The sequence below is a fragment of the Asparagus officinalis genome, chromosome 9, assembly GCF_001876935.1.
Source record: "Asparagus officinalis chromosome 9, Aspof.V1, whole genome shotgun sequence".
NCBI lineage: Eukaryota > Viridiplantae > Streptophyta > Magnoliopsida > Asparagales > Asparagaceae > Asparagus > Asparagus officinalis.
The window spans coordinates 38,287,575-38,359,663 of NC_033802.1; the positions used below are offsets into that span (position 1 = coordinate 38,287,575).

At 38.6% G+C, this 72,089-nt stretch overlaps 2 protein-coding genes and 1 long non-coding RNA gene across 6 annotated transcripts; 1 reads left to right on the forward strand and 2 right to left on the reverse strand.

The window, feature by feature from the left end:
* On the reverse strand, window positions 4,118-6,338 carry LOC109824294. Its single transcript, XR_002242599.1, has 3 exons — window positions 6,311-6,338; window positions 6,123-6,209; window positions 4,118-4,326 (listed from the first exon to the last, which is right to left on the reverse strand). It is a non-coding gene; the product is annotated as an uncharacterized LOC109824294 (long non-coding RNA).
* On the forward strand, window positions 8,530-12,978 carry LOC109824360 (RPM1-interacting protein 4-like). The gene is made up of 4 exons (XM_020390940.1): window positions 8,530-8,686; window positions 10,403-10,775; window positions 11,421-11,612; window positions 12,653-12,978. The coding sequence occupies exons 2-4, from the start codon at window positions 10,410-10,412 to the stop codon at window positions 12,683-12,685; spliced, it is 591 nt and encodes a 196-aa protein (XP_020246529.1). The 5' UTR covers window positions 8,530-8,686; window positions 10,403-10,409; the 3' UTR covers window positions 12,686-12,978.
* Window positions 19,059-23,869, reverse strand: LOC109823913 (violaxanthin de-epoxidase, chloroplastic). 4 transcript variants are annotated; one of them, XM_020390363.1, is made up of 6 exons: window positions 23,714-23,869; window positions 22,320-22,567; window positions 22,045-22,214; window positions 21,023-21,119; window positions 20,535-20,926; window positions 19,059-19,726 (listed from the first exon to the last, which is right to left on the reverse strand). In XM_020390363.1, the coding sequence occupies exons 2-6, from the start codon at window positions 22,557-22,559 to the stop codon at window positions 19,225-19,227; spliced, it is 1,401 nt and encodes a 466-aa protein (XP_020245952.1). In that variant the 5' UTR covers window positions 22,560-22,567; window positions 23,714-23,869; the 3' UTR covers window positions 19,059-19,224. The 4 variants fall into 4 exon arrangements, with proteins under 4 accessions (XP_020245952.1, XP_020245950.1, XP_020245951.1 ...); XM_020390361.1 differs by having other exon boundaries at window positions 22,320-22,585; XM_020390362.1 differs by having other exon boundaries at window positions 22,320-22,700.

Below are 72,089 nucleotides of genomic sequence, written 5' to 3' on the forward strand. Positions count from 1 at the left end.
TCAAGATCAACTAAAATAAACTTTTGTAATTAACTTTTAGCAAATACCAAATAATAATAATAATAATAATTTGACTGAGGAACAGTTATATAAAATTATTGGTGAATAATAAGATTGAGATGTCGAAATTTCAAAAATTGTGAATATTCAGAATATTACAACAGATGTTAAATGTATGGCAAATATGGGTATAAACTCGTTCATCTAAATCAATATATTTGAATTGCTTATATTAGATTAATAGTTTTGTTTCACATATTATGTACCATATATTTTCTGAACAAATGAGGACGAAAATAACGTAGCCTTTAGGAGAATATTACATATCATATGCTTTCTAAATATATGGATAATATACCTTTGACTTTGAAGGGATATTGATCACCACTTATATATCAGTGTGTTTGGGAGATGACTTAGGGAAGGAAGGGGAAAAGTTCCACATCCTTTCCTTCCTCTTCATTACACCTCAATTTGGGTTGTAAGATTTTGGCTTAAATTTTCTCCTCATTCACCTCCTCTATCGTCCTAAATGGATGTCAGGTGCTGCAGCAGCTCAAGAGTACTGAATCGGCTAAGTACAGGTTCAGTTTTGAAGCACAGGTTCAGTTTTGAAGCACTTGGACTGATATGCAACTGATACACAAATAGTTGGACTGGAATGCAAAAGGAAGAGAACATAAAAGATCACACACTGTAATAAATAGTTACAATCAACTGTATATAACTAATTGTCCATATTCTGTTACATTCTGTTACAAGTTAGTTCAGCTCTGTTGTGCACGTGCACAAACTTAGCTCTCAATTACAGGATGTATAAATACAGTGTTGTACAAAGAATACGATATGAAATGAATAATCAGTTCTCTTCCTCTATTGATACATCTTTTCTCTGTCTCATATCTCTATCTTTCTCTTCTTCTTCCGATTTCTCTTCTGATTCTTCTTCTTGAGATTCGCCATGGCTAGGAATAGCAGCATCAGAGGCAGTCGAAGTACTCGTGCCTCACAATGGAACTCCCAAATAAGATTAAAATTAGATTTCTCTTCCCCTCCCTCTTTCTACCCTCCATCCAAACATGCCATATATGTAAATTTTACAAGATGGTTTAATCACAGAGACCCCAAATCAATGACCAGCGACGCATTAAGTTTTCATGGGAAAGGAGGAAATCTCCCACCAATTCTAATAATATCTTTCCTTCCATTGTAAATTAGTTATATGGAAATATATTCTTTCTATTTTTTGATTTAATCACAACGCATACCCTTCACGTAGAGATGTTAAATGGGTGGGTATGGATTTTAAATGGGCGAGCCATAAATGGGCGGGCATGTTTTGCCCATTTACCCATTTATGGCCCATTTAATATTATTTAAATGGGCGGGTTTTTGCCTGACCATTTAATAAACAGGTCGCCCATTTGCCCATTTAACTATAGTAACTATATATGTATAATACTTTTGGGGTGTTTTTTGTAAACTTTTAGGGGTTTTTTTTGTAAACTATAGTGAGCTTTTTGCAAACTTTTTGGGAGCTTTTTGCAAATTTGTTGGGACTTTTGATAAAATACTAACAAAGATAGGAACATAAACAAAGATAAACAAATGCAGACAAATTCATGATTGAACCATTTACAAGCCTGGATAAAAGTACAGACCTCACACATTTGCAAAATTAACCTCAAATTTTCAAACCAAAAACCAAAAGATCAATAACAACAAAATTACAAGAATATTTAAATGAATTAAGATAGAAAACACAAGGTATGCAAGGATCTGTATAAGATCAATAACTTGATATAAATGCCATCATAACTATCAGCAACACAATCACGATTAGTAAGGACAATCTACTTAATTACTTGATAAACTAGAAGAGTAGTATGTTCGTTTATAAACAAAATAGTAGCACAACCACAGTCCACTTATTTCTCATCTTTCAAATGTTGAGGCATGAACAGGATCATGACAGAAGAAAGAAAAGACCAGGAAACAAACATAACACTCAGTTGGACTCATAAAATTACCCAAAAAAATCTACATCTCTGTATAGTAGAGAACTTTCCACATTAGCAAACATACTCCCTGACAAATGTATCAATTAAGGAGTTTGGATTTAATTGAGGCGGTTGCTAAGGCAACAGATGTTAAGTCAAAATTATACACCCAGTAGTGAAAAATGATAATCATGTCACTGGCTACTCAGAAAATCTCATAATAATGAAACACTAGATAGCAAGATGCGATCTTTGGGAACCAGAGGACTAAATAGGATGTCTGTTGGTTTCAGAATAACAGAATCAGCATAGCACAAATGAGTTATAATGGACCAAGGCAACAAAATGAAAATTAAATGAAAGATGTCTGTTGGTTTCAGAAGAACAGAATCAAACTATGTATAGTAGAGAACGTATCACAAAGCAAAATAGATATTAAAATTACCCAAAAAAATCTACATCTCTGTATAGTAGAGAACTTTCCACATTAGCAAACATACTCCCTGGTAAATGTATCAATTAAGGAGTTTGGATTTAATTGAGGCGGTTGCTAAGGCAACAGATGTTAAGTCAAAATTATACACCCAGTAGTGAAAAATGATAATCATGTCACTGGCTACTCAGAAAATCTTCGACTCTCAACTATATCAACCTTTCAATGATTACGCGTAAACAGGCTATTCTTGCAATTTGATCGGACAATTTCTGCTGGAAAAACAATATAGATCAAAGAGGCCTAAATAGGATACCGTCGTCGACAAAGACCGACACGTGAAGAATCTCTTACCAACAAACATGATGAGGATCTTAATAATCCTCTGTATTGGCTCCTTGTTTCACTATGTTACAGCCTTACAGGTTTTAATATGGAGATATCTGCTGTTTCACTAGCAATGTGATACCCAAAACTATAGAATGAATCTAAATCATACATGATGATTGCCTTGAAATGCACTCTGATATGATTTGGTTGTTGATGTTTGAACAAGGTAGTTGCCTAAACAAGATACTTCTAATGAGCTAGCATGAGATATTAGGACTTCACAAATTGCACACAAGGAGATGGCTAGACTTTAAGTTTGGCTTCGTCATCTTGCTTGAAACCAACGCTTTCGTAAAGCAAGGCCAGGGATATGATGCACTTACTGACGGTGGTGATCATATCAGTGTCTGAAACATCTATTCGAATACAAAGTCTATCTGCTAATATTCTCAAAATATCATTCTACTCTTAGAAGAGTGAAGATTGCACCATTAACATAATAGCTAATATTCTCAAAATAGCATTCTACTCTATGACGGGCGTTTTGATTAACCTTAATCTATCTATCATATACATTTTTCGGCCTCCACGGTAATTCTTTTTCCGCGTTAAACACATTTCTCAGCATAAAAAACTAACTACGCTTCTTTTCTGCTAATTCAATTAGTATTCCTCAACATATAATATAGGCAGAGGAACAATTAGAATCTCTTTGTATCTTTTTAGGGATGTTAAATGGGTGGGTTTGGGTGTTAAATGGGCGGGCCATAAATGGGCGGGCATGTTTTGCCCATTTACCCATTTATGGCCCATTTAACATTATTTAAATGGGCGGGTTTTTGCCCGCCCATTTAATAAACGGGCCGCCCAATTGCCCATTTAACTATAGTAGCTATATGTATATAATACTTTTGGGGTGTTTTTTGTAAACTTTTAGGGGTTTTTTTTGTAAACTATAGTGAGCTTTTTGCAAACTTTTTGGGAGCTTTTTGCAAATTTGTTGGGACTTTTGATAAAATACTAACAAAGATAGGAACATAAACAAAGATAAACAAATGCAGACAAATTCATGATTGAACCATTTACAAGCCTGGATAAAAGTACAGACCTCACACATTTGCAAAATTAACCTCAAATTTCCAAACCAAAAACCAAAAGATCAATAACAACAAAATTACAAGAATATTTAAATGAATTAAGATAGAAAACACAAGGTATGCAAGGATCTGTATAAGATCAATAACTTGATATAAATGCCATCATAACTATCAGCAACACAATCACGATTAGTAAGGACAATCTACTTAATTACTTGATAAACTAGAAGAGTAGTATGTTCGTTTATAAACAAAATAGTAGCACAACCACAGTCCACTTATTTCTCATCTTTCAAATGTTCAGGCATGAACAGGATCATGACAGAAGAAAGAAAAGACCAGGAAACAAACATAACACTCAGTTGGACTCAATAGCAACATTAAAAGTACTGCAGCAAGCCTCATATGTGCGTCTTCATAGCAAGGGTTAGAATCCGAAATCACCATAGAGACCTCAATATTTCCCCTGCATCAATCATCCATAGAATTAGTTAATTTTGTCACAAACGTATGATATTGTCATAATAATGAAACACTAGATAGCAAGATGCGATCTTTGGGAACCAGAGGACTAAATAGGATGTCTGTTGGTTTCAGAATAACAGAATCAGCATAGCACAAATGAGTTATAATGGACCAAGGCAACAAAATGAAAATTAAATGAAAGATGTCTGTTGGTTTCAGAAGAACAGAATCAAACTATGTATAGTAGAGAACGTATCACAAAGCAAAATAGATATTAAAATTACCCAAAAAAATCTACATCTCTGTATAGTAGAGAACTTTCCACATTAGCAAACATACTCCCTGACAAATGTATCAATTAAGGAGTTTGGATTTAATTGAGTGTTGGTTTCAGAATAACAGAATCAAAATGATAATCATGTCACTGGCTACTCAGAAAATCTTCGACTCTCAACTATATCAACCTTTCAATGATTACGCGTAAACAGGCTATTCTTGCAATTTGATCGGACAATTTCTGCTGGAAAAACAATATAGATCAAAGAGGCCTAAATAGGATACCGTCGTCGACAAAGACCGACACGTGAAGAATCTCTTACCAACAAACATGATGAGGATCTTAATAATCCTCTGTATTGGCTCCTTGTTTCACTATGTTACAGCCTTACAGGTTTTAATATGGAGATATCTGCTGTTTCACTAGCAATGTGATACCCAAAACTATAGAATGAATCTAAATCATACATGATGATTGCCTTGAAATGCACTCTGATATGATTTGGTTGTTGATGTTTGAACAAGGTAGTTGCCTAAACAAGATACTTCTAATGAGCTAGCATGAGATATTAGGACTTCACAAATTGCACACAAGGAGATGACTAGACTTTTAAGTTTGGCTTCGTCATCTTGCTTGAAACCAACGCTTTCGTAAAGCAAGGCCAGGGATATGATGCACTTACTGACGGTGGTGATCATATCAGTGTCTGAAACATCTATTCGAATACAAAGTCTATCTGCTAATATTCTCAAAATATCATTCTACTCTTAGAAGAGTGAAGATTGCACCATTAACATAATAGCTAATATTCTCAAAATAGCATTCTACTCTATGACGGGCGTTTTGATTAACCTTAATCTATCTATCATATACATTTTTCGGCCTCCACGGTAATTCTTTTTCCGCGTTAAACACATTTCTCAGCATAAAAAACTAACTACGCTTCTTTTCTGCTAATTCAATTAGTATTCCTCAACATATAATATAGGCAGAGGAACAATTAGAATCTCTTTGTATCTTTTTGGCCTCTACTTTGTTCTCCTCAACATATAATATAGGCAGAGGAACAATTAGAATCTCTTTGTATCTTTTTGGCCTCTACTTTGTTCATCTCTCTTGTACCAATACACTAGTTAAATGTAACACGATAACTATTGTCTGATCATGAATTAACCATCTAAATAGACTGCTGTGAAGTAGAGAATGCACATTCCTGATCAGTAAACAAACTTTTCTATTTAATGAAGTTTCTGAATATAGTATGTAATCTTTCAAATGTCAATCAAGTAATGAAAACAAATCACTGTACCTAGCTGCATCAGAGATTTGATTCTTAAAAATTCCCCATGTCTGCTGATCACATACATTTCATTCTTACTTCAGAATTTCTAACTTTTGGTAGGAAACATAAACTTGTGAGAAATAAATACATATTAGAACAACAATCAATATTTAGCCAACAACATTAGAAAAGCAAGTTTATGATGTACACTAATTTCATGGAACAAGTAAAATCTTACCTTAATCACTTTCGCCTTCCGATTCAGAAACCTCTAGATTACTGAAATCATGTACTAATAAATTTCCTTCTTCAATGTCTGCCAGAGCTGCATTTAATAAGAAAAAATAATATTAATATTTTGTGATAAAATATGTAGCCCACAACAATACAAAAAAGCAATAAAGGGAAAAAAAGAAGGCAACTCACAAGGAATCCCGTCTAACCAAGAACCAGTGATAATTATGAATTGTTTAAAGTTAAAATCTCTAAGACTAGTGTAATCCTATAAATAGGGTTCATATGTAGCCTTATGAGAGGTTAAGAGAAGAGATTCAAAATCTTATGAAGATAATATGAAGAAATAGATTTTTGAGAACCTATCTCTCAGTATTGCTCCTCTACGGTGACGGGTGGATTTCAATTGGAGGCTTTTTCTCTTGAGGAAGCTATTTTGGATTGATCTCGGGACAGATTATTGTAGAAATTCGGAAAGCGTTTCAGGTATTCTTCTAATATTCAATTAATTTAGATTAATAGTCATGATATGCTTTTTCCGCTGCGTTGTATGTCATGATTCCAACAGGAGGATCGATTGGCGTCGTAGGTTTTGGGTTCGAAAGGCACTTGAGGCGGCGGCGGAGGAGGAGGCGGAGGAGATTGGGAGTGGGATTGAGGCGGAGGAGAAAGAGGAGATTGGGAATTTGGGATCGGTCTGTTTTGGTTTTGGGAATACGGTGGGCGGGCAAACGGGCGAATAAACACTGCCCACTTAGTGTCCATTTAGAATAATATAAAATGAACCCGTCCCATTAGCTCCATTTAATTAAATGGGTGGGCGTTGGACGGACCAAATGATGGACGGATTAGATGAGTAAATGGGTATGTGTTAAAATTGATATCCCTACCTTCGCGGAATAGTAAACCCGCGCAGTTAGGATTCAACTTTCGGTTATCTCGTCTTCGTCGATCCTTGTATCAATTCTATTGTTTGGGAAGTATAAGGAAAGATTAAACCCCCTTACCCCTCCCAACACGTCCGGAGCACTTCCACGAGCGAGAGCCATTTAGCCTTCGCGGGGACCCACTTGTCAGCATGCGAGTGAACGTGGGTGCGTGTAGAAATTGGGTGCGTGTAAGTTTTGTCGGTGTAAAGCCGCCGTCAACTCGTCCCAACGACTTCTACCCACCCTTGTACGTTTGGAAATGCTTTGGTTTTGCACTTACGTTCCTGATAAGTGAAAGTATTACATCCCAGCTCAGACAGTAATGCTGATATAAATGACAATGGAACTTTTTGTCTCAGTTGACTTTGAATTTCTTAGTCTTTTTTATTTTGAAAGTATTACATCCTCAGTTTATTTTGCTTAGAAGTATCTCAAAATTCAAAAAAAAAAGACTTTGATGCCCCTGGCAAATTCATTTTTGGGTATCAAAAACTTGGGTATGTTTTTTGGACAAAAATAAATTTTTTGGATATCAAGGTTAAAAATTGTTTAAACTTGGCACGTTAGTTCCATTATGCAAACACCAAGGAAAATTTTCACATTTGCATAATAAAAAGTACTAACTTGCTAATTTTAAACAACTTATGATATAGAATTGTTGAGAAAAATAAGTGAGGATATGTAAGTGCAAAGTGGGTGAAACTATAAGGTACCGTTTGGCAAATGGTTAAGTGAGGGGTTAAGAAGACTTAACCCCTTCTTAACCCGTCAAATACAAAAAATCTATACAATGATTAAAGTGAGTTAACCCTTCATAATTTGCCAAACATAAAAAATATAGAAGGGTTAAGCTAACCCCTTTAGAGGGATTAAAATGAGTTAACCCCTCAAAATAAGGGGTTTACTAATACACCTATTTAGAAGGATTAAGAATTAAATCTTCTAGTTATAAAGAAAATAGTCAAAATCATTGTTATTCCCAAACATTAAAACTGATCACAAAGGCTAAAATAAAACTTATTTAACGGGTTAATAATTTAGTCCTTCAGAATATCTAATGGGCTAAGTACATTAATTATTCTCTTTAACCCCTATTTCTTAACCTTTTGTCAAACGGACCCTAAGGTATTTAAGTGCTATTTAGTATAGCCTTAAAATTACGGTAATTTTTAGCTATTTAAGTGCGAGAGGAGATGACAAAAAACGCAATCATGAAATTTAATATTGGTTGAGTAGTGTTAGGGGCACACCATTAAACCACACTATCAACCACACCCCTCTCTATCTATAGTGTCTTTATGATTTTTTTAGTAAAACATGTGGGGCCCAACAAACACTATAGATAGAGAAGGGTGTGGTTGATAGTGTGACTTAAGGGTGTGCCTCTAGTGTTTCTAATATTGGTTTTCTACAATGAAAATTAAAGCAAAAGGTCAAAACTAAAAAATAAACCCAAATTGTTTTCTTCAGTAGCCAAAATTTAAAAAAAAAATTTGCCAGCGGTGTTCTTCAATGCCTACAACGACTGACTTCAAACTTTCTCTCTCCTAAAACTCTCTCTCTCTCTCTAAAAAAGGGGAGAGGGCTCGAGTCCCTTTTGAGAACATCTCTCTCTTCTCTGGGAGGTATTTGGATGGCAGTGAGTTCTTTTTCCCTTTAAACTTAGTTTCACATGTGGGTTTTTGATAATTTGCTGTTTGAATTGCAAAGTTGGGATTTTGCCCAGAAATTTTATGCCTTTTAGTTTTTCCTGATTCAGCTGCTGTATGGTGATCCTGTAGGTTGTTACACATGGGTTCTTCTAGTTCTTGTTTTGTTTGTATTGTTCTTCGTGGAATTCTGTTTTAATTACTGGAATTAGGTGGGGATGCTTTGAGTAATAATCTTCTTTTGAAGTATTTAGTAATATTATGCTGTTTGGATCTTGAAAAGCTTGATTTTGGAGATAATTTGGAGACCCTTTTGGTGTTGTATGAGATATTATGGTTTGTTTGGTCGTTAATCTACTTTGTTTAATTGTTCATTTTTTTATTGTAGTTCGATGAAATTATAGCTCTAATTAGAGTTTTCAGTTGAAGGAGCTTATTTGAGTTATTGCTGTATGCAGCTTGCAATGAAAATTTATAGTTTTTAATTATATTCTGTAACTTGTTACTTTAAGATACCGGAATTGAGAGATTTTGTGTGTTATTCTTTTTTTTAGCATCTTGTTTTTTGGTTCATTGAACTCTGTTTATTTGATTGGTTGTTTTATTTTCTCTCCTTTTTAATTATTTGTCGTGTTTTAGATTGAGAAATTTGCATGATTTTGGTTGAGAAATGATTTTGCATCTTCTATATGATTACTTGTTTAATTGTGTCAGGAAATTCGATAGTTTTACTCTCTTGTGCATACTCTGTCCCAAACATTTTTATGTTTAATCGAGCAATTACTCGAGATGTTGTTTGTTTGTTTGATAGATAATTGATATCATCCTTTTGTGGTAGTTTCAATATCGATATTTGTTTCTTTTTTTTTAATTGATGATATTACATTTTGTTGATGTCTTGGGTTTGATATTATTTCTTTGCTGTTTTGGGTGGACTTCATTCTTGTTCTTGAGGATGAGAATGTAGGGACCCCAACCTCAAATTAATCTTCTGCATGTTTTTTCTTCTACTTTCCCTTCCTCTGTAATTTCTCTGGAGGAACCTCATATAAAAGCTTTTCTTGGGTGGAATTGTAAATGATTTGATCTACATAAGATACTTCTAAGTTCTGATAGATAGAACCCCGCAGTTTTGTTTAAACCTCCAAACCAAAGAACTGTTAACCTAAATCTATTAGAAGAAATTGTTCCAACTCGGGACCAATTTTCAGTATCTATGCATTACATTCGGAACAATCAATATGGTTGTTGTTTGGCCAAAACTTGTTAACCAAAATCAGGAGAATTCTACAAATATAAGACTGAGAATAGGAACTAGATCCATGGAAGTTATTTCAGTTAATTTTTTTAATTAGATTAAATCATTAATTACAATAAATCAGAAGGACTGTTAAAATAATGAAAAGGTAGTTTCTTCTTTTTTATTTTTAATTTTTATTTGAGAAAAATTATATGCAAATGAACTAGGAGAAAAGCTGTAGTGATATTAAGATGAAGTAAGACTCTAAGAGGAATATGTCTGGTAAGTAATTAAGCAATTATATTCTGTAGGTGTGGAGGTCAAAGATTTGGATAATCCTGTGATATCCAATGTTTTCTAAGAAATATTTGAGATGAGACTAGAATATATTTAAGCAATAAAATTCATGGAATAGAATGCATGTATTCCTTACCGTGCTACTAACTATTGGTTTCTTTGATTACAGAAATCCCATGTACCTAAATTTGGCAACTGGGAGAAAGGGGAAAATCGCTGGAAAGCTAATTAATCCAAATGACCCTCAAGAAAACCCAGAATCATTTAACCAAACAAACCCTCAACATAACCGTCTACCATCTGGGTCTCCCTTGCACCCTGATAGCGTGGCCCGAAAGCTCAGTGATCAGAATCGAAGGGCAAGCAGAACGAGTGCTGGATCTGAGCGAAGCCTTGAGCAATCTCCTCTCCATCCCAATTATCAACCAAAATATGGAGGTAGGGTAGGGATGAATTCTCCTTCATGGGAAAAAGGGAATGGGTTAGCTCCTAATACTCCTGGACGATCTAGAGCCAGGCCTGGTGGTCGAGGTGACGATATGGTATACTATTTGTTCTTTTTTTAGTCAATTTCCCAAAAGGGTTAATTGCGGATAAAACTGCTGTAGAATCATTGTTTTAAATTTACCACCCCTTTATAGTTTTGCTGTTACAGATGACCCCCTGAGTAACTTTTTTTGACAATTTTACTCTCAAGGAAAGAGAATTATTTTTTGACAAATAGACCCTGGAGGGTAAAAGAACCGATAAAACTTTACCCTGGGGTTTGTATGCAACAACAAAACTAGAGGATATGATGTTCAAAACAGCAACACTGCAGGGGGTCTATCTGCAATTTATCTTTTCACAGAACTACCATGAACTTTCTGAAGAAAAATACCGTGAACTATTCGAAATTGTCGCGCTATCGGCATTAACATCTTGGATAAAAAGTATAAGTTATCCTCATTTGTATCCATGAAGGAGGGGGAAAGGGGGCAATAGAAGTGCATAGGGGCAAAATTGGTGAAAAAAATGTCACGTGGGAAGCATGTGACGACTTGCTTTCACTGCGCTCAGGCATGGTGGTTTTTTGTAAGGCCCCCAAAGTTCATGGTAGTTTTGTGCAATTTATCTTTTCTCTTAGTACTCTATTTTCGTATGGATGGTCTTTAGAATAACATGGAATTGAATCTGTGAGGTAATAGCCAGAGAAAGTATCGGCAGTGCCAAAGTTTGGTGATTGGGATGAGAGCAATCCTTCATCAGCTGACGGTTACACGCAGATCTTTAGCAAAGTGAGGGAGGAGAAGCAGGTTGGTTCAGCGGGAGTTTCTACTGGGTCTAAGAAGTCATCACATCGTAATAATAGTAAGTCAGACAGCGACTATGAGGCATCGGTGAGTATCTTCTTCTCGTTTGTTTCATTGTTATAGCTTTTCTTGAAAATGGAATTGTTGGGATTTAGGTTGAACTCCGTAGATCCCTGAATTATCGCCCAATTGTGGATAGACCCCCTGTAGTTCTACTCCTAAGTGAAGTTTTTAATTCTTTTATCGTTGGGTCTATATGTTAAATTAAAAGAAAAAAAATTCTCTTTAGACGGTAAAAGAGTCAAAAAATTTCAACGAAAGAACCATAAGGGGTCTATCAACAATTGGACGATAGTACAGGGCATCTTTCTGCAATGAACCCTCGGATTTATCTATGATGTATCTTGAAGAACCACAAACCTGATGAGTTAGTGAGATCTGGATATTAACAATTTTGATTCTGACTTTGTGATAGGATTATGGATGACAGATTGTCCATTAGCTCCTAATAGCTACACAGCGTACATTAGATCTTTTGAAAACTATTGTATCTTGTTTGTTTAACTTAAGTGTCACGGTTAACATAAACAGCCTTGCATACATGAACCTGACACAAAAAGATATCATACTTCAAGTTGACTATAGTGATTTGGTTTGCTTTTGTATGACGGCTTGATGCAATTGATCGTAGAGGAACTGAATCTGTATCTGCTGTCAAAATCCTTGTGTGGCTCTTATAAAATATAGGTTTTATCAGTTTATTTGTTGGCTAAAAGATTTACCTGAAGTTTATTTTATGCATGGTGAATGAGGAGTTTATATTATAGATGTTCATACCCTCGGTTTGTCCAGTCGATATTATAAAAGGAACAAAGAAAATTATAGATACCAATTTGAAGGGCATTATAGCATATTTGAAGCTTGTAAGATTTTCCAAGGATCTTATTCATATGTGTGGGATATTAGCTGATTACATCTAGTTCCAAATTTGATCAGTTATTTTCCAGATCATTAATATCACTCTTTTTGGGTTATCATGTGTATATGGTGCACCATTACTTCGGGCTTCATACATGATATACATCAACCTGATATTTATTATTTTTAAAATTATTTTTATTTCTCAGAAATGTGGTTGCTTTGGATGGTTGAAGAACTGAGGAACTGCTTGCAAAGAAATATAGAGAAAGGCTTGTGGTTGTAAATATTTCTGCAAAGGGCAAAACTCAAATGAAGCTGGTTCTTCTAAACTGCATTATTTTTCCACTTGTGTGCATCTGGTGTTCATGTTTTAACTCTTTATACATGAAAAGCATTATCTTTCCTGTTATCTCTTGATAACTCTTGTTGTGTTATTATCATTTGATGTCAAAGACAAAAGGAACATGGAGCTAATTCTTTTATTTGCACTGTGAACGCAGTTAATAGCATCCTGTGTGTTCTTATTTGTTTCCATGTTTTGTGAAGTTTGATTTTTTTTTATTTTAAGTTTCCTGAATGATTGTTTTGTGTATTATCGCGAGCTTTTTATCCACCGGTGAAGGTATTTGGAGAAGGAATCCAAGGGACTAGAAGTGGTACAGTGGACACATGTTCATATAAACTGATTGATCATGGAAACTGATTGATCATGGAAACAAAGGAAGGATTGCTTTTGTGTGCATTTTCTTGCATAAATGAAGTACTACGCTTTTTTACACAAACTCATCATCTCCTTGCTTTCCATTATAAAGAAAAGGGTTAAGTGCGGATAAATTCCCAGTACTATGGCCCAAGTATGAATAGACTTCCTTTATAGTTCAATTTGTGCTGATTTGACCCTGTGTTATTTTCCCAAGTGTGGATAGAGCCCCCGGTATGAGTTGTTTTAAAAAGCCCACAAGTTCGCTTTGGGGATCTATCTGCACAAATTTAGCTGCAGGTGGTCTATCCGCATTTGTGCTAATAGTGAAGGTGGCCTATCCGCGGTGAACATAAAGGAAAAACAACAGCTACTATTTTCTTTTTTACCTCAAGGATGTTACTGATAGGAATATATTAGGAGATTATATGGAGATTATATATCTTATTAAGATAGAGAATATGCTGAAATAATTATATTATTCCTTACCATATTTGTACAATGTAACTTGTATATATTCATGGTTCATGAAGAGAATACTTTAGACCTTTTGCTCAACAAATTCTTCTTCGTCTATCATGGTATCAGAGCAATAATCTCAAAATTAATCCAAACCTGCTGGCCCTCATCACAGACCCTCGCCGTCAATTCTCTCCTGCGTCGACTCCAACCTCGCCGCCTCAATTCAACGCCACCGAGATCTAGTTGCCAGTCAAGATTGGTTGTGGGGTTGCTGTCGAGATCTAGTCGACCCACCTCTGCTCCGTCACCTCTGCTCCTTCGACTCACCTCTGCTCCGTTGAGATCTAGTCGACCCAGATCCATCCGACTCCGATTCCGCCGCCGTCGAGATCTATCAGCAAAGCCCTAGATCCGACTCTTGCCGCCGCCTAGAACCTCTCTAGAACGTTGGCGAACGTTGACGAAGCCCTAGTCTCTTCAATTTTTCTAGTCGAGATTGGAGGCTGAGAGAGAACATTTGACATTTGGGCATCTGCTGCTGTTTTTTTTGGGGGTTTGGGCCTTCTTTTTTTGTTGGGCCTGGTTACTATATTGGCCTTTGTTTCTCTTTGATTGGGTTTGGGCCTTCCTGTTGTTGGGCTTGGTTACTAGATTTCTGAGAGGAGGAAGAGGCACGAGTAACTATTTTAACATTCGGGTTCATTTTAACTGACCTTCGGGTTAGTTCTATTTTATTTTAACTGACCTTCAGTTAGTTCTATTTTTAAACCATCAGGTTTCATCTTAACCTTCGGGGTTGTTCTATTTTAAACCTTCGGGTTTTATTCTAAACCTTCGGGTTCTATTTTTAAACATGACTGCAAACTTTATTGAGAAGTTTCCTCAGCTTGATGTGAAATTCATAGGGACCAATTACCATGAGTGGTCGATTTCTGTGCAACTTCTTTTTTATGCTCTCGATCTCACGAGTCACACTGATGGCACGCCGCCTCCTGAATCTAGAACTGATACTAAGCAAACAACGGCATGGGCTCTTGCAGACCGCCGAGCACATGACATTATTTCTTCCTCCGTAGAGATTGACATACGCATGCAACTTGTTAGTCTCCAGACTGCACTTGCCATGTGGCGCCAAATGCAAGGACTTTATCAACAATCTAGTCATGCTCACTAATATTCTGTCTATCAAGAACTCTCTCTTGCTCAACAAGATGAGCGATCTATCCAAGAATTTTATAACTTTATGCATGCTCAATGGCGCCAACTTGCAATAATGGAGGAACGCGGCTTGTGCATGTGCCACCAAACAGCGTCGTGTTCGCGATCAACATCGACTATTTCAATTCTTGATGCGTCTGCGACCTGAGTATGAGTCATTGCGCAGTCAAATTCTTCATCGATCACCGCTACCAACTCTTGATGATGCCTTGGCCGAACTCATCGCTGAAGAGACTCGCCAACGTGTCCTAAATACAAAGACTACTTCTATTCAAGGTGCTCTGGTTGCTCAACAATCATCTGTACCACAGTCATCTTCGGCCACGGTCTCCGCACCATTAGTCTCTTCTAACAAATAAAGGAATAATTATTGTCGGTATTGTCGTCGTCCTGGACATATCATCCAAAATTGTCTTAAGCGACAACAAGCTAAAAACCGACATCCTCGTCAACGATCCACTGCTAATGTGGCAATTTCTGGTGCTAAGGTTTTTGCTGATGAGTGTTCTACTGCTCCTGAGGAATCTACTTCGAGTGTTACTCTTTCTGTGCCACAACTCCTCTCCGGTTGCTGCTCTAAGTATCATGACACCCTCTCCATTTGGTACCTCTGGTCATACTTTTTCCACTACCTCTGGTCCCACAGGTGTACCGAAAAATATTTGGATTTCGGACTCTGGTGCTTCATTTCATATGACTCCACATTCATCTGTTTTATCCTCTCCATCACTTTTACATTCACAAGTCAATGTTTTTACAACAAATGGCTCTTCTCTCTCTACTACACATAAGGGATCTATTACTGGTCGCTTATCTGTTCCATTTGTTTTACACATACCACATCTTTCATTGAATTTACTTTCAGTTAGTCAAATAACTGATCATAATTGTAGTGTGGTTTTTGACTCTACTTCTTGTTATGTGCAGGATCGTCAGACCGGAGCCTTGATTGGTCAGTGACATAGGCGTGATGGACTTTACATTATGGATCATCTAACACTACCATCCACTTCTACCACCCATTCCGTAGCCGTACACACTATCACCACTCGCGATGATGCTTTTTCCACAGGAGATCTTTGGCATCATCGATTAGGTCACTTATCTACTGACCGTCTTCGCCTTCACTCAAATAATGGCGTTTTGGGTAGTTATCCCATTTCAAGTATGTCTACTTGTATGGGATGTAAACTATCTATACACGTCACTAAACCTTATCCTCTTAGTGATTCTCAAAGTAGCTTTCCTTTTCAACTCGTACATTCGGATGTTTGGGGCCCAGCCCCCTTGTCGTCTTGTAACGGTAATAAATATTATGTTATCTTTATTGATGACTTTTCTCGTTACACTTGGGTTTATTTTATGCATCACCGCTCATCTCTACCTCAAATTTATAAAGATTTCACTACTATGATCAAAACTCAGTTTGGCACTACTATTAAAACCTTTCGATCTGATTCTGGTGGTGAATATCTCTCTCATGAGTTTCGTCGAATTCTAGCTGATCAGGGTACTCTCTCACAACTTTCATGTCCCTATGCACATCAGCAAAATGGTGTTTCGGAAAGAAAACATCGTCATATTATGGAGACTACAAGATCATTACTCATCTCTAGTTCCATGCCTAAACAATTTTTGGCTGATGCTGTTACTACAGCTGTGTATCTCATTAATTTGATGCCCTCTTCAGTTCTTTCTGGCATATCACCATTTAAAAAATTGACATACGTCGTCCTTCTTATTCACATCTTCGTGTGTTTGGCTGTACTTGTCTAGTTCTATTACCATCTCATGAGAGAGATAAGTTATCTCCTCGTTCTGCGATTTGTGTTTTTCTTGGATACAGTCTTGAGCACAAAGGATATCCCTGTTATGATCCAAATAAAAAGAGATTCCGCATTTCCCGAGATGTGACCTTTTTGGAGCATCTTTCATATTACTCTAGACAGTCCCTCAATGACAATAATACATCACCTACTTCCGTTGATCTTTCATTTCTTGAGCTTACCACACCTTCGATTCCAGTAGATTCATCACCTTCCTCTCCATCTCCATCCTCTGATGATCACCAAAGTGTACATGTTCCAGTCTCACCTACTGACCATTCAAACTCGTCCCCGGATGATGATTCTTCACTAGCTGATCGTCGCTATCCTTTCCGTATTCGTAAGGCAAAACAATTCTTTGGTTGTCTTTCTTCATCATTTACTCCTGCTTTTCATGCCTTCTTGACAGCCATTCATTCGCATCATGAGCCTACATCTTATCGTCAGGCTGCTTCTTCTCCTGAGTGGCAAGCAACTATGGAGGAAGAGTTAGTCGCCCTTCAAAAGACTGGTACTTGTGATCTTGTCTCATTAGCTCCAGGAAAAGTTCCAATTAGATGCAAATGAGTTTATAAAATTAAAACTTGTTCAGATGGTACAATAGATCGGTACAAGGCTCGTCTAGTTGCTCGAGGATTTACCCAAGAATATGGGATTGATTATGAGAAGACTTTTGCTCCTGTGGCTAAGATAACATCAGTTCAAGCTCTTATTGTTGTTGCAGCTGCTCAACAGTGGCCTCTCTATCAGCTTGATGTGAAGAACGCTTTTCTTCATGGTGATCTTCATGAAGAAGTTTATATGCAACCACCTCAAGGTCTTCCTCATTTGTCAGGACAAGTCTGTCATCTTCGCCGTGCATTATATGGCCTAAAACAAGCTCCTCGAGCCTGGTTTGAGAAATTCAGCTCTGCAGTACTTAATATGGACTTTATTCAGAGTGAGGCTGATCATGCGATGTTTGTTCATACATCTTAGTCGAGGACGTACTATTCTTCTTCTTTATGTTGATGATATGGTCATTACTGACAGTTATCCTTCATTTCTGAATATTGTGAAGACCTCTCTGCATGAAAATTTTGAGATGAAAGATCTTGAGCATCTTCGATATTTTCTAGGACTCAAAGTTGCATATGGACCACGAGTATATCTTCTTTCTAAAAAAAATACATTTCTGATCTTTTGGCTCGAGCTGAGTTGACCGATGATCAGATCGCTGACACACCTATTCAGCTCCATCAAAAAGTAGCACCTGATACAAGAGAACCCTTGGAAAATCCCACTCGGTATCGTGAAATTGTTAGTGCTTTGGTGTATCTCACTATTTCCCGACCAGACATTGCTTATGCTGTTCATGTGGTGAGTCAATTTGTTTAGTCTCCTACATCAGCTCACTATGCTGCTGTACTTCGTATTCTACGCTATCTTCGTGGCACTTCATCTAGAGCTCTCTTGTTCTCCTCAACATCAAAGCTACAACTGCGTTCCTTCTCTGACTCCGATTGGGCCGACGACATTAGCGATCGTCGATCTATTACCGGTTTTGTGTATTTCTTTGTGATACTCTAATATCATGGCGAGCTAAGAAGCAAGATGTCGTCTCAAAATCTAGTGCCGAAGCGGAGTATCAATCTATGTCTAATACTACCTCTGAGATTATCTGGTTGCGACAACTTCTACGTGACATGTGTATTGATTGTCTCTCTTCGACTCCTCTCTATTGCGATAATCAAAGTGCAATAAAGATTGCTACCAATCCCGTGTTTCATGAGCGCACAAAACACATTGAGATTGATTGTCATTTCATACGGCATCACTTTTCAAAGACTAAGACGATCTCTCTATCATATGTTTATTCTGAGCTTCAGCTTGCTGATTTCTTCACCAAAGCACACACCTCCAAGCGTCACAAATTTCTACTTTCCAAACTCTCGGTGTTTGATCCACCATGAGTTTGACGGGGGTGATAGGAATATATTAGGAGATTATATGGAGATTATATATCTTATTAAGATAGAGAATATGCTGGAATAATTATATTATTCCTTACCATATTTGTACAATGTAACTTGTATATATTCATGGTTCATGAAGAGAATACTTTAGACCTTTTGCTCAACAAATTCTTCTTCGTCTATAAGTTACAAGTAATGCATTTGCGGAAGCGTCAATCAAAAGGAATTCACTTGCAATAATTTACTAATTTAGAGGAAGGGAAAAAAAACTCTATCTGTATACTTTGCGTTTTTTTAGTCCGTTAGTCCTCCAAGGTCAATAATTCAGTTCAATTTTGTCAACAATTTCCGTAAAGCATATTTACTCATGTATAATTTTCAAATTTTGGAGCCACAATATTCATGTTCACTATTAAGATTCCAACTTCACAGTTTAATTCTTTTGTACCCCTCCACATAACAGTTTGGCACATACCATTCAAGAGATACCATCAAATACAAAGATATCAAACTAGCGCAAACATAATTTCCATATATTTACAGAACCCATCAAAACAAGTAAAATTGTTTTCATGCCCTTCAACAAAAATCAAAACCATAACATAAAATTAAATTACCTATCTCAGCTTTCTGATTGGAATTGCCCTCCCAAAAAGCTGCTCAACCTCAGTTGCCTCCATCTTGAGCTCATCCAAAAGCTCCATCTCTTCCTTCCCCAAACCCTTGAAAAAATTCTCTGCATCTCTCTTCACCTCCATGATTCCATCTGCAAGCCTCTGAAGCAAAGTCACTTCCTCCTCTCCAACCTTTTCAACTTCTCCTTCAATCTCTTCGACTTCTCTAATTATAGTCTTTTCCCCTTCTTCCACAGTTTTCTCTAACCTCTCAACAAGAGGAGGCTCGGGTCCACAGGAGTTATCTGTTGTGATGAATTTAGTGAAGTCTCGGCCTACACTTTGAGCTGCCTTCTCTAGTTTGGGGATTATGGTCTCCGGCAATGTTGAGCTTCTAGTGTATATGACTGCACCTCCGTAGCCATCCCATGCATCATTTCGACCTCGATAGTATACAAAGATGTAGTCTTCAGGTTTGTTCTCAATGCTGGATGATATGATATACCTATAGATACCCGATACTATGGTTTCAAGTAGATATTTCTGATCACTTTGAAAGATTATGTTAAAAGTAATTGCTCAATATAAGATACTGTTTAATGAAAATTAAATTGTTAAGATATGGGTGGCATCGCTAAATAAATTGTCCTGGTCTTCGTATAGAGCAATGTGATATCTTGTCCCTTCCCTAGCTCTAACGTCCTTAGATGAGCTTGGGTATCAGTATGTTGCTCATGGAGATGGGGGAAATTTAAGTGTATCGTATGTGCAATTAGGACTTTCTCTAAACTTCTTTCAGAAGAAACAAATGATTTTCACAATTACAAAATAGCCCATAAGGGTAAAGATGATAAAATAGCTTTTAGGAAACTGCATTTGCCTTGGAGGCATAACATAATCTCAAGAGGTAAGCTTGAGGATCACCAGAATCAAGCTAATAACATGAAAAATAGAAAGCTTCTTATATTAATCAATTTGATTTTTTTTTTTAATTTGATTGGTTTAAAAGCATAAGACTATTGCACATCAGACCTAACCTCTTGAGATAATTAGATATAGGAGTTAAATTGTTTCCATTTATTTTAGATATGTGTGCTAGAAAATTGTTTAGAGACGGTGTAAATATTATTTCTGCAATGAGAAGCACACAGTGGAACACGGCACTCCAAATCATGTATAAACTAATATGTGAAACACCGCTCATATGTTTTAAGGGTCAGTTTTTAAAGTCCTTTTTATAAAATCAAAACTTCAAAAATGCAGATAATGATACAATAATGCATGAATTAGGACAGTGATAGCATGTCACTTACCAGTCATCTTGGTAATGCAGGTACTCATTGTCATGGTTGTAGAGTATTCCTGGTTGATTAGGATCTTGAACAAAATTTTGTACAGCTGATCGGGTGAAGAAACCACCATCAGGAGTCCGTATCCGCCATGTCAAATTACCAACAAGTTTGTTTGACTCCACATGAAATTCATGCAGCTGACAGTCGAATGTATCAAATGTGGGATTAAGGCCACTTGTTATGTACCACTTCCCACTGAAATCTGACATGTTAAAGCTTTTGACGAGGTTCAATGGGTCTGGTACAGGAAACTCGCCAACATCAGACTTTTTGGGTACACATTTTTTGCGTGAGACTGCACACTCATTGAATTCATCTACAACTTTATTCTCAAACAAGTCCCCGCATTTAATCTACAAAAGGTAGAACCTAAAAATAATAAGTCACTTAATGATCTGTATCTAACATGGAAAATATATCCACAGTTTAAAAGAGAATCCAATTACAACCTGACATTCAGTTTCATCAGGTCGGTCATTACATGTTTGTAGACATGCAACATTTGCTGCACAAGAAGGGTTGGCAATGCACTTGGCAAGTTCCACCCTGGAACAAAAATATATTGAATTAACTTCTGATGTAGATTGTAGCATATAATCAGTGTTTCACTAATATACACTCCCACAAAAGAGAATCCAGAGCAAAACGAAACTGGATATTCTCGAGGCAATAGTCCCTCTATCATAAAAAAATAAAATATTTAAATCTTAAAAGTTGCTATAATTACCGTGACAAACCATCTCTCAACCGTAATAAGAAAAATGCATTTGCTCTAAAATTTAATAAACTCAAACATTCTTGTTTTTTTATTGAATTCAATCCACCCTTCATTTTCTTTTAGTTTGATATGAATTCATTTGTAATCATGGATAACAGCTTACAGTTTTTCCCAAAGTTATTCATGGGTGCATAAATACGTGCATACATCTGTCATTATTGAAATTGTAATGTTGAAATCATTTGCAATTTTCAAATTTTCCACAGGTTCCATGAATCTTTCACCTACATAATGACTGCTAATAACACAGCAGGTGCTCGTTGGAGAAGACATGGGGTGCAAATACCCCTTCAATCAGTAAGGTTCATTAACTTGCTAAAGAGTTCACTTATGCATGATACAGACAGAGACATGTCCATGCACCAGAGAGCATAAACATTTTACCTAATTACACTCAACACTTAAATATGTACTAAAATTTTAGCGTATTGCACATTTTTTTATTTTGCAGAAGAGATAGGTTACATAAGTAAATATGCATATAAAACATTTAGCATTAAAAAAATGTATAAAAAAGGCAAAATGGCCTACTACTCTGTCCAAGCATTCTACATTAAGAAATGTGCAATACATAAGAGGAGTATCTATATAAGTGTTACACACTCTATCTGGCTACATGCATCACCATTACATATGTTCGGCTTGCAGATTTAAAAAAACAGCACGCAGCCAAAGGAGTTATGGGTGGATCACCTGCATTCCTTCAATAAACAAGTGCATGTTTTAAGTGCGTCAACTGCACCAGCCGATGGAATAGATAATAAGGCATATGATAGTACCCCAACCATGGCAATAACATGTGCTTGCCGCCATCGCTTCATCATGTTCCATAGAGGTCCTAGAGAAAGGTCCACTTCCTCCACCTGTGACTCACCATGAATAAACAATTTTCTTAGCATGTCAATACCTCCAAGGCACTTAGGCACTATGTAAGGCCTATAATTTGAGAATTAATATGTGGTAACTACCTCTGCACTGATTATGTTCATGAAGGACCTTCTAGATGCACACACGGCAAGATTTCTCCTGCCGCATATATGCTGCAACCTTTGTTGCCCTGACAGACAACAGTAGATCTGGGCTTCTCTCCACAGACTATGTCCTGAAATCTGGTATAGTCTTATACTGCTTCTAGGCAATAATTGCCGGTGTGACACTGGGTTTCCATCCCAACGATAACGGCATGTGGACATACTGGATGCCATCATTTAATGGACTGAAGTACCCAAGGAAGCTAAACATAAATTAGGGGGAAATAGTTAGAAGAACATGAAGGGGGAAAAACAGGACCCTTGCGGTGCCAGGAAAGAGAGATTCTTCACAAGCTAGGATTTGACTTCATTTACCAGCTATCAGGGTTCGTACATGAAAATCCAAGTGAGTAGAATGAGAGAGCTTGTTCACAAGAGAAACAAGTTAATTAAGAACACTGATAGAAGTGGCATGCAGCTGCACACACCTTACTTCCATCAGAACTCGCAGACACCAAACGCCAGTTGGCCCTCGACACCCTTTCTTTTCTTACTTGCTTGTTTAACGAGCAGGGTTGCCCCTCTATTTATTATAGTAAGGCTTGGTGCTAACTTCTTACTTAAGAACTAGTATCATGTACACGTTTGAACAATGCTGTTAATATTGTATGCATATTGGGTTTTAAAATATCAAGGCCTAGTTTCAACCATAGGAAATTGCCCAGTTTTCACAATCCCAATTAACGGTATATTATATTATCCTCTTAGAAGATACAAAATTATAACCCTCAACCATCACCACAACTTCAGAGTTTTTGTGTAGCGGCAAAGTCCTTTAACATGGTATCCAGATTCAAATCTTGGCCCCGAGTTTCTAAATTGATTTTAAAAAAAAAATTTAATACCATTGCGTGAGTTCAGGTTTCTGTCCTAAAAGGATCCTCCACCAGCGAGTGCATGTTTAGAATGTAAAATTATAACCCTCAACCCTCCCCATAAACTTCGGAGTACTGGTGCAATGGCAGGGCCCTTTTGACATATCTTAGTAGCAACCATTTTTCTCCTGCAATCTCCCAACAATAATATTCCCATAATGCATTATTTACAAATGTCTTTTCGCAATTGTAGTGAAACTAAACATGTCCATTTGCAGTAACTCAATTCCTCTAAAACAGCGAGGACTTTTATTTTATTTTTATTTTTACCGAAATACATCATACATAACTAGTTGTTATAACTCAGTTTCCTTTAAAAATATCGAATTTTGTTGCAGCTCCCAACGCAATATCAATAAGAAAAACTAAATTTATCAACTTCGATGCAATTTCTAAAAAGAAAAAATCAAGAGGACAAATTGAGTAAGGGGCGTAGGGCTCCATAGAAGAACAAACCTGAGGATGTGGCTGAATTCGAGATCGGATAAAAGGGGAGATAGAGTTTTGGGTGGGAAAAAAATTAGGGTTTTTTCATGGCGGGAGACGGAGAGTTTTAAGATGAGCCGATAAGATTAACTTGTGGAGATGAGCCGCGTAACGTCGCCGGTACGCTTCCCCTCCAAACAGGCAGATTAGGCCCATCTTCTGGTGGGCCTTTAAGAAGGGAGGTAAATTTCACAGAACCCCTCAAAACTTTGGGTCGTTCTTCACAAAGATTTCTAAAACTTTGTTTTTGCCATTTAACCCCAAAAGTCCAAAGTTTCTCACACAATCATTGAGAACTCTTAAACTGTCCCACAAGAGCGCTCCAAAAAGTATACCTTGGTGGAGGATCTGCTCAATTTTGTTCTTTATTTTTTGTTTTTTATGCAGCTCATTCTCTGCTATTTCCATGTTTTTTTAGGGTTTTCATGGTTTGACTCTTATTTGAGACTCTTTGGATATTTTGAGGTTAAGTGAGAAAACGAAGTCAGGAAGGGGATTTTTGGGCAATGCCACAAAGTTGCGGAGGGTTTTCATGAAATTTGTCATAGGATATACAAAAATCGTTCGAACCAAAAGACTTTATTCAGCTGCAGCGTGAAAGAGTCGCCATTTTCCGTGATAAAATATGTACAATGTTACTAGGAGATCGCTTTCATGTCATGTACATGCCTAAGGCTTGATGAGCCCCGCGAAAGGCGGACTCAAACCACAACGAGTCGATAAGCAATGAACGAAGAACACCATGAACACAATCCATGATAGAGCAGCCAAAATCAATCACAAACACAGAGATATACATGGTTCGACAAATTGCCTACGTCCACGGGGAGATGATGGGGAGATTATACTATATGGAGGAGAAATACAATGAGTTACAACTCTCAAACAATCACAATAACCCTAATCAATAAAATCTTACTCTCCCTCAAAGAATCTCCCTCTCAAAGTGCTCAAAAAACTCTGATAATAACCTCTTCTCTCTAAATAAAAAACCCTAACAAAACGTGCCTTTAATATGTAAAACCCTAAACCAAAACAGACTGGGAAACTGATATATCTGTTCAACTCGCTATCTGTCAACTGATAGGGATGCATCAATCGACCAGTAGGTATTCATCGGTCGACCGAATGCCTTCATCGGTCGACTGTCCAGTGTGACATTTTTCCGTTCCTGCAGTGTGCATGTATCGGTTGACTGGTTATTTCTAACAGTCGACCGACCAGAGTTTTTTCTTGTTCCATGTCTTTTTCAACAATTCTCCACATCGACGAAGTATTCTCAAAACTGAGCCGACACCAATAAGAGTACCAACATGTTGTCTCTCCAAATCCGACTGCACTAATGTGGTTTTCTACGTACCCCCTCTCCTAAGGATCAAACCGCTCGTAGTTCATCCAAATGGCCTCAACAGCCTCAACAAGCACAAATGTGCAACAAATCTCTACAATGATCAAACTTGCTGCTAGGGACCACCTTCGTGAGCATATCTGCTGGGTTGTCTTTGGTGTGGACCTTCACAAACTCCACATCACCATCTTCAAGAACATCATGGATGAAGTGATAGGGAACGTCAATATGTTTTGTCCTCGCATGAAAAACTTGATTCTTTGCCAAATAGATAGCACTCATGTTATCACAATGAATGGTGACAGACCGCTATGAAACACTAAGGTTTTCCAAAAGTCCTCGAAGCCAAATTGCCTCCTTAACAACCTCTGTAATCGCCATATACTCTGCCTCTATCGTCGACAAAGCAACTGCAGGCTGCAAGGTGCTTCTCCAACACACCGGCACACGGGTTAAGGTGAACACATACCCCCATCGTCGACCGGCACTTATTTAAATCTCCAGCATAGTCGGAAACTACGTATCTAATGCATAACTGCCACCACCAGTGTCCTAATCAAACATCAAACCAACATTGAGAGTACCTTGAATGTACCTCAATATCCACCTCATAGCATCCCAATGACCCGGATCCAAGTCATGCATGTATCGTGAAACCATGCTAACTGCATGTGATAGATCCGGCCTTGTACATACCATTGCATACATTAAACTTCCCAATGTGCTTGCATAAGGAGTCTTCGACATCAATGCTTTATCTTCAACTAACTTCGGTGAAAGATCAGCTGAAAGCTTCAAATGGTCTCCCAAAGGTACAATGACTGACTTCATCTCTATACTAACATTGAATCGCTGTAATACCTTCTTCAAATAAGCCACCCGTGTTAAACAAATTATGTCATTATCTCTGTCTCTGTCAATCTCCATTCCCAAAATGCATTTTGCTTCACTCAAATCCTTCATTTCAAACTAGCTAGAAAGCTATATCTTCAGTTTATCTATGGTGGATCTGAAAATGGAAATAACTAATATGTTATAGGCATCTAAAAATACCTATAGGTTCCCGCACGCAGCTCGAGACAAAGAGAAGACGATGAACGTTGCTATCCGAGTCACAGAAACTCATTTAACGATGACAAGCGCATGAAGTGAGTCAACGAACCATGCAAAGCAACGGAACTTCGGAATAACGGAAACACGAATGGGTTAGGAGCTACACTTCGCTTACGAAAAACAAAGTGCCCCTCATACCCTGTTTACTCCACATATGATTCAATCATGGAAGCTCGTAGATCTCCTCATCGGCTTTCCGACGCATTTTGAATCACGTGATTCCAAGTTCGAATGACGAAGATACGGCGAAATGGACAGAATGCATGGAACAGTGCTCCAGGCTTCAACGAGACACCCATAGGTGTCTCAACCAAAGCTTGGCCAAGACACCAAGAGGTGTCTCGGCCAAGGCTTGGCCGAGACACCCATAGGTGTCTCGGACCTTTTAGAGCTGTTTTGACTATGATTCACTTTGAAACAGAAGAAGATCAAAAGATAAAAGTTATAGATATCCTTGTTAGCTTTCTAATGCCATCTTGGATCAACTAATTATAAGATCATATGAGAGAGATAAAGCTAAAATATCAAAGATAATACAAACTACATCAGAATTCCAAGACAGTGTTGGTGTCTCGGAGAGGAATGGAGATTTTGGTCATGATTCGATTCGGATATAAAGAAGCTCAAAAATAAAAGTTATAGATATCTTCATCCATTTTCTAATGTATCTTGAATCATATTATTTAGAGGTCATATGAGGAAGTTAGAACCAAAATACCCGAGACAACCATTAGTATCTTGGCCAAGGCTTGGCCGAGACACCCATAAGTGTCTCGGACATTGTAGAGCTATTTTAACTATGATTTGCTTTAAATCTAAAAAAGCTCAAAAGATAAAAGTTGTAGAGTTCCTTGTTAAATTTCTAATGCATCTTGGATCACCTCATTCCGAGATCGTATGAGAGAAATAGAGCTAAAATACCCGAGACACCCACTGGTGTCTCGGCCAAGGCTTGGCTGAGACACCAAGAGGTATCTTGGACTTTGTAGAGCTGTTTTGACTACCTTATAATCTGAAGAAGATAAAAAGATGAAAGTTATAGATATCCTTATTATCTTTCTAACGTATCTTGGATCAACTCATTCTGAGATCGTATGAGAGAGATAAAGCCAAAATACCAAAGATAGTACAAAGTGCCTTAGAATTCCGAGACAGTGTTGGTGTCTCGGAGAGGAATAGAGATTTTGGTCATGATTCGATTCGAATATGAAGAAGATGAAAAGAAAAAAGTTGTAGATATCTTCATCATCTTTCCAATGCGTCTTGAATAATATTATTTGGAGGTCATATGAGAAAGTTAGAACCAAAATACCCGAGACACCCACTGGTGTCTCGGCCAAGGCTTGGCCAAGACACCCATAGGTGTCTCGGACCTTATAAAGCTGTTTTGACTATGATTCGATTTAAATCTAAAGAAGCTCAAAAGATAAAAATTGTAGAACTCCTTGTTAATTTTCTAATACATCTTAGATAAACTCATTCCGAGATCATATGAGAGAGATAGAGCTAAAATACCCGAGACACCCACTGGTGTTTCGGCCAAGGCTTAGCCGAGACACCCATAGGTGTCTCGGAACTTATAGAGCTGTTTTGATTATAATTCTCTTTGAATTTGAAGAAGCTTAAAAGATAAAAGTTGTAGAGCTCCTTGTTAGCTTTCTAATACATCTTGGATCAACTTATTTCGAGATCGTACGAGTGTCTCGGCCAAGCTGAGACACCCACAGGTGTCAGCAGCCCCGAAAATCGATTTTTGACAGTTTTAAGTTGTTTTTTAATGTTAACCACCTGGATTTGTTCCAACTGATCTGAATCTATCCAAGAACATGATAAAGTGGTTACAACTGAAGATAAGAATGAATTGATCATTCTTATCCGAAAATAGAGGTCCCAAAGCCTATAAATACAGCTCCAGGGCCTTCATTTTTTCAGATCTGGAATTCTCGAACATTGGCGAAGCCCTGCTAAATTGAAGACTAAAGGAGCACAAATTTCAGAATGGAGAAGGAGATCAAATCAAGTTTGTCGGCATAAAGAAGAGGAGCTCGTCAGATCTATACTTCCCAGTCCTTTGCCTTGAGATTGTCCCGTTACAGTGATCTTGAGAAGAGTGATTATCTCGCCGTTGCCAAGATAATTGCTTCGGCTTCCTGATTCCCTCGTGAATCAACGAAGCTCCGGATTTGATCTGATCATTTGGTGGTCCACGGATACTAATGTCCCCGTCACATGCCAAGATCCCACGCAAGCAGCAGGCGATAAACATCCGTTGTGCAGTTTAATGAGAGTTGTACTTTTTTTTATTTTCATTGTGTAAAGGTCTTATAAAAAGACTAACTTTTGTTTTCATTGTAACGTTTGAGGTTGTAATAAACACAACATTAAACAAATCGATTTTCTCCCCAAACAAGCTGGCGACCACAGTGGGAGCTAACAGCTTCGCTGTCGAAGCTGTCGTGATACAACCAACGATCAAGATCCTGGTGAATGAAGAGGTCAAATTTGAATTCAACCAGCAGAAGTTCGAGGAGTACGTCTCCTCATCCTCCTCCAGATCCGCCTCTCTTCACAAGTGCAGGAAAGCATCCTCCTCCCAAAAGATCCACTGGTCTTCAGATCTAAAAACCCAAGAAGGCAATCTCCCCGCTACCGCTGCCGCAGTTGCACCTCGCAATGATCCATCGGCGTCCGATGAAGCCAAAGCCACAGATCCGAACACCTTTTCAAAGAGGGCTCGTTAGAGGCGCCGCCAACGTCTCGCCCGCCAATGGGCTAAGGCTTTAGAGAAAGTGGACGGACTTCGCTACCAAGTGGATCTAGAGTTCAGAAAGCACCAAGTGACTAAGCCGTTGCCACAACAAGCATCAGAGTCCTCCTCCCAACCGTCAACTAACAAATGGGTTCGTGTCAAATAAACCCGTTCTACTCTCGAGGAGCGTATCCAGAAACATCATGCACTACTTGCGCATGCACGGATTCTCACATAAGAAGCACAAAAATTGTAGCAGAAGGAGGTGGTTAAGAAAACACCAAGATCTAAGAAGATTTGGGTGCTGAAGGCTAAAACAACACCTCTACCCGACAAGAGACACCAGTCATGTCTCTCGCTTGATTCCATATCCGAGGCTGTTCCCCAGCCTTCGTCAACTTCAGATCCCGTTCCTATTGCTCCCGCACCTCCGGTGAAGCCCTACGATAGCGTGGATCTCTCCAAATCTAGAATTTCGTTGAAGGATCGCCTAGGTCCTCTACATAAAGATCGAAACTGATTTGTGATCAAAGAACGCTTGGGCATAGTGAATGAACCCCGAGCAGCACATTGAGCTGGGGATCGTACTTGCCCTTGCAACAAGTCTGAGCCTTCTCGTAAGGAGAAAACTCCTATAACTGATCCTATCGGACTGCGTGTCGAAGTCCAAGAGCCCGTTAAGGTCCCATGCTCACGAAGGTGTAGCTCAAAACGTGCGACCTTGAGAGTGCCAACAAGGCGATGAATCCTCAGAAGGAAACATGTTCGTCAGACAAAGACGTTATACCTGAGAAGCTGTGCCAACACACAATAGATTGCTCCGGTCATCATGCCGATGTGTTGAACTATCAAGCTGGGGGTATGAACAAATCTCAAAAGAGAGATACCCGAGAAATAGACTTTCATTGTCTGTGTGCCGAGCTTATCAGGGAAGTATTATCAGCGTATAGCTACCCCAATACCGCTCTACAGAGGGTCTCGATATTCCAAAGGCTTTCTTCTAAAGCGTTGAAAACTAAGCCAAAGCGTTTCCATAGAAAAAGGTCAGCTACGCAAGATGACGAATTCCCAGAGATCACTATCAATATGGTCGATAAAGGGAAGTCAACACAAAGTTTCAGTCCTCGTCATTTTTCAGACGTATCCCAACGTATAACTCGGTTATGTGCGAGAACTACTAGACGTAGAGACTATCAGAGAATGCAGAGGGGATTATCCTCGGATGATGAAGCATCAGATGCCAACTCTACAATCGCTTTTGACAATACGACATCCAGTCTAGGATAATCCCGTGAGGCACTTATGATTAATATCGAGAAAGTAGCCAAAATGGTTGAGGATGCTCTAGATAAGCAGAAAGAAGTCAAATCAGATAGGTGAATCCAGGCGTCACAACAATATCAGTCAAACAGCTAGCGATTCAGACGTGGATGAATACATCAATGCTGATAACCCTCCCGTTGACCATAATATTAGGGTAGACCCACTGAGAATAACAATGCTGGGGGTGGTCCTACCAATGATGATAATACCAAGGGTGGCCGCAATGTTCCTCCTCTTAGAAATCATCCAAAGCATGATACAGACAAGGATGAAAAGATGAAAGACCTCTAGAATAAAATCAATGCTCTGATGTCTGCTCGAGAGGTGAAGAAGATCGGCATTCTGTGTCCCTACCCAAGAGAGTGAGAGTCGATCCCGTATCCAACGAAGTTCAACCTGATCAACTAAGAAGACCGACATTCCGTGTCCCTACCCGAGAGAGTGGGAGTCGATCCCGTACCCGGCGAAGTTCAACCCGATCAACTTCACGTCGTTCGACGGGAAGGGCTCGCCCACTCAACATCTGATCTACTTCAAGTCCCACTTGGGTATGATCTTCGATAATGAAGCCTTAATGGTTTGGTCATTATTTGGCACCCTTCACGAGCCTACCTCCGATTGGTACCATCGTCTCAAGTCTGGAAGCATCAACAGCTGGGATGACATGGAGAACCTGTTCCTCGCTCACTTCTTTGATGATGACACCAATGTGTCAATCAGGACACTATTCGATGAGAAACAAGAAGACGATGCGACAGTCAACGACTTCATCAAGCGCTTCCGGAATAAGGCGATGAACTGCCAAGATCCGATCACATAGGACTTCATCCTCCAAACCTGTCATAACAACCTCTCTTTGGACGTGTTGAAAGTTATGGGAGTAGCACACTCCAATACCTGGAAAGAGTTTAAGGTGCATGGAGAGCGGACCGAATGCTTCCTCAGAAGGAAGAAAGCTGAAAGAAGCCAACCGACGGCTAACCCTTTGAACTCGAGCTTCGTCTCCCATGGTAAGGGGAAGGCACATGCAGCAGTCGTTGACGTTAATCAGATGTCACAATAGCAATCACGGAGATAGCAAAAGACTTCAGGTCTAAGACTCCAAAAAGAGTACTCCTTCAAGGACGAAGATGTTCCAGCTATTTTCGAATCCCTCCTTGAGAACAACAACTTCAAGCTACCACCTATCGCAAATCAGGAGGAAGCTGACAATACTTTGGATCCAAAGTACTGTACGTACCACAGGAGGATCCTTCATCCTACTAAGGCTTGCTTCACTCTCAAGAATAGCATTCAAACCTTGATTGAAGCCGGCATTATAACGCTGGGATAAACCGAATGAGAAAGGCAGCACTCCGAAGAGTATACGAGTATAAACTGTTTCTCAATACTCCAACAAGTATATGAGTCTAAACTGTTTCCTTTCTTTTACTGGAAGTTCCTAGAGAGTGTCATGCCTGGTATTCTTAAGGATAACCCGATCATCCAACTAAGTATAATGTTAAACCCGGTTTCACAAAGAAAGCTGGTGGTGGATAATTCATGTAATGGGAAGTTTTCGGAAGAATGTTACATGTAATATTCTTAGGGATAACCCGGTCACTACAAGAAGGTGATGAATAAGAAACTCTCACACAAACTCCCGCTACATCGGTGCACTCAACACTCTTATTGTTAGAGTCCGGACATAGTACTCAGAATTTTAGTCTCCTGATCATTGACAATTGTCAAACCCCTTCATGTTAAGTATTTATCACTTAACACCAGTGACTCTCTTCGAGTGATTGGTACGGATCAACACTCCCATTGTAATTTGTACTTCCACTCTCAATGTTCATTTGGTCAAACCTTCCTATAGTTAGGACCACAACCAAAGACAAAATCCCCTCTCGATTCCTTCAATGAATGAGAGGTCCACAAATTGAGCGATCAAACCTATAAAAGTTAGGATCATCTCAAAACTCCTCACTCGGTCAAACCTTCCTACAGTTAGGACCACAACCAAAATTCTCTCTCGATTCCTTTTCAAATTGAGCGATCAAACCTATAAAAGTTAGGATTGTCTCAAACCCCCACTCAGTCAAACCTGTAAGCAGTTAGGGCCGAAATCAGAATTCCCTTTCGATAAACGATAGGCTTTCTCTCCTCCCCCTTCGGTCAAACCTATAAAAGTTAGGACTAAAATCAGAATTTTTTTTAGATCAAGTAACCAATCCTATAAAAGTTAGGGTTACCTGAATCTATTCGATTCTCGGAGTGGAGATCCCACTCTTAGTTTCACCGGTCCGGATTCTCGAAGTGGAGATCCCACTTGGAGTTTCCTTTGTAATTGGAAATAGAATATAAAATTCTTCCTTTCCAGCTTCGGGTTTATCTTTGCTCCAAGAGAAGACACTACCTTTTTAACTCTCATAATCTGTACCTAACACGCACGGAGAATTTTATCCCGAAGCCTAACTAGGGATAAGTCAGCGCGTAACACGCGTTGCCGGTTAGTCTTTAACCATAAAAAGGACAAAAGCCCACATATTCGATATTATGGTAGGTTATTATTAATAATACCATAATCAATGCCTAACATGCGTAGGGAAGTTTATCCCGAAGCCTAAGTAGGGATAAGTTAGCGCCTAACACGCGTTGCCGGTTAGTCTTTAACCGAAAAAAGGATAAAAGCCCACATATTCGACATTATAGCAGGTTGTTATTAATAACACCATAATTCGTGCCTCACACGTATGAGAAATTTTATCCCGAATCCTAAGTAGTGATAAGTCAGCGCCTAACACGCGTTTTCGGTTTAGTCTTTCACCGATTGAAGAAGACACTAGAATTCAAGTCTGGGGACTTTCATCCCGAATCCTAAGAAGGGATAAGTCAGTGCCTAACACGTGTTACCTGTTAATCTATTCACGTAAGAAAGATGAAGTCTATGTATTCAATATCGTATCACTAAGAGAGTTAACTCTCTTAGCACAACATTACGTGCAGAACAGACTTAAACAATTCGCATGCTAGCCCGACTCAAACGGTAGTCGGTAAAGGTTCATCAAACCCGTTGATGGCTAAGGGTTTGCCAAAAATCCTATATATGCAAGAGTCATTGACGCACCAACTCCATTAGTTAGTCTCGTGACTGGAGCATCTAACAACTTCGGGATAAGATCCATATCTGCAGACGAAACAACTTTAACAGTTGGTTCTGCAGTCTGAAATTTAGGACCGTCATACTCAAATACCTTAAGAGCTTTAACTGTGTCTACTCCAGCAAACGTACGAGTATAAAGTGAGTCAATGCGTTGTGATGAAAAGTCAACGCCGGGCGATCCGAAACCCTAGGTCAACGTCAGTCAACGCATTATGAGGAAAAGTCAACGTCGAGCGATCCGAAACCCTAAGGTCAATGTCGGTTAATGTGTAACTCTGGGTCAACACCAGTCAATGCGTTGCGATGAAAAGTTAACGCCGGGCAATCCGAAACCCTAAGGTCAACGCCGGTCAACGCGTAATCCTAGGTCAACGTCAGTCAACGCGTTGTGATGAAAAATCAACACCGGGCGATCCAAAACCCTAGGTCAATGTCAGTCAACGCGTTATGATGAAAAGTCAATGTCGAACGATCCGAAACCCTATGGTCAATGCTGGTCAATGCGTAACCCTAGGTCAATGTCAGTCAATGCGTTGTGATAAAAAATCAACGCCGAGCGATCCAAAACCCTAGGTTAATGTCAGTCAACGCGTTACGATGAAAAGTCAACACCGAGTGATCCGAAACCTTAAGGTCAACGTCGATCAACACGTAACCCTAGGTTAACCCCAATTAACGCGTTACGATGAAAAGTCAACGCCATTTAACGCATAACCCTAAGTCAATATATTATGATAGAGATAGTCAGTTCTAAGTCAACTTGATGACATGAGCTAAAATCAACTTACCAGATTTTGATTCAAGACTTTGATGATGGCCAGACGATAAACGCAGCGTCGAAAGAACTTTAGCTATTCGTTAAAATATTGAATAGACTAAAATCAAAGGAGTCGAGAGTCAGAGCTAACTACAGATCCTTTTACACCGACTGAAGGTTGGACCGATCACATCCAAAGTATTTCAGGCTCCTTTATAAAAGAAACGAGACTAAAACACTTTGGAGGGGGTATCTGTAGGCGTCTAAAAATACCTATAGGTTTCCGCATGCAGCTCGAGATAAAGAGAAGATGATGAGCGTTGCTATCCAAGTCACAGAAGCTCATTTGACGACGACAAGCACATGAAGTGAGTCAACGAACCATGCAAAGCAACGTAACTTCTAAGTAACAGAAACACGAATGGATTGGGAGCTACGCGTTGTTTACGAAAGATGAAGCGCCGCTCGTTCCCTATTTACTCTATATATGATTTAATCATGGAAGCTCGTAGATCTCCTCGTCGGCTTTCCGACACATTTTGAATTACATAATTCCGAGTTCGTATGATGAAGATACGGTAAAAACGAACATAACGTGCAGGACAGTACTCCAGACCTCGGCGAGACACCCATAGGTGTCTCGGCCAAAGCTTGACCAAGACACCAAGAGGTGTATCGACCCTTGTAGAGTTATTTTGACTATGATTCCCTTTGAATCTGAAGAAGATCTAAAGATGAAAGTTATAGATATCCTTGTTATCTTTCTAACACATCTTGGATCAACTCATTCTGAGATCGTATGAGAGAGATAAAGCCAAAATACCAAAGATAGTACAAACTATCTCAGAATTCCGAGACAGTGTTGGTGTCTTGGAAAAGAATGGAGATTTTGGTCATGATTCAATTCGAATATGAAGAAGCTAAAAAGATAAAAATTGTAGATATCTTCATCAGGTTTTCAACATATCTTGAATCATATTATTTGGAGGTCATATGAGAAAGTTAGAACCAAAATACCCGAGACACCCACTGGTGTCTCGGACCTTGACTGTGATTCTCTTTAAATCTAAAGAAGCTCAAAAAATAAAAATTGTAGAGCTCCTTGTTAGTTTTCTAATGCATCTTGGATCAACTCATTCCGAGATCGTATGAGAGAGATAGAGCCAAAATACCTGAGACATCCACTGGTATCTCGGCCAAGGCTTGACCGAGACACCCATAGGTGTCTCGGACCTTATAGAGCTATTTTGACTATGATTCTCTTTGAATCCGAAGAAGCTTAAAAGATAAAAGTTGTAGATCTCCTTATTAGCTTTCTAATACATATTGGATCAACTCATTCCGAGATCGTATGAGAGAGATAAAGCCAAAATACACGAAACACCCACTGGTATCTCGGCCAGGCTGAGACACCCACGGGTGTCCGCAGCCACAAAAACCGTTTTTTGGCAGCTTTAAGCTGTTTTCGATGTTAACCATCTATATTTGTTCTAACTGATCTGAATCTATCCAAGAACGTGATAAAGTGATTACAACTGAAGATAAGAGTGAATCGATCGTTCTTATCTGAAAATAGAGGCCCCAAAGCCTATAAATACAGCCCCATGGCCTTTAATTTTTTCTGATCTGGAATTATCGAGCATTGGCAAAGCCCTATTGAATTAAAGACTGAAGGAGAATGAATTTCAGAAGGGAGAAGAAGATCAGATCGAGTTCGTCGGCATAAATAAGAGGAGCTCGTCAGATCTACACTTCCCAGTCCTTTGCCTTGATATTGCCCCGTTGTGGTGATTTTAAGAAGAGTGATTATCTCACTGTTGCCGAGATAATTACTTTAGCTTCCTGATTCCCTCGTGAATCAACGAAGCTTCGGATCTGATCTGATCGTTTGGTAGTCCACGGATACTAACGTCCCCTTCACAGGCCAAGATCTCACGCAAGCAGCAGGCGCTAAATACCCGTTGCGCTGTTTGATGATAGTTGTATTTTTTTTTGTTTTCATTATGTAAAGGTCTTATAAAAAAGCTAACTTTTATTTTTATTGTAACGTTTGAAGTTGTAATGAACACAGCAATAAACAAATTGACTTTCTCCCCAAACACATGTCATCAACATAAAGCAACAAATAAATGTACGCACCTCCATGAAGCTTACGATAGTACACACAATGATCAAACTGGCTCCTTATGTATGACTTGCCGAGCATAAACCCATCGAATCACCTATACCACTGTATTGGAGATTGCATCAACCCGTATAGCGACTTCTTCAATCTACACACCAATTTTTCCTTTCCTGCAGCTCGAAACCCTAATGACTGAGTCATATAAATTTCTTCATCAAGATTACCATGAAGAAATGCTATTTTTACCTCCAATTGATCCAATTCTAATCCATACTGTGCCACCAAAACTAGTAAGATTCGAATAGAAGTGTACTTTACCACCGGAAAGAAGACATCATTATAATCAATAGCTTCTTCCTGTGAATAACTCTTCGCTACCAACCTAGCTTTAAATCTCATTGGAGTGCCTTGAATGCCCTCCTTTTTGGTATACATCCATTTGCAACCGATCTCCTTCGTCCTCTTGGAAGCTTAACAAGCTCCTATGTGTCATTCTTGTGAAGAGACTTCATCTCCTCCTACATAGCAACCCACCACATATCAGCCTTTGAACACTGTTCAACCTCTCTGAAAGTAGTAGGAACCATCTCATCGACACTCTCCACCGGAAGTACATAAGCAACCATTGTATCTGTATACCATGCTGGCAATCGTATGTCTCTCTCGGGTCTCCGAACTACTATAGAATTCTAAACCTGAGTCGTCGGTCCCTGATCCTGCTCTGTTGTACCTGCAAACGTAGCTTCCCAACTATGCGTTCGAACGTAGAATTCATGCCTAGCAATGCAGGACCTGCGTTTGACTCGTTCAAACACGAGTTGAACCGTTCCAGAAACTGTTTTCTCCCCACGATTTGAGAGATTTTTGCCCCACTTAGGAGCGGATTAAGGGGGCGATTACACCCCTTAATCTCCTATAAATAGCTAAAATTTTAGCTTAATTGAGATCGGTCCTTTGGAGGGGAATTTCTGGAGAATTAAGATCGGCACAAGACTTCTTGGCAAAAGAAGGATCTCGATAATCTTCAAACCCTTGGAGTTGTTCTTGGAGCTTTCATCAACCTTGGCTTGCTAATTTTCGGTTAAATCAACCAACTCTTTCATAGAGTTATAACTCGCTCTGAGTTATCAAACTTATTAAGAGTTCTATTCAAACTTGCCACACAAGTTCGTCAAAGACTTCAAGTCAAGAGGTGAAGACAACGTTCCACGAGGTGAAGCGTTCGGATCGTCAATGGGATACAAAGATTTGAACTCCCATTGACACCAAGAAGAACCCAGTTTTAAACAAAAGGAAGGATCTCCGTCAACCCTTCTCTCTTTTGTAAATCGGGAATCCGATACAAGAAGATTGTAATTTCTTTTTCTAAGTCTGTTAGAAAGAAGTTGTATCGAGAGAATTGTTGTTAGTTCTTTTTCTGAGCTTGTCAGAGAGAATAATACAAATTTAATTCTCAATTGTCTTTTTCAAATTTTCCCACCAAACGCACTTGGATAAACCAATTTGTCACCAACTCAAAATAACATTCTCTCGGCTAAAGCATGATCGAGCCGAGATGCCGACTTCGGTCATATGTATTTGAGGCATTGATGATAATATGTTTGTTACATGTGAAAAGCTAGGATTGGAATGCTTGATCGTCAAACTTAGTCTTAAATTCATTAATCTAAAGATTGAAATAGTTGAATCTCTATGATCAACATATATTCGAATATTTCAGATATGGATCATATATTTCACTATAAAACCATATACGTAACCATATCTATCAGTTATAGATTTGAGTAGTTATATACATATCCTTATGGATATGGTTAAGATACGAATATGGATATAGATATGGATATGGTTTATCACCCCTGGTCCATCTCCTTCCTTAATGTCGATTTACCTCCTCTAGTTAACTCATGTAGCCTATCACTTTCTTTTTCAAAATAACTCCAGTACCTTATCTGTTTATCTCCTAGCTGTAGCTTGCTTAAATTGATTCCGCCAAAGTGAGAGCTTGTAAATTCATACCATAATTGATAAATGTGAAACTGTAGCATTTGGGAAGAACTTTATGCTTATTCCAAGTAGTAGTGGAGGAAAGAAAGCACAGACAGAGACTCTTATTTAGAATCAGTACTATGATGGACGACATAAAGAGCTTCAGCTTCATAGTAGGACTTGTGATTGAAAAATATTTGTAAGTCATCCGCTGCAGCAAAACTAAGGGTTTTTTTTTTCCAAACTGCAGTTGCAACAGTATTTATCACCTGCAATTAAAAAACAACCTTTTAAGTGTTCTAGTTACATGTAATTGCATTGCTAGCCCTCCAATTGCCGTGATCCAACAACCTTTAATTAATGAAAGTTAAGCGACTACAATTAAATTAGATAAAGAGAAAAAAGTTCAAAATTCACATATAACATGCTATCCATATGTTATATCATAATTAGTAGATTATATTTTTGTGCATGCGATTCGTGCATGACATGATACACACTTGTGCATAATCCAAAAAATTTCTTGATGTGTTAATTATTAGCATATATAGGTGTATAAAAAATAGTTGAAAATAGAAGATATAAGTGTACAAGGGTATGTGAATTGAAAAGGTAGGGGCAGCTACGGGAAAGTGGATGGTTTGCTAGTTATGGGATAGTGGGTGTAGTTATGAGTTAGATTGATGCATGTTTTTTTTTCTAAAATTTTCCCTTCACTAAGTTATAAATTATTTTTTCGACAGAATATTATAAGTTGCAAATTATTGAAAGTTGTGGATATAAATTTCAGGATATGTTTAACATTTTCTAAAAAAAAATTCGTCGATCCGAAAAGTAATTTTTTTTCTTAAACAATAGTAATAGATTAGCTAATTCAGCTTCCTTGAAGTTTACAACCTATGTGCTAGCTAAGCAATGCAAGACATTATATATTGAAACTTTATTAATTAACTACCGACTCGATGGTTCCTATAGTCAAAAGTTAAGCTTAATTTCTTTCATTCGTGTGAGACACCTACGTACGCTTGGGTATTATTCTAAGCAACTATACGGATGACCATCAGGTTCATTTTATATTCTGGATGAAGACCGCAAGCCACTATAAATCAAGTCATTACCCATCTCAAGTCTTCATAACTATATTACTTGCTTTAGAAATCAAGAAACATGGTGATTATCTACCTTATAGTGTAACATACAGGAGTTATAGTGATCCTAATTATAATTCCCTTTCTTTTGTTGTTTGCAGGGCAACGGGGGGAGTAAGAACGGAGGAGGAGGAGGCGGCGGAGGCGGCGGCAAAGGAGGACACTAGTAGAGAAATGAACAAATTAGACGGAACAAACTAGACGGAATTTTTTTCCGTCTAGTTTGCCTCTAGTTTGAGGCAAACTAGACGGAAAAGATTCCGTCTAGTTTGTTCCGTCTAGATTGAATCAATCTAGACGGAAATTTCCGTTTTGATTGACAAATTAGACGGTTTTTATTAATTTTTTATAAAATACTCAACCTAGACGGAAATTCCGTCTAGGTTGCATCAACCTAGACGGAAATTCCGTCTAGATTGCCTAAAAAAATTTACGGATCCTCCCCCAGGTTTTTCATTTGCCCGCCTATTTTTTCATTCCCCGCCTATTTTTATTCCCCTCTCCGTCTAAAAATCCCCAACCAGGACAAACCCCCTCTCTCTCTAGAACCCCCAAATCCCTCCCGCTCTCTCTCTCATCTCTACGCCGCCGCTCACCAAAACCTCCAGACCTCCCTCAACCCCGACGGATCCCTCTCCCGCCGCGCCGAGATCCTCCTCATCCCCCCTCCTCCTCCATCTCCACCGCCGGCGTTGCCCTCTCCAGGTTTGATTTTCGATTGCATGGTTATTAATTTTTCTTTTTCTATTTTCCCTTATTACATTAGAATCACTCAAATTCATTTTTTATGTGAAATTGGTCAGTTCTCCCAACCTCCTCCTTAATTTGCATTTTCTATATTAACTTAGATTTTGATTTTGTCCCTAAACCCATATGTATCGTAAAGAATCCCATATTTGCTGATTTGATCATGATGCTTGTATTTCTTTCTACTAGTATAGTTGTTTGAGCTCAGGGCAAATGAAATTGGTGTGATAGGCGTTCTTAGTGATAGCTCAGTTTTTCTGTTGAAGGATTATAATCTAATTATGATGCTGGTAGCTTTTGAAATCTATTTTTAATTTGTTTTTTTGTCGATTAGGGGAAGTTCTTTTTTCTCTGATTGATATCAAAATCTTGATATCAAAATCTTGATTGTTCAATTCATAATTACTTGTCATGTTGTTTGTAGGATTTATTGAGAGTAAACATGTTTTGTGCAGGTTTCTCTTTGTGTTAGGAGGTTGGTTTATACCAATGATCAGGGAGAGATTGTTAAGGGGGTTTGCTCAAATTTCATATGTACAAACTTGTTTATAAGTTTATTTGTGAAGTTTATTATGCTTTAGTGTTTGAATATTAGGTTGATAATATTCAAGATGTCTCATTATGCTAATGTGTTGCAGGTGACATGAAGCCGGGAGCTGAAGTGAAGATTACAGGACCGGTTGGGAAAGAAATGCTTATGCCCAAAGATCCAAATGCAACTATTATAATGGTATTATTATTTCATTTATTTATCTTTAGTAATCTATTTATTTCGATAAAAAAATTGTGAACATTTCTGTTATTGGATTTGCATCTTGCAACAGGAACCGGAATTGCTCCATTCCGTAGTTTCTTATGGAAAATGTTCTTTGAGAAGCATGATGATTACAAGGTAATACTCAACATGTAATCAAAGATAGTAATAATAATTTATGTGGACTAGTCTCTTTGATGTCTTCCCCATTCTTTACTCATGTTTTAGTCTGCTTACTTGTATTTGGATGAGTACTTAAAATGGTTGAGTCAAGTCATATTCAAAATGCTTTCGCCTAATAGCTTTAGATTATTGGATAATGTGGTTTTGCTGTCAATCCTGCAGGTCTTCGCTATATCAATTAATAGAGCTGTGTTTCTTCTTATTTATTTAAATAGTGTTTAGTTATTTCATTAAAAGTTTGGCATATATTTGAAAGTTAAAATCCTAGCTATTTCCCCTTTTTCAGTTCAATGGATTGACATGGCTCTTCTTGGGAGTTCCCACAAGTAGCTCATTGCTCTACAAGGAGGTAAACATATGGGCTAGATTTATTTGATCTAACTGGTTGGTTCTGATTGTTAAATTTGTGTGTAGGAAAACAATTGCTAGCTAGTATCTGTATTACACTGTGTCGATGACATATTTTCCTTTACAGTAAATTCTCAATATTGGTTCCAGTGGCTTCATGCGCTAGCCATTAATAATTCAGATCTTGAATCTTTAAACTTTTACATGACAGAGCTGAGTGTCTCATGGCAAGATCTTGAGTTAATTGCTGACCCAGACAATACTGATGCTTTAAAAGTGAGGATTCTTGTCATGGAGGTATCTATTGTATTCATCATGCATACTTTTTTTCAATGGTTTTTTTTATGCTATGTAACTTTTGAGTAATGAGATGAACTTGGTAAAGAGAAGATTACCTCCATATGTTTAGTGGTTTCACGTGTTTTATTGCCAAATTTGTAATTGCACATACTTTCTTATGATCGATATTGTTTATATTGATGTTGATAGAAAGATAATTGTGTGCCTTTCTGATAATGATGCACCTTACTTATTTCTTGGTAGAACTGTAATTGCCAGTCACTTGAAGATTATTGAAAATAACCATTGAGTTAATAACTGATGGTTGCTGGCGTTTGTGAATATGCCTTATTCTTTATTATAGTTGTAGATTCATATCGTGCTCTCCCATTGAGGAGTTGCATCTTTGTTATGCATGCTCCCTAAATCGACGATGCTCCCTAGAGTTTTGTATTTCATGGCATGGACTAATTGATGTTGCATTTCATATTTTCTGTTCGTTAATTTTGTGGGCTTGATTTGCTTTCTAGAGGGTGTAGCTGGGATCTTTGTCTGTAAGCAAGGGAAAGGGATGTTAAAAGCGTTTTTAGGTTAAAGTTGGGGATTATATTTGGTTTGTGTTGGATTGAGAATTGTACTTTTAAGATATTTTTGTTATTACAAAGACATTTTACTTATCTGAACTTGATGCCATCACACCTGTGTATGACGGTGAGAGGTTGTCATGTTTCTCTTATAGCAATTTTGTTTTGCTATGCTGTTTTATGTTAAGTTTTCTTATTGGGTTTAAGTATTATAGGATATTTCCTTGTTTGCGGTGAAGCTGGAGCCCGTTAATGAAGGAGAAGGAAGCGACCCAAATTGCGTTTTAATTTTTTTTTACTTTAACGCCGTGGTATTTTCTCTGAAGGAGACTGACACTGTTCATTTAGCCTCTCTTCAAAGTTAATGCTTTCTAAGTGTATTTCATGGCATGGACTAATTGATGTTGAATTTTGTATAATGTAGGATCAAGGAGGAAGAAACATGATGCTTCAACAACTTGGAGGAGTAAATGCAATTGGATTCTATAAATTATGCAAAGTTCATTAAGTTATGTAAACAATTGTATTCTTTATAATCAATCTATGTAAAAAATTTATGCACCTTTCTAGTATTTTGGTGAATGTATTATTTGAATATAATTATATTTGATATTGAAATATAATTAGATCGATTGTGTTGGATATGAACATGATTTGGTGTTGTGCTATATTGTGTACATGTGATATTATATAGCGTGTAACGTAAATTTTGCCAAAAAAAAAAAAACACTGTAGCAGAGCAACCTAGACGGAATTCCGTCTAGGTTGCTACTGTAGCAATCCGTCTAGATTGCTAATCTAGACGGAATTCCGTCTAGGTTGCTACTGTAGCAACCTAGACGGAATTCCGTCTAGGTTGCCAACCTAGACGGATTTCCGTCTAGGTTGCAACCTAGACGGATTTCCTACTTCCGTCTAGGTTGATATCCGTCTAGGTTGGTCAACCTAGACGGAATTCCGTCTAGTTTACCACAATCTAGACGGAAACAGATTAAACCGAGCAAACTAGACGGAATTCCGTCTAGGTGTATCAATCTAGACGGGAAATGGAGCAATCTAGACGGAAATTTCCGTCTAGATTGCTCGTTTTTCTACTAGTGGGAGGAGGAGGTGGTGGCCCAAGGTTCCCTTGCAGAGAAGGCAGAGGCGGAGCACCTCCTGTTGCTGGTGGTTCCGTCTCAGTGGTGAACATAGACGAATAATATTATACGGAGGCTTTTGGTTAAAAGTTATAGCGTGTGCTTTGCTTTTAGCAATATGGGATGCAAATAAGAGAGAGGATCATAGCTTGTTGCTAGATCTTCTCTAAGGTGTGATGTTGTAGGTGATGGTATGAAATATATGTTTGATTGTGTTTTTCTCTATACTAGCTCTATACGTTTCTATTTTAGTTTAGAATAAATTTTCAAAACAGGCCGATTTAGTTTTTTTATTTTTCAAAATCGACCGTTATTTTTTTAATTTACCAAAACCGACCCGATTTTATGATTAGCAGGTTAATCACTATCCTAAATAGTCGGGGTTGCCAACCCCGACTATTTAGGAGGGTGTTAAACCCTAATTAAAGGCCTTAAACCCTAAAAATTAATGTCCTAAATAGTCGGGGTTGGCAACCCCGACTATTTAGGATAGTGATTAGCTTGCTAATCACAAAATCGGGTCGGTTTTGATAAATAAATAAAAAAACGGTCGATTTTGAAAAATAAAAAACTAAATCGGCCTATTTTAAAAAATTGTTCTTTAGTTTACTAATGTGAACGGGCTGTTGGGTTGTGATAGAAATTAATTAGGTTGATGGAAAAGTTGCAAGGTGCTAGAATATTAGTGATACCCTTTTTTAATAAAGAAAATGCCAGCTAAATGAACCTGCCCCCCTTTTTTTGGCCGACACTTTTATTGAGCATTTCTTCATTTCATTGTAATCAGAGAATCGTACGTAGTTGAAAGAGACAATGATAAATCTTGCAACCCAATTAGTTGGTTATGATAATCGGATTGTCATTCTGTAAAAAAGCTTGTAGGATTTGCCAGTGTAATTGCAACAAAAGTAACAAGCTTTTACATTAGATTAAAAAACCTAAAAATTAACATCACATCATCAAGTTAGTGAACTCTAAAATCAAAAGTATATTTACCTTTCCCACTTGCAGAGAAATAAACATTTAATTGCAATTGCATATGCATTTCCTATAAACTACGCAAATTTAACAACTTTTGCAACAAAATTCAGCATGGTAAGCTGGGAAGACGTGGAATTGTGATTTGTTGGCCATGGATGCAAGGCTTTCTATTCCTTCATTTAACACTTGCAAGTTCATTGATCTTTCTCTTATAGGCCGTAAATTTATTGGTAAGACCCTTCCTCTAAAAGCTATAATTAATAGGTTACGGTTTCTATATATTAGTAGAAATTTGAATTTCCTAGACGGAATATTCTAGACGGAAAAGGAAGCGCGGGTGCCAGGTTATGATTGAATATGAAATTGTTATGGGAGTCTTTAGGAGGCTGAGTTTCAAGATATATAGACGTGCAGGTTCCTTCAATCTAACTAAAAGTATCGAGAGGTCGAGATTTTACGGAAGCAGAAATCAAGGGACCGCTGGATCAAATCAAGAGACCGTAATATAGAAAATATACCCACTCTATTATTGTCGAAGTTAGAGCTCTTAAAGGTAGATGGCATGGAATTCTAAACCTTCCAAAGTTAAAGAAGCTGTAGCATTTTGATTTATAGAACTGGGCGAGACCTTCGATGCCCAATTTTTCTTTCGTTAGATTGTCTAAGGTTGGCTAGAAATTGTTAGAGGCGGATTTTACTATAGAATAAGTTGAAATGGAGGGTATAAGTTGTGTCACACCTTGAGACCTTAATGACATGTGACTAGACCAGCGGAATACGCAGACGACAACGACATCCAAATGATATATTTAAGCCTCTTACGTACATATTTTAAACATAAATTTTTAAGAAATATTCTATAAAAAATTTATTTGTCAAAGAATATATCCATAAGGAAAAAAAAAAAAGAATAGTAATTTATTTCAAAAACCAAAATCAAAATCAAAATCAACATATACATGTGAAATCGGTGTTCACGACTCAACTAACCTCTACTCTAGAATACACCAACCTCTCCTAATTAAAAAAAGATAAGGAAAAGAACAAAACAAACAAAGCAAATCCGTTAGAGTGGATGATAGGAAGTACTCCTAAAGGATAGGATCCAAAGGAAGGAATAGTAAAAAATACAACTCACTATACAAATAAAATCAAATGAAAGAAAATGCTCAATAGGTTATATTCACCAATGATAGAAAAGTAAACAATACCAAAAACTGAATAGGACACGGAAAGATAATACATGACTGAGCAGAAACAATATAAACTATCAAACTATGCAAGAATATCCTCACTTGATGTATTTTTCTGATAAGGTAATAAATAGAATTCAAAGTTGCAAGCGCACAACTATCAAGTTATAGTATAAAAAATTATCGAATTCCATAAGGAAGGTGTTGTAAGAATTGATCAAAATTGATTCTTAAGTTGTGCATGTGACAATTAGGAGTGATAAAAGTAGGTGTGGAGAGATAAAGAAAGCAGTTGTAATTATATGAAAATGAAAACAAAAAATTATTGGGAGTGCAGAAAGAAAGATGAAAAAAATAATAAACCCAAGAAAGAAATAAGAGATAAATCAAGAATAAAGAGGAAAATTAAGAAAGTAAAAGATGGAGGATTCAATTAGAGATATGAGGAATATAGAATTGAATTCACTAGCTAATTTCACCTATAGATTATGAACTATTCTCTTTTTATCAAATTATATTTTAGATTTATTAAGCATAGATTATCAAACCACGTAAGGAAAGCATAACCTATCAAATTATCATCCAAGTAAAATTAACATTCATCAAATGAATAACAACTAGATGGTAAGTCTAGAATTCATAAGCATAACTTATCAAATCACTCAAGATAAGCATAGATCGACCCAGCCAGTGGTCAACATGTAACGCCATTTGAGTCGTCCTTGCAAGATGATGGTGTATCGAGTCGTCCTAGCAAGATGATGGTGTATCGAGTCGTCCAAGTTGGGTCTTGGGTTATTTTGAAGTGCTGGCTCGATTATGCATAATATGAGACACTTATCTGCCCATGATTGGAGATTACTTTTCAGCACTAAAATGACTATAACACTTATATTTCTATAAACTTTGTAGGAAAAAAATATAGAACTTGAAGAATACTATATTTCTTGTTTTTTAGCTATTTCTTTGTTTGGTTCAAAGCATGAAAAGTCTCTAACTTTATAAAAAAAATAGGTTGTTTTCTTTTTATTTTGTTTGGTTGGATATCACTTTATAGAAAATAGATTACTAGCAATACCCATGGGAAATTACATGGGGAATGGTACTGGTGTACTTATTTATTTATTTAATATAAATTTTAGAATTCTAGGCAATTTCCTCTCATTTGGAGAGAAAGTTAATTTCTATAAAACAACCCGCTTTTCCCTATTTTATATAAAACATTTCTATAAAATATTTTTGAACCAAACATAATTTTTAGAAATCTACAGAAATATATTATTTATAAAAATGGCATTGTCTAGTATTTTCTCAAAAATTTTCTATAAAATACGTGAACCAAACACCCCCTAACTGAAACAGTAGTGTGTTGTAAAAGAAGTTTCTACTAGAGAGAATATTTACATTTGAGAGTATTGAGTGCTTGTAGCGCAAAAAAAAAATTTTGTTTAGTGTCCACCAGTCCTCTCAACTCAACAGTCAAGAGTATGACAATAGCCTAAGAGTGTAGGAATGAAGTATGATATAGTATTCCCGCCCATGGACATACGACGTATCAGCAAACAAATAGATGTATCCTTATACGTCTTGTCCCGCTCAACTGGATGGCCCAGATCCCCCAGAGTCTGACTCAGTCTATTCGTTAGGTTGACAATCTTCCATGCCGATACGAAAGGCGGTGTTAGTCGGTCTTCTCGTCCTGGAGGACTCTCCAAGAGTCTACTCGACTACTCATCCATAACACCTCTTGAAACAACCTTGAAACGATGTTACTTCTCGACGAAGCTATCCTCACTGGCTACATGTCTGCATCGCATTTAATGCATGACAGACATATTATTTTTCTGGCCCCGATAGTCTTCATTACTCTTGCTCTGCACTACCGTTAGTTTGCTATGCCGACTCTACGGAGTGGATGTTGGATTCGGGAGCTACATCATATTTTCCCTAGGATGGATTGGTTCTCCAGCTTTGAGGAGTTAGAAAGAGGGGATGTCATGCTTATGGGTATGATCATGTATGTCCTAATGATGGTATTGGTACAGTCAGGATCAGGAAGTGTGATAGGGTGACTAGGGAGCTGAAGAAAGTGAGGTTCGTTCCACAGTTAACGAAAAACATCATTTATCTTAGGACTTTGGAGGCAGCAGAATATCGTGTGATCTTAGAGAATGCAACTTTGAAGGTCATAAAAAGGTCTATGGTGGTGATGCAAGGTGTCAGGAAAAATAACATATACTACTTGAAGGACAAGACAATTATATAGGGTCTGGCAGCTTCTATCACTACAGAGGAGGATACTACCAGCTTATGGCACATGAGATTGGGACACGCTAGTGATAAGTCCCTGTAGACATTAGTGAAACATGAGCTATTGAAAGATGCAAAGACCTGCAAGATAGAGCTGTGTGAGCATTATGTACTTAAGAAGAACACTAAAGTGAAGTTTGACACCGCAATTCACAACACCTAAGGTATATTGGATTATATTCACACAGATGTTTGGGACTCTTCCAAGTGACACATCACTTGATAGGGCCAACTATTTTGTCACTTTCAGTGATGACTATTCTAGGAAAAATTGGATATACACCATGAAGCAAAAACATGAGGTCCAAGATATTTTTGTGGAGTTGAAGAAGAAAATGGAGCTGCAGACAGGTAGAAAGGTGAAGACACTTTGTTCAGGTAATGATGAAGAATATAAGAGGTGATCCATTTTTTTAGTTTTACTAAGATCACGACATTAGGCAATACTTCACAGTTCAAGAGACACTATAACAAAACGGGGTTGCTGAGAGATAGAACCGTACCTTGCTGGAGAAGGTGCGATGTATAATCTTACAGAGTGGATTGTCGAGATCCTTTTAGGCCGAGCCGTTGGTTTATGCGAGCCATTTCGTAAATAGGTTATCGTACATTACAATACATGGGAAGACTCCTATAGAGCTATGGTCTGATTTAGTGGCTAGTGACTATGAGTTACTTTGAATATCCAGGTGTCTAGTTTATTATCATGTTAATGATGGAAAATTAAATCTGAGGGCGAGAAAAGCAGTCTTTGTGGGATTTAGAGAAGGAGTTAAGTCATTAGCAGAGATGTCACATTTGATGAGGCATACATGATGAGGCCTCAAGTCCCTCAGCAGATGGAGGAAGACTAGACTAGTAGGATATCACAGCAGGTGGAGGATGATATGATTCCACCCACTCCAGATAGCATTGTATCCATTGAGGCTCCTATAGAAGTGATACTGGGAGGAGATGGGATGACAGACGTGCATTTGGAGGATACAGTGGATGGTGAGACTCAGTAGCAGGGTCATGTTCAGGAGTCGATTCCAGCAAATAGACCTAGAAGGGTGAATCGTCGACTATCTAGATACAATGATGTGTTGGTTGCATATGCTTTATCAGTGGAGGTTGTTGATGATTTGGTTTCTTCTACATATAGGGAGGCAGAGTCTAGCTCTGATTCGATCAGGTAGAGGGAAGCTATGGAGGAGGAGATGCAATCTCTTCAGAAGAAAGACACTTGGAAACTTGCAAAGTTACCAAAGGGAAAGAAGGATATTGGATGCAAGTGGATATATGCAAAGAAAGAAGGATCTTCTATTGGGGACATTCGGTACAAAATCCTGATTGGTTGTCAAGGGGTATACCCAGCTTGAGGGCATTGATTACAATGAGGTATTCTTACCCGTTGTGAAGCATTCATCGATTAGGATTCTTATGACATTGGTGGCACAGCTGGATTTAGATTTGGTCTAGATGGATGTTAAAACAGTCTTTCTACATGGAGACTTAGAAGAGGAGATCTACATGACACAACCCATGTGGTTTAAAGCTGCAGGAAAGGAGGATTTGGCGTGCAAGCTGAAGATGTCTCTTTACGGATTAAAGCAATCACCACGACAATGGTACAAGAGATTCGACAGTTTTATGATTGGTCAAGGTACACGATGAGCCCATATGACCCATGTGTTTACATGCACAAGCTACATGATGGTGAGTATATTTATTTGCTGTTATATGTTGATGATATGCTAATTGCTTTTAGGAATTCTTCGCCTATTCGAAAGTTGAAAAAAGAGTTATCATCCGCGTTTGAGATGAAGGATCTTAGAGAAGCTAAGAAGATATTGGGTATGGAGATAGAGAGAGATAGGATGAAGGGGAGATTGAAGCTTACACAGAGGAACTACTTGTAGAAAATGTTGAAGAAATTCATCTTTGATGGCAATGCTAAGGCAGTGAGCACTCTATTGGCTCCCCACTTCAAACTTTCAGCTAAGATGTCACCTGTTTTAGTTGAGGATAGAGAGTACATGTCAAAGGTTTCATATGCCAATGCGATGGGTAGCTTGATGTATGCGATGGTGTGTACGAGGCTAAATTTGTCACAGACCGTGAGTATGGTGTCTAGGTACATGCACTACCATGGGAAAGGTCATTGGGAGGCCGTGAAGTGGTGAATTCTATGGTATATTAAAGGCACCGTGCATGTGGATTCTGATTATGCGGGAGATCTTGACAAGTACCGGTCTACTTCAGGATATGTATTTATATTGCCAGGAGCATTGGTATGTTAGATGTACACTTCAGTCTACAGTGGCTCTCTCTACTACGGAGGCGGAGTATATAGCGGTGACTGAAGCTGTAAAGGAGGCTTTGTGGTTGCACAGATTGTTGGATGACTTGGAGATTGCACAGGAGTCTATTCAGGTGTATTGTGACAGCATGTCAGTTATCTATTTTTTTCGAGATGTCTTGGATGATGGAGATGTCATATTGGAGAAGATCCATACAAAAAACAACCTTGCGAATATGTTGACCAAAGTTGTCTCCGGTGAAGTTTGGTCATTGTTTGGAGCTATTGAACATTCTTCGAAGTTGAGGGTCTTTGTAGGCCATTTGGATGAACTACGTGAGGCTTGATTCATTGGGCAAGAGGATACGTAGGCAGTCTTTTTGATGTAGTCGTTTGGATTAGTTAATATCGATGGGCGGAGATTGTTTGAACTCTCGTTTGTGTTCCCGACTTGTTGTGGATTGAGTCCATAATCGTGGATTTATTCCACTTCATACTAGACGCAACAAGTGGGATATTTGGTAGTTTTTGATGTCGGCTCAGTTTTGAGAAAACTTTACCGAGGTGGAGATTTGTAGAAATGGCTAACACAGCTTTGAAGATTAGGAAAAACGACTCAGGCAAGCTTTTGGACACTTGCCGGTCGATCGCGGAGCAAGTCCGGTCGACCGAAAACGTGCACAGATCGCAGGGGATTCTGGAGTTGGAGACGGTCGATTGTCGCGGTCAACCGCCAGGGACCCTGTAGGATTCTGGGTCTCTAGAATTGGTGACGGTCGACCGTCAAACCCTGTAATCGATTTTATGTTTCTGTCGATCTGGAATTGTGTTTTACTTATTTGTTGTGATCTATCTATTCTTGTTCGTGCTCTTTCGTATGTTTTGAGTTCCGTTGCGCACAACAGGTAAAACTTCCGCTGAATTTAGAACAACAAAAGCACCGAAAGCACAATCCGAGTCATCTTGTATTCTCATACACATAGCAAAAACGCTAAATATACCATCAAAGTTGCCATTAAAATTAAACTTCCACATTCTCGAATCTACTTTACACTATAGCACTCCTGAAGTAGTTCGCTCCACTTCCACTCGAGCCTAAAGAGCTTCTTGAGCTAGTTATTAGTCATTTGAGAACCTACGCACACGAGGCTGAAGGAAATTCATGCTAAATACATGCAAAATACGCAACGGAAGACTATATGTATAATTATGCTAAGCATGTAGAGAGCATGAAATACATAATAGGACCATCCTAATTAAATCTAACATAATCGCTACATTAAAGAGAGCATTCAAGAGTTAGAAAGTCATACTTTCGAAGCGTGATTCGATGGAAGATCGAATAACCCCTAGCTCTTGCTCCTTGTAGTAGAAAATCTCCTCGTAGTGGATCTCCAAGTCTTCAAGTGAGCTTGATAAAATTGGAGTCTTCTTGAGACACAAGGCAAGATATCCACCCGGGTTCTTAAAATCCTACTACTTCCTCTTGCTCAAAGATTGCTAAAGTTTAGTAAGAGGAGAGCTCTCCTTTATTCTCTTATGGAAAAAACCACTTAGCCAATTTTTCATTAATTTTTTCATAAGAAAGAGAGCTCATATTTATAGAGTGAAATGTGTTCATGACATGAATGACTCATCCTATGAGTCATGCAATGAATCATCAAATATCAATGATTAATCTAGTGAGTCATGTAATGAATCATCTTATGAATCATTACATTTCAAAACCATGTGCTAATAAACCATGTGCTCAAACCATACCACTAAATGACTCATCTCATGACTCATTATACATGGTATGTGTATTTCATAAATGAGAATACCAAATCAATATTGTATTTCATAAATACGATATTTTGTAATTTTTTAATCATTGATTAATAAGTCATCATATGACCAAAAAGTCAATGAGTTGACCAAAAGTCAATTGTGGACCAAAAAGTCAACTAGTTGACTAAAAGTTAACTTTATAGGAAAAATACTAGAATTCATTTCCTAAGCACATAACATTCCGATTTTATCGATATACATAATCGTTTATGTGTATACGGTAAAATCATATATGCGTATCAATCGTATGCATCACTCTATAAATTGTGTTTCATAGGATTCAAGTATGCGCTTGGTGTGACTCTAGGGCCCAACTTAAGAACTCGGCAGTGGATCATATCCACAAGTACAACAGAGGTGCTAGCTACACATGAAGACTACCCGGGTATAAGTTGTGATAAATGTCTGCAAGATGCTTACATAATTTTATCAGGACCACACAGTGATAATGCCGTACAGTCCGGTCTCTTCGTCAAACCATGTCAAATTATTAAGCTTAGGGTATGGAAAACTGTCAAACCCTAATTGCTCAATTAGTGTTTGTAGATATTAAACTCATAACCTATAAGATCAAACTGACACTCAGTTTATCTTATTTACCTCAGCCAAGGATTTTCAGGCTATAGTTATAGGAAACAATCTTATGACATCAACCCCTATATTGAGGGAGACGAATCCCTTCTTAGCATCTCAATATCTACTTATGTCTCGGGATATACCCAACAAGAACCGTTATGCACAATTCAATAAGAACTGTGGTTAGGTAAAAGTCTAAATACATCTTTACTGACATATAAGATATTGCACTCATGCCTCAGGTCAAGAGACTACTATGTACTATATCACTTGAGAACTTCTATTTGACAGTTAAGTATAATTACCAACTAGATGTTCTCAGTGAGTCGTTCAGTCAACTCATTCACTAATGAGTCACCTGTATACTATATCTTGATGTCTCACATCAATGATCTAAGAGATGGATCATCATCCTTCCAAAGGAGAAATAAAGTATACACTAGTCTTACCAAAGTGATCATGTCCCATTACATCACTTCATCGACTAGGAACATTTTAGAATATACGTTAGCGACAAATCAGATCTCTTCATTACGATCATATCCGTAATGTCTGATAGTCTAGTATCATTCTAAGGACTTTATCTGAATATAAAACTACCAGATAAATCTGACCAAAATAGCATACTATTATTTTGAACAAGGATATTATATTCATATAGGTCCTGTTACAATATACAATTATTACCTGCAGGGCACCTATATCCAACAAACTCCCACTTGCACTAAGGCCAATCATTGTAGTATCTAATACCCAATAGCTCAACAAGTTTTTCAAATTGTGTACGAGCAATTGCCTTTGTGAATGGATCTGCTATATTATCTTTTGTGTCAACTCTTTCAATCTTGATCTCTTGGCGATCAACTATCTCTCTGATCAAGTGATACTTTCTCAAAATGTGTCTGGACTTATGGTAAGACCGGGGTTCCTTTGTCAGAGCTATTGCAGCATTACTATCATAGTATAAAGGTACTGGATCTTTAATGGTGGGAACAACTTCCAGCTTTGAAAGGAACTTCCTCATCCAGACAGCTTCTTTGGTTGCATCATTTGCCGCAATATATTCAGCTTCCATAGTAGAGTCTGCTACTGTGTCCTGCTTGGAACTTTTCTAACTGACAGCCCCTCTATTGAGGGTAAAAACATATCCTGAAACAGATTTACTATCATCGATATCGCTCTGAAAGCTAGAGTCGGAAAAAGCCTCCATTTGGAGGTTTCTTTTACCATATATCAAAAATAACTCTTCAGTCCTTTTCAGGTACTTAAGTATATTTTTGACCGCTTTCCAGTGCTCTTCTCCATGATTAGATTAGTATCTACTTACCAAACTGAGTGAATAAGTGATATCTGGTCTAGTACATAACATGGCATACATGATCGATCCTACTGCCGAGGCATAAGGAATTAGACTCATGCATTTCCTCTCTTCATCAGTCTGGGGAGACATCTTTTTAGAGAGCGAGATTCGAATTTTTCATGCTAAACCGCTTTAGCACTTTGCCAATGTATCTAGATTGGGATAATTCTAATATCCTTTTAGATCTATCTCTATAGATCTGAATACCCAGTATACAGGATGCTTCACCCAAATCTTTCATGAAAAATCTTTTTGATAGCCAAATTTTAACCGCTTGTAATGACGGTACGTTATTACTGTTCGCAGGAAAAACCGTTGCTTTCTTCATTAATGATTCCATTGTACACTCTTGTAATAGTCTATCGATTACAAAGATCCGGTCTTTTTATAAGATCCGGTTACAACGAAAATCAAATTGAAAAGAAATGAAAATTACAACTTTGTTTCCTTGTTTGTCGAACGAATCGCGAGCTCCTGTTTTGCGGCAGATCTCTTCATTACGATCACTATCCGAAATGTCTGATAGTCTAGTATTTATTCTAAGGACATTATCTGTATATTTAGAACATCAGATAAATCTGACCAAAATAGCATACTATCATTTTGAACAAGGATGTTATATACATATAGGTCCTGTTACAATATACAATAATTGCCTGCAGGGCACCTATATCTAACAAACTCCCACTTGCACTAAGGCCAATTATAGTATCTAATACCCAATAGCTCAACAAGTTTCTCAAATTGTGAACGAGCAATTGCCTTTGTGAATGGATCTGCTATATTATCTTTTGTGTCTACTCTTTCAATCTTGATCTCCCGGCGATCAACTATCTCCCTGATCAAGTGATACTTCCTCAGAATGTGTCTGGACTTATGGTGAGATCGGGGTTCCTTTGTTAGAGCTATTGCAGCATTATTATCACAGTATAAAGGTACTGGATCTTTAATGGTGGGAACAACTTCCAGCTCTAAAAGGAACTTCCTCATCCAGACAGCTTCTTTAGCTGCATCATTAGCTGCAATGTATTCAGCTTCCATAGTCGAGTCTGCTACTGTATCCTGCTTGGAACTTTTCCAGCTGACAGCTCCTCTATTGAGGGTGAAAACATATCCTGATACAGACTTACTATCATCGATATCGCTCTGAAAGCTTGAGTCGGAAAAAGCCTCCATTCGGAGGTCACTTTTACCGTATATCAAAAATAACTCTTTAGTCCTTTTAAGGTACTTAAGTATATTCTTGACCGCTTTCCAGTGCTCTTCTCCATGATCAGATTGGTATCTACTTACCAAACTGAGTGAATAAGCGATATCTGGTCTAGTACATAACATGGCATACATGATCGATCCTACTGCCGAGGCATAAGGAATTAGACTCATGCGTTTCCTCTCTTCATCAGTCCGGGGAGACATCTTTTTAGAGAGGGAGATTCCAGGAGATGCAGGTACAAAACCTTTCTTGGAATTTTCCATGCTAAACCGCTTTAGCACTTTGCCAATGTATCTAGATTGGGATAATCCTAATATCCTTTTAGATCTATCTCTATAGATCTGAATACCCAGTATACAGGATGCTTCACCTAAATCTTTCATGGAAAATCTTTTTGATAGCCAAATTTTAACCGCTTGTAATGACGGTATGTCATTACCGATTAAGAGTATATCGTCTACATACAAAATAAGAAACGATACTATACTCCCAATTATCCTTTTATACATACATGGTTCATCTGGATTTTTGATGAAACCAAACTCTTTGATAGCATCATCAAAACAGATGTTCCATCTCCGCGATGCTTGCTTCAGTCCATAAATGGATTTAAGGAATCTACATGCTTTTCCACTGCTCCCACTGACTACAAAACCCTCCGGTTGCGTCATATATATGCACTCTTCTAAATCACCATTTAGAAATACAGTTTTGACATCCATTTGCCAAATCTCGTAGTCATAGTGAGCAGCTATAGCAAGTAGGATCCGAATAGACTTTAGCATAGCTACTGGAGAAAAGGTTTCATCGTAGTCCAAACCAGGTGTTTGACGAAAACCTTTAGCTACCAGTCTAGCTTTAAAAGTTTCTACTTTCCCATCTATACCCAACTTTTTCTTAAACAACCATTTGCAACCTATGAGTATCATCTCTTTAGGAGCATTGTCTAAGATCCATACTTTGTTGGTGTACATGGAGTCTATTTCGGATTTCATTGCATCTTGCCAAGCAACATAGTCCCTACTCTGAAAGGCTTGCTGATAACTCAAAGGTTCGTCATCTTATATGACGTGATCTAACATGCAACCTTCAATGAGAAAATCATATTGTCTCTTAGGTGCATGAGATCGCCTTGGATATCTATGGAGTGGTTGTGGTTCTTCTGGTACAACTGAATTTTCTGGTTCTACTAATTTATCAGTATTGATTTGTATATCTGAAATTTCTTCCAGTTCTACCATGCTCCCACTAATTTCTTTTTCAAGAAATTCCTTCTCCAAGAAGGTAGCATACCGAGAAACAATTATCTTTTGTTCATCGATGTGGTAGAATTGATATCCTTGGGAATTCCTTGGATATCCTACAAATTTATACAATACTGACCGTGCCTCTAACTTTTTGGGATCTTGATTTTTTACATAAGCATGACATCCCCAAATCTTAATATAATTAAGATGTAGTTTCATCCCATACCATATCTCATATGGAGGTTTAGGGACTGCTTTAGTTGGAACTTTATTCAGTAAGTGTGCTGCTGTTTCCAACGCATACCCCCAGAATGAAAAAGGTAACTCAGCGTTACTCATCATGGAACATATCATATCTAATAGGGTATGATTCCTCCTTTCTGACACGCCGTTAAGCTGTGGTGTAAAGGGTGGAGTAACCTGAGAGAGAATCTCATTCTCTTTTAAAAACCCTAAGAATTATGAGCTCAAGTATTCTCCTCCTCGATCCGATAGAAGAATTTTAACTTTCTTGCTTGTTTGATTCTCTACTTCATTTTTATACTCGATAAATTTCTCAAATGCTTCAGACTTGTGTTTCATCAAAAACATATGTCCAAATCTTGAAAAATCATCAGTAAAAATAATAAAGTAGGAGTAGCCACCTCTGGCCATTGTAGGCATAGGACCACATACATCACTATGTATCAGTCCTAAGAGTTCTGTAACTCTTGCTCCAGTTCCCTTAAATAGAGTCTTAGTCATTTTACCTTTAAGACAAGACTTGCAAGTATCATAAGACTCAAAGTCAAATGGATCTAAATATCCATGCTTATGTAGCTCGCCAAGTCTTTCTTTATTAATATGACCAAGTCTACAATGCCATAAGAAAGCGTCGTTCACAACTGAGTGCTTTCTTTTATTAGTGTGATGAGTATTCAGAATTGTGTTTTGATTAAGAATATATATGCCATTACACAATGTTCCATAAGCAATCAACTTTTGATTAAATATGATATTCATAACATTGTTCTCTAACTTGAATATATATCCATCTTTATCTAATAAAGATACAGATATTATATTATACATCATAGTTGGTACAAAATAGCAGCTATTCAAAATCAAAACGTTTCTATTTGGTAAAGATAGATGAAAATCCCCTATTGCAAGTGCTGTAACTATTACACCATTACCAACTTGTAGGGTCATCTCTCCAGGTCTAAGTTTTCTATAGCTTCTCAATCCTTGTAACAAATTACAGATGTGAGATCCTGATCCGGTATCTAATACCCAAGATGTAGGATTTATAGAAAAACAATCCTGAGTAACAAACACACCTGAAGATGAAGCAAAAACTTGCTTATTCTTGATGTGTGAGGCTAAGAATTCTGGGTAGTTTCCTTTAACATTTCTCAACCAGTCTATGAAATTAGGATTTCTGATATGATTTTTAAGCCAGACATAATGGCCTGAAAGAGAGAGAAAAAATTATTTTAGCAGATGTTCAATACATAAAATAGATTTGGTTTATTTTTATCTAAGTTATGCCTCCCACTATTTTTCAAGTCCCTCAAAACCTTGTAAGAGGTGATCGGAAAACAACCCCTTGTTTTTAAGTGGGATCAAGATCCAATTATCATTGAATGTATCAACCTTAACGAAAGCCAACAAATTGATACACTCAATAATTGGTAGACAACTTTTGTCTTTTACACTCTTGTAATTCTTGATATAATTTTACCCCTAGTCTTTTATGACCTTGACAATAGCCAACAAATCATAAAAACTAGTCAAGTTTGGACCCATCATTTCTTGACTGGCTCAAATTTAACTTATGTAAACTCTTGACGAAAGCCAACAAAGTCGCATAACCAATTTAAGCTATCCTAATATCTTATATACAGATGAATACTACTTAGCCATAGAATAGTATTGCCTTGACGATAGCCAACAAACAAAGTATTTATAAGCTTAGTAGTATTCAACTGAAATGATGGAGGGCTACGGACGATTTCATAAATCTTTTACCGTAATCAAACTTGATATAGTTAAAAGATTCTCTATATTTATACTTGCAATAATTAAACTAGCCAGGAAAGTGCAAGATTAGTGGGAGGGTTCCGAGCTATTCACCGAGAATATTCATCGGACCTTAATTAAGTAATCACCGCTCTTTAAGACTATAACGCGAAAGATTGAGCATTACCCCTTATCTTAAGTTGGGCATCACCCCATGAGTTATATCTCATAATCACTTTCCTAGACACTAGTTAAAAGTTCGTTCTAAATACATCTCTTTTAACTGCTTTAGGTTTATTTATCTTTCACACTAACACTATGTTAATATCGATCTCACCACTCTATGGTCAATAAACTCTTATTGCCATGTCTCATAAAGTTTAAAAATGAGTTTTTTTTATAATAAAAACTATTCTCTAATGAGATAGAGATATAAACTTTGTAGAATATAGCACCTAATTGTATTGACATCTACAATTGGGGCACAACCAACACATCAACATATGTAAAAGCAATATGGAATGGTAGTGGACAGCTAAGGGAATAAAATACAACTACACTAATTACATTTTGGCAAGCAATTTGCAACTCCTTACATTGCTAGTTCCCTTGCAAATCCTGTATTATTACATTCACATATACATAGGACGTGCAAGCCCCATTTATAATGGAAAAACCATCTCGTAGGATGGGTAATAATATTACATTTCCACTACCATCCATAAACATAACATCCATGCAAGATGATAAATCATATAACTTAATCAACATTAAGAAATATGCATCTATCTAGTTATGCAACATATTGGAAACTAGATAGCATAAGGATTATCCAAACTCAAAAAAGACTAACAAGCTTCTAACATACAACTACACTAGTTGTAATTAATTATTTTATAAAATAACTTGAATTAATTAACTAGTTTCATGTAAACTAGAAATTAGAAGCAAGAACAAGGTCCTCCATGAGTTAGATGTACATGTTAAGATTCAATTAGATGGAACCATAGCTCTGATACCATGAAGGAAATCGTGCTATGTCTACATGCATAATACACAGCGGAAGACATGTATGTACAAAAATACTAAGCATGTAGAGAGCATGAAATATTCATATGGATCGTCTAATTAAATCTAACATGATCCTTATTATTAAGTGAGCATACAAGAGTTAGAAAGTCATACTTTCGTAGCGTGATTCGATGGAAGATCGAATAACCCCTAGCTCTTGCTCCTTGTAGTAGAAAATCTCCTCGTAGTGGATCTCCAAGTCTTCAAGTGAGCTTGATAAAATGGGAGTCTTCTTGAGACACAAGGCAAGATATCCACCCCGGGGTTCTTAAAATCCTACTACTTCCTCTTGCTCAAAGATTGCTAAAGTTTAGTAAGAGGAGAGCTGTCTTTTATTCTCTTATGGAAAAAACCACTTAGCCAATTTTTCATTAATTTTTCCATAAGAAAGAGAGCTCATATTTATAGAGTGAAATGTGTTCATGACATGAATGACTCATCCTATGATTCATGCAATGAATCATCAAATATCAATGATTAATCTAGTGAGTCATGCAATGAATCATCTTATGAATCATTACATTTCAAAACCATGTGCTAATAAACAATATGCTCAAACCATACCACTAAATGACTCATCTCATAACTCATTATACATGGTATGTGTATTTCATAAATGAGAATACCAAATCAATATTGTATTTCATAAATACGATATTTTGTAATTTTTTAATCATTGATTAATAAGTCATCATATGACCAAAAAGTCAATGAGTTAACCAAAAGTCAACTGTTGACCAAAAAGTCAACTAGTTGACTAAAAGTTAACTTTATAGGAAAAATACTAGAATTCATTTCCTAAGCACATAGCATTCCGATTTTATCGATATACATAACCGTTTATGTGTATCCGGTAAAATCATATATGCGTATCAATCATACGCATCACTCTATAAATTGTGTTTCATAGGATTCAAGTACGCGCTTAGTGTGACTCTAGGGCCCAACTTAAGAACTCGGTAGTGGATCATATCCACAAGTACAACAGAGGTGCTAGCTACACATGAAGACTACCCGGGTATAAGTTGTGATAAATGTCTGCAAGATGCTTACACAATTTTATCAGGACCACTCAGTGATAATGCCATACAGTCCGATCTCTTCGTCAAAGCATGTCAAACTATTAAGTTTAGGGTATGGAAAACTGTCAAACCCTAATTGCTCAATTAGTGTTTATAGATATTAAACTCATAACCTATAAGATCAAACCGACACTCAGTTTATCTTATTTACCTCGGCCAAGGATTTTCAGGCTCTAGTTATATCAAACAATCTTATGACATCAACCCCTATACTGAGGGAGACGAATCCCTTCTTGGCATCTTAATATCTACTTATGTCTCGGGATGTACCCAACAAGTGTTGTTATGCATAATTCAATAAGAACTGTGGTTAGGTAAAAGTCTAAATACATCTTTACTGACATATAAGATATTGCACTCATGCCTCAGGTCAAGAGACTACTATGTACTATATCACTTGAGAACTTCTATTTAACAGTTAAGTATAATACCAACTAGATGTTCTCGGCGAGTCGTTCAGTCAACTCATTCACTAATGAGTCACCTGTATACTATATCTTGATGTCTCACATCAATGATCTAAGAGATGGATCATCGTCCTTCCAAAGAAGAAATAAAGTATACACTAGTCTTACCAAAGTGATGATGTCCCATTTCAACACTTCATCGACTAGGAACATTTAAGAATATACGTTAGCGACAAATCAGATCTCTTCATTACGATCATATCCGAAATGTCTGATAGTCTAGTATCATTCTAAGGACTTTATCTGTATTAAAATACCAGATAAATCTGACCAAAATAGCATACTATTATTTTAAACAAGGATATTATATTCATATAGGTCCTGTTACAATATACAATTATTGCCTGCAGGACACCTATATCCAATAGAGGCCACATTACCTTTCCCTTCAGAAGTCTGAATTTCCTAAAAAGGAGCGTTTGTTTCTGTTACTTGATATCGTCCAGCAAGCTACACTCTCTATTGAATATGTAAATTAGCATTCAAACCTTGAATACACCGACACAACTACTTATTAAAACTCTAATGAGATAGAATATCGATGAAAGGCTAAGAAACTATCCTAAGTAGAGAAAGACTTGGGACGTGCAAACCGTGCGTAGTCAAATTCTCTACGTACCCCTCCCCTGCACCGACCACAAGTAGGATCCACAGGAAAGTATCGTCGATGAAGTACTGAATTGAAACTGCTGGCAAAATCTCACCCGCACCTTCAGTATGAAGCTGTGCAACATGTTAATGCTAGATGAGGAGATATTCCACAAAGTTGATGGATGGACAGGAAGTTGGGACTGCAATTTGAGGATCAGTTGAAGCGGAGTGCAAACGCTCCAAGTATATATGGTGTTGAATGGTAAGAATTAATTAAGGCTTAGGTTTTTATGCTAGTCTTTTTTTTTTGTTTTGGTAGGTGAAAAATTTTATTTCATCACCAAAATGAAGAATTATGTACATCAATGATACTAGAGCTCAGCAACAGAGCTCAGCAACAGAGCTCAGCTAAACAAAAAACTCCTCAAGGAGTAAAAAAGAACCTCATCTTCATCATATTACAACCGTAAAACAAAAACCTGCACATATTATGCATAGTATGTCTACACTGTTAGTGCACCTTCTTTGCCTCTACAATGGATACTTTCCTCAGCATTACAAGGAGAGAATCCATTCCCTGTCTTCAGCCGAAGGGGAACCATTCAGAAAAGCAACGAGGATGTCCATTTTTATATTCTTGATTAAAACATCAGGAGCTCTATTCTTCAACTTAAAAATCCTATTATTCCTCTCTCTCTCCAAATGTTATATACTGCAGCAGCCAACACCATCCTTTTAATTTTTTGCTTAATTCCTTTGCCCCTCAGTCTGAAACTGTACCAATTCAATAGGGCAGACCAATCACAAGATCTCCATTTGAAATTAATTGAGCCACTCCATAATACCATTCCACACAAAATTTGATAATTTGCACTAAAAAAAGAGGTGATTTATGCTCTCTGAAGAACCATCACATAGTTTACAAACAGAAGCTTGAATAATCCCATGTTTGAGAAGTCTGTCTTGAGTTTGAAGTTTGTTATTGACTGCCATCCACAGGATAAAAGAGTGTGTAGGCATCTAAAAATGCCTATAAGTTCCCGTATGCGGCTCGAGATGAAAAGGAGGCGATAAACATCGTCTTCCAAATGGAGAAGGTTCAACCAAGTGGCCCGTACACTCAACAGTCACCGGAATGATGAACCAGATCTCTCGTGTGCTCACAGACTATTCCTAATTGGCCCGCGTACTCATTAGCCAGTTCCAAGTAACCAGCGCATTCGCTGACCAACGAAACGACAAGCCAAGTAACTAAAAATTAGCCCAGCCACCGTCAAAACGATTTGCGCAACGCGCAAAGCGAATCGAGGAAGCGTACCGCTTGGCGAAACAATGAGATACATACAAATGACGGAACGAACCGAACTCTAGAAAACCACAAAAGCCTCTGGCGACCGGGACGCGTCGAAACAGTCCGGTCAGACCAGTGGCTCGGCCACAGGCCAAACCACCATTTGGTGGCTCGGCCAAGGCTGAGCCACCAAATGGTGGATCGGCCAAGGCCGAGCCACCAAATGGTGGATCGGAGGCGCGGGGGGGAGCCACTTCGGTGAAACGGCCAGAATCGGTTTCTTTTCGGTTCTTTTATGGATTCTTTCGGGATTTGGGGTTCCAACTGCTCTGATATTATTGTTAGACAGTTTCTAACTGAAGATAAAGGGAATCCCTTGTTTTGATAAAAAAAAACCACAAACAAAGCCTATAAATAGGGGCTCGGGTGTTCATTTTTAAAGGATCTGGAAATCAAGAGGACGAAGTGCTGTCAAATTGAAGATTGGAGCACGAATTTCAGAGAGTTAGCAGATCTTGGTGAAGTTCTTCAACAAAGCAAGAGTTCGAGAGATCTGAGACTCATTCCACCCTCCTCCGGATTTAAGCTTAGTCTTAAATCCCGAGAAGAGCCGTGATTTTGCTTAGTCAAAATCGCCGCTACTACAATCACTTACTTCGTGAAGCGAAAGCATTAATTATCCAAACTTCTGCTCACCGGAACTGATCCGTAGGCGGTCCACAGATAAACCCCGGCACAGGCAAAGATCCCACGCAAGCAGCGGGTGATAAACGTCCGTTGCGCTGTTTGACAAGAGTTGTAATCTTTATTTTCATTGTATAAAGGAGATCTTATAAAAAGATCAATTTTTTATTTGAGTTTATTGTAATGACCAAAGTTGTAATAGATTCGATGATAATAAAAATATCAACTTTTGACCCAAATACGCTGGCGACCACAGTGGGAGCCAACAGCTTCGCTGTCGAAGCTGCCGTGCCGTAACCACGGATCCAGATCCCGGTTTACGAAGAGGTCGAGTACGAGTTCGACCAACTAAAATTCGAGGAGTATCTGTCGTCCTCCTCCTCCAGATCCTCCGCCCCTCGCAAGCGCAGGAAGATCAAGACCCCCATTTCCGCTGTAACCCCGCCTTGTAATGCCCCTCTGGCCTCTAATGAGCCCAGATCTACAGATTTGGACCTTTCCTCCACCAAGGAGTTGATTCCTGAAAGCGTGCCAACCCTATCTAAAAGAGCACGCCAAAGGCAACGCCAACGACTTGCGTGCCAATTTTCTAAGGCTTTGGAGCATGTTGATGGGATCGACTATGAGGCCGATCTGAAACGCAGAAAGAACCGAGTTCCCCAGCGGCAAACAAATGCCCTCTCCTCCAAACCAACAGCGAATGAATGGATCCAAGTCAAACGGACCCGCTCAACAACAGCGAATGAATGGATCCAAGTCAAACGGACCCGCTCAACCCTCGAGGAGCGCATTCAGAAGCGCCGCGTCTTGATTGCGTACGCACGGATTCTCGTGCAAAAAGCGCAGAGGTTAAAGCAAAAAGAGGTGATTAAGAAGTCACCAAAGTTAAGCCAAGTATGGAAACCCAAGTCCGAAACAGCGTCGAAAAAAAAATCAAACACCGCCCGAAACTTGCGAACCAGCCTTTGCTGGCTCGGCCAAAACCGAGCCACCAAATGGTGGCTCGGCCAAAGCCGAGCCACCATTTGGGTGGTTCGCTGTCTGAAACCGCTCCGCCGATCGGCTTTACCTGCGTTGACGAGAATTCACCTCTCACGGATTGTTTTGAGTTTCCAACGGTCCCTGTTTCAGTCCCGATGAATTCCGCACTTCCGATGAAACCTCACGACCATGGAAACTTATCCTGTTTCAAGGTGAGGATGATGGATCGCCTGGGTCCTTTGCACGAGGATCGAGGCAAGGTTTTGATGAAAGAACGCTTGGGTCTGGTGACTGAACCCCGAGCAGCCACTCGAGCTAGGGGTCGCACACGCCCTCGCAACAAGTCAGGACCTTTGTATAATGAGAAAACCCCTGCACCTGACCGCCTCGGACGATGAATTGAAGTCCAAGAGCCCATCAAAAGCTCGCGCTCCCAAAAGCATAGCTCCAAACACGTGACTCTTAAGAACGCCAATAAGACAGCAAGCTCTCAGAAGGAAACGTGTTCATCAGACGACGACGTTATACCTGAGAGATCGTGCCAACACGCGATAGGTTACTCCGGTCTTCAGACCGATGAGTTGTAATATCAGGCTGGGGGGTACGAATAGACCTCGAAAGAGAAGTACCCAAGAAACGGACTCTCATTGTCCGTGCATAAACATTATCAGGACAGTTTTATTAGCATGTAGTTTCCCCAAGACCGCTCTGCGGAGGGTCTCGGTATTCGAGAGGATCTCTAACAGAATGGCCAAGACCAGACCAAAGCGTCTCCGTAAAGAGCGATCGGTTGTTCAAGGTGACAAACTCCCGGAAGTCACAATAAATATGGCTGATAAGGGAAAGTTAATTCGACCTTCTAGCTCTGACCCGCTTATATCGCATCGTCTAACCCGGTTGCGATCGGGAACTATTAGACAAAGGGATTATCTGAGAATGCAGAGGGGATTATCCTCCGATGATGAAGCATCAGATGCCAACTCTGCAGTCGCTTCTGACCAAACAGTGTCTAGCCCAGGACAATCACACGAGGCATTCATGGTCAACACCTAGCAAATCGCCAAAATTCTCGAGGATGCTCTAACCAAACAGAAAGAGGCATTCAAGATCGAAATGGAAATGGCTATGCTACGAATGAGGGAAGAGCATGACCAACAAATTCGGGCTCTATCCAATCAGTTCGGTGAATCCAGCCATCGTAACCTTGCTCACCAAGTAGGTAGCGATTCAGATATGGATGAACGTCTCGATGCTGAGAACCCTCCCTTTGACCAAAATACTGGGGGTGGTCCTACCAATAATGACAACACTGGGGGTGGCCCCGTTGTTCCTCTTAAGAATCATCCAAGCCCCGATACGAGCGAGGATGAGAAAATGAAATATCTCGAAAGCAAAATCAATGCTCCGATGTCTGCTCGAGAGGTGAAAAGGACCGGTATTCCGTGTCTATATCCGAGAGAGTGGGATTCGATCCCGTATCCAGCAAAGTTCAACCTGATCAACTTCACACCGTTTGATGGGAAGGGTTCACCCACCCAGCATTTGATCTACTTCAAGTCCCATTTGGGCATGATCTCCGGCAATGAAGCCTTGATGGTTCGGCTATTAGTTGGCACCCTTCGTGGGCCCGTCTTCGATTGGTACCGCCATCTCAAGTCTGGAAGCATTAACAGCTGGGACAATCTAGAGAACCTGTTCCTCGCTCATTTTTTTAGGACACTCTTCGATGAGAAGCAAGAAGATGACGAGACGGTCGACGACTTCATCAAGCGTTTCCGGAATAAGGTGATGAACTGCTGAGATCCAATCGCAGAGGACTTCATCCTCCAGACCTGCCACAATAACCTATCTATTGAGATATTGGAAGTTATGGGAGTTACACAGTCCAATAACTGGAAAGAGTTGAAGGTGCGCGGAGAGCGGGCCGAACGCTTCCTCAGAAGGAAGCAAGCCGAGAGGAGCCAACTGATGGTTAACTCTCCTAAGTCAAATTTCGCTTCCCGTGGTAAAGGGAAAACAACTGTAGCAGCTGTTGATACTAACCAAACATCACGACAACAATCCCGGAGACAACAAAATACTTCGGATGTGAGACTCCAAAAAGAGTACTCTTTCAAGGACGAAGACGTTCCAGCTATTTTCGAATCTCTCATTGAAAACAACAAGATCAAGCTTCCACCTATCACGAATCAGGAGGAAGCTGATAACACTGCAGATCCGAAGTACTACGCGTACTACAGGAGAATCCTTCATCCTACCAAGGCTTGCTTCACTCTCAAGAATAGCATCCAAATATTGATTGAAGCCGGTGTTATATCACTCAATTAAGTCGAACGAAGACTCCGATAAGTATAAGAGTATAAACTACTCCTTCCTACACTCCAAAGAGTATACGAGTATAAACTACTTCTCGGTCATCCAACGAAGTACAATGTTAGACCCAGTTTCGCAAAGGAAGCTGGGGGTGGATGATTTATGTAACGGAAAGTTCCTATAGAATCTTATATTCTTAAGGATAACCCGAACATGCGACTGAGGGTAACGTACTCCTTGTTAAGGATAACCCGAACATGCGACTGAGGGTAACGTACTCCTTGTTACACCCAGTTTTGCAAAGAAAGCTGGGGGTGGATAATTCATGTAACGGGAAGTTCCCGGAAGAATGTTAAATGTAATATTCTTAGGGATAACCCGGTCATTATGAATAAAGTGATAAACACTAAACTCCTACTATGATTTCTGAACACTCTTTTGCCGAGATGAGATTCGATCACTTCATTGGATCAATTTTTCCTCACAAAACTCTCATTGGTGTTTGACGACTCACAGTCTCCCACTACAAAATCCCCTACCGATCAGACTGATTGACGGTAGGATCACCAAAATTCTTTCCTGTTTAATCCATTCAAACTTCCGTTATGTTCGTGCACTCAACACTTTCATGTTTAGGGTCCGGATATAATGCTTAGAATTTTGATCTGTTAATCCTTGACGAATTGTCAAACCCCTTCGTGTTAAGTCCTTATCACTTGACACCAAGAACCCATACTGAGTGATTTGTACAAGTCAATATTCCCACTATGATTTGTACTCCCACTCCTACTGTCCACTTGGTCAAACCTTCCTACAGTTAGGACAATATTCCCACTATGATTTGTACTCCCACTCCTACTGTCCACTTGGTCAAACCTTCCTACAGTTAGGATCATAGTCAAACTCCCCTCTCGATTCCTTCAATGAACGAGAGGTCCACAAATGGAGTGATCAAACCTATAAAAGTTAGGGTCATCTCACACTCCCACTCTCACCTGGTCAAACCTTCCTACAGTTAGGACCACATTCAAAATCCCCTCTCGATTCCTTCAAATGAACGAGAGGTCCATTTTCAAATCGAGCGATCAAACCTTCCTACAGCGAGGATCGTCTCAAATCTCCCATCCGATCAAACCCTCCTATGGATAGGGCCAAAACCAAAATTCCCTTTCGATTCCTCCAATGAACGAGAGGTCCACTTTCAAACCGGATGATCAAACCTTCCTACAGTTAGGGTCACCTCAAACTCCCGCTTGGTCAAACCTTCCTACAGTAATGACCAAAACCATAATTCACTCTCGATAAACAAGAAATCCATCTTTAGTTCGGTAATCAAACCTTCTGACAGTTAGGATTATCCGAATTTTTCGATTCTCAGAGTGGAGATCACATTCCTAGTTTCACCTTTTCGGATTCTAGGGATGGAGATCCCACCTCAAGTCTCCTTTTCAACTGGAGATAGAATATAAACTTCTTCCTCTTCAGCTTTGGGAGATAGAATATAAAATTCTTACTCTCCTGCATCGGGTTTGTCTTTGCACCAAGAGAAGACACCACTTTTTTTAACTACCAAAATCCGTTCCTCACACACACGGGGAATTTTATCCCGAATCCTAAGAAGGGATAAGTCAATGCCTAACATGCGTTACCGGTTTAGTCTTTCACCGATTGAAAAAGACACCAGAATACCAGTCTGGGGAATTTTGTCCCAAAGCCTAAGTAGGGATAAGTCAGCGCTTAACACGTGCTGCTGGGTGGTTCGTTCCCGTAAAAAAGACCGAGTCTACGTATTCAACATCATAGCAACAAAAATCCATGCCTTTTATGCATGGGGAATTTTATTCCGAATCCTGAGTAGGGATACGTCAACGCCTAACACGCGTTGCCGGTTTAGTCTTTCACCGTTTGAAGAAGACACCGGAATCCGAATCTGGGGACTTTTATTCCGAAGCCTAAGTAGGGATAAGTCAGCGCCTAACACGCGTTGCCGGGTAGTCTATTCCCATGAGAAAGACGAAGTCTACGTATTCAATATCGTAGTACTAAAAGAGTTAACTCTTTTAGCATAACGTTACATGCGGAACGGACTTAAACAATCCACATGCAAGCCCGATTCAAACGGTAATCGGTAAAGGCACCTCAAATCCGTTGAAGGCTGAGGATTTGCCAAAAATCCTAAGTCAGCGTCTAATACACGTTGCCGGGTAGTCTATTCCCGTGAGAAAGACGAAGTCTACGTATTCAATATCGTAGCACTAAAAGAGTTAACTCTTTTAGCATAACGTTACATGCGGAACGGACTTAAACAATCCACATGCAAGCCCGATTCAAACGGTAATCGGTAAAGGCACCTCAAATCCGTTGAAGGCTGAGGATTTGTCAAAAATCCTAAGTCATCGTCTAACACGCGTTACCGGGTAGTCTATTCCCGTGAGAAAGACGAAGTCTACGTATTCAATATCGTAGCACTAAAAGAGTTAACTCTTTTAGCACAACGTTATGTGCAGAACGGGTCTAAACAATCTGCATGCTAGGCCGACTCAAACGATAGTCGGTAAAGGCTAATCAAACCCATTGATGGCTGAGAATTTGCCAAAAAATTCTATAAATGTGAGTCATTGACGTATCAGCTTTATTAGTTGGTCTCGTGATTTGAGCATACAATGACTTCGAGATAAGATCCATATCTGCATACGAAACAATTTTAATAGTTGGTCCTGCAGCCTAAAATTTGGGATTGTCATGCTCCAATACCTTAAGAACTTAAACTGTGTATACTCCAGTAAACGTACGAGTATAAACTGTGTTAACGCAAGTCAACGCCGATCAACGCATTGCGACAAAGATAATCAGTTCAAAATCAACTCAATGACACGAGCCAAAACTAACTCACCAATTCTGATTCAAGACTTCAACAACGGTCAGACGATAAACGCAGTGCCGGAAGACCTTCATCTATTCGACAAAGCACTGGATAGATTGAAGGCTGAGGAAGTCAAGAATTGAAACAGTTCACAGGTCCTTTGACACCGACTAAAGGCGGGGGACTATCATATCCAAAGCATTCCAGACTCCTCCATAAAAGAATGAGTCTGAAATACTTTGGAGGGGGTATCTATAGGCATCTAAAAATGCCTATAAGTTCTCGTATGCGGCTCGAGATGAAAAGGAGGCGATAAACATCGTCTTCCAAATGGAGAAGGTTCAACCAAGTGGCCCGTACACTCAACGGTCACCGGAATGATGAACCAGATCTCTCGTGTGCTCACAGACTATTCCTAATTGGCCCGCGTACTCATTAGCCAGTTCCAAGTAACCAGCGCATTCGTTGACCATCGAAACGACAAGCCAAGTAACTAAAAATTAGCCCAGCCACCGTCAAAACGATTTGCGCAACGCGCAAAGCGAATCGAGGAAGCGTACCGCTTGGCGAAACAATGAGATACATACAAATGACGGAACGAACCGAACTCTAGAAAACCACAAAAGCCTCTGGCGACCGGGACGCGTCGAAACAGTCCGGTCAGACCAGTGGCTCGGCCACAGGCCAAACCACCATTTGGTGGCTCGGCCAAGGCCGAGCCACCAAATGGTGGATCGGCCAAGGCCGAGCCACTTCGGTGAAACAGCCAGAATCGGTTTCTTTTCGGATTCTTTCGAGATTTGGGGTTCCAACTGCTCTGATATTGTTGTTAGACAGTTTCTAACTGAAGATAAAGGGAATCCCTCGTTTTGATCAAAGAAAACCACCAACCAAGCCTATAAATAGGGGCTCGGGTGTTCATTTTTAAAGGATCTGGAAATCAAGAGGACGAAGTGCTGTCAAATTGGAGATTGGAGCACGAATTTCAGAGAGTTAGCAGATCTTAGCGGAGTTCTTCAACAAAGCAATAGTTCGAGAGATCTGAGACTCATTCCACCCTCCTCCGGATTTAAGCTTAGTCTTAAATCCCTAGAAGAGCCGTGATTTTGCTTAGTCAAAATCGCCGCTACTGCAATCACTTCCTTCGTGAAGCGAAAGCATTAATTATCCAAACTTCTGCTCACCGGAACTGATCCGTAGGCGGTCTACGGATAAACCCCGGCACAAGCAAAGATCCCACGCAAGCAGCGGGTGATAAACGTCCGTTGCGCTGTTTGACAAGAGTTGTAATCTTTAGGTGATAAACGTCCGTTGCGCTGTTTGACAAGAGTTGTAATCTTTATTTTTATTGTATAAAGGAGATCTTATAAAAAGATTAATTTTTTATTTGAGTTTATTGTAATGACCAAAGTTGTAATAGATTCGATGATAATGAAAATATTAACTTTTGACCCAAACAGAGTGTTTAGGATAGCTCAAATTTTCCCACACAGTGTCATGCCATGCCACATGAGTTGTATCAGGTGATAAACTAGAATAGAGACCAGAGATCTGGACATTAGAATTGACACAGCAAGAATTTATAAGCTGTTTAAGGTTTTCAATCCCTCCACACAAAACAAGGCATTTATCTCTGATTTTCAATAGTTGTTTCCACATCCAAGAATCCTCCTTCTTAGCATTTACCTGCTATATGTTGCTATTTTTTAGGTAGTTCTCATGGGACCATTTAATCCATAATTGTTCCTTATTCATGTGAATACTCCAAAGGATTTTAAGAGTTGCAGCAGTGTTCCAAAGTCTAGCTGAGAAGATTCCTAATCCTCCATTCTTCCTTAGCACACAAACTTTACTCCATGATACAAGTGATGATTTAAAAATTTGATCTGATTTACCCTATAGGAAGCACCTACATAACTCATCAATCTTTTGTAGCACTTTAACTGAAAGGATGTAGCTAGATGTCCAGAAAATTTGCACTCCCAAAATGACACTCTTGATAATATGAATTCTTCCAGCATATGACAGATTTTTATTTTTCATACAACTCTGGAATTGATTGGATATTTTCAAGAGTAGAGGATTGCAGTCAATGTAAGACATTCTTTTGCAAATAAGGAGAAGGGCTAGATATCTGATTGGCAGTTTACCTTCACAGAAGCCTAGAGAATTGTTAATCACTTGCTTAGTATCTTCAGAAAACTCACCATAAAAGATAGAACATTTTGTAGGATTAACCTCTAGACCAGAGCAATCACCAAAAGATTTAACACATTGGAA

Coding starts and splice junctions, on each gene's coding strand:
- LOC109824360 (XM_020390940.1), top strand. CDS start 10,410: ATGTACCTAAATTTGGCAACTGGGAGAAAGGGGAAAATCGCTGGAAAG. Junction 10,776..11,420: donor GTGGTCGAGGTGACGATATG/GTATACTATTTG, acceptor GTGAGGTAATAG/CCAGAGAAAGTATCGGCAGT. Junction 11,613..12,652: donor ACAGCGACTATGAGGCATCG/GTGAGTATCTTC, acceptor TTTATTTCTCAG/AAATGTGGTTGCTTTGGATG.
- LOC109823913 (XM_020390363.1), bottom strand. CDS start 22,559: ATGATGGCATCCAGTATGTCCACATGCCGTTATCGTTGGGATGGAAAC. Junction 22,215..22,319: donor TGAACATAATCAGTGCAGAG/GTAGTTACCACA, acceptor GGTGAGTCACAG/GTGGAGGAAGTGGACCTTTC. Junction 20,927..21,022: donor CTGATGAAACTGAATGTCAG/GTTGTAATTGGA, acceptor TACCTTTTGTAG/ATTAAATGCGGGGACTTGTT.